The following is a 72,089-nucleotide window of genomic DNA, read 5'->3' on the forward strand; positions in this document are numbered from 1 at the left end:
AATGGCAGACATGCATATTGCATGTGTCTTCTCTGCTCATGCACATGCTCCGTTGTCCCATTAGACTACACTTACAAAAGATGACTTCAAAGATAAAATTCTTAAGAATTTCAAGATAGTGACAACCAACCATTAAGCCAAGCAGGGGTAAGCACAGGGCTCTTTGCAACTCTGCACAGATAACACACCCATGAATCTGGCCCTGGGTCTCAATAAACTAAATCAAACTATTTAAATAACCAAAGGTGACTGAAAAGTTCTGCAAAAAGACAAAGATATGGTTAAGGAAACCCACTGCTCAGAAAGAAAGGGCATTCTACAGAGAGCAGAGGCAACAGTCATTAAGGAAAAAACAGAAACCATTTCAAATGTCTTCCCTACAATTTATTACCACTCAATTCAACCTATCACATATGTAAAACTCATTCATTTTTAATGGTTTTATAGTATTCCATTGTCTGATTGCACCACAGTTTATTTTAACCGTCCCATATTAACATTTAAGCTCTTTCCAATTTTCAGTAGGACTTTCATGACTATTCTTGAACACTTACTTGATTATTTTCTTAAGATAAATTTCTAAGAGTAGAATTGCTGAGTCAAACAAGATGCATGTTTTAAATTTTTATACTTATTGCCAGACTGCCTTTTAAAATGGTATACTAGTTCACTACTACTATAGCAGTGTATGAGAAAGCCTATTCCTTCACACTCAGCACTGGATATTACCATTCTTTTCCATCTTTGCCAATCTGAATGATGAAAAATGATATATCTGCACATTTCTTGAACTATGGATGAGGATGAGCATTCTTTTTATGGTTATTGTTCAACTTCATTTTTAACATTTCTGAACATTCAAACTCTACTGAACTCCCCTGTCCCATTCTCTATGACAGATGAAAGAAAAAAAGGGAATTGAAGCAATATGTTATTATTTCCTACCAAAATGAGTGCTAATAATAACAGCAAACATTTACTAAGTGCTTACTATATACCAAGCACTTTATATACATTTCTTTTTAAATTCTCACAATCTCATTTAAGCAAAAAAAATCTTAAGGACGATTATTATCTCCATCTTACAGAAGAAAAAAACAGCAATTTGGAAAGCTTAACTAACATATGTGGCAGAGTAAGGACTCAGTGGAAACACAGATCTACCTGAAGCCAAAGTCTGCTATACAACTACGTTTCTAAATTCAATCTGCTGTTTTTAATTTTCATATTTATATGGCAACCAGTCCTGTATCTGGTTGAATTAGAGCATAAAATAATCCTTAGCCACAGAATGACATTGTCTAATACCTAGCAAACCCTGAGGATATTAACCAAAAGGAAGAATGTTACCTAAACTCTATCTGTCTGGCCAGGAGCTGAAAGCAACTAGGAAAGCTGAGTGTGCATCACTCATCTTGAAGCCTCATAAAAGAAGGGAAATTGTATTTGCAAGTCCAATTTCTGAATGTTTGAGGAAGCCTCACAGGAACACTGCAGTGAGGAGTTAAAATGAGGGCCCTGAGAAGGGATGTGGATAATATAGTGTGTGGGGTTCTCCACTGCAGGGTATGTAAATACTTCATACACTAATTCAATTACATTTTCAGATTATGCAGGAAGACTGATTTAAGCAACAGTTCACACCGATGCCCCATCGCCCATGTATGCATGCAGGAGAACAGAGTTAAGAGACCTGGGTCGACCTTAACTCTGTATTTCTTGACTTTTATGGGCATAAGTTGGAACGTTAATGTTTTATTAATGTCAAGTTTTTGGAGTTGGTATTCAAAATGTTTCAAGCAAAGATATGACGGATCTCAAATAACTGGAACCTGTTCACATTGGCAGGTAGTAAAAAAATAAAGTCCATATCTTAGACAAATTATTGACCAAAGAACTCAGTGGGATTATTTTGCTTAAATTTTATATAAAGGATTATGACCCCTACAAAAAGTAAAATATTTAACTTGCAATTATTTACATATTGGCATGGATAATGTATATACTTAGGAACTTTTGAAAGTCCCTGTTCCAATGTATAACTAAATACATTCTTAAATTGATGATCTTCAACAAATGGAAAATAAGGAACTACAAATAAGATTTGCTCAAAGCACAAAGGAAATGAGCTAATCCTTGCAAATGCCTCAGAAAGTCAAGAAATTATAGTGTCTTCCTTTTTATTCATATCATGTATTGATTTATGTAAGAAGTCCTTTCCAAAACCTTAAGGCGCTGATTGTATTTATTATTTTCTAGGAGAAAATTCAAAGATGAGCCAAGGTTGCAATTTTCAGCAATAAAAACTTTTCTGTCACACTGGTTCTCTTCTATTTCAAAAGGTTTATACTCTGGAAAATAGTGAGATTTATATAATAATTTTCTGAGGGGAGAGGGTGGAGTTACATTGAGAGTTTATTTCAGCTTTTTTGCATCTGAATAAATAAATGTATTTGCTGACATGTATTTTCCTTAAAAATATTATTTAGTGGCAGATTCCCCTTTCGAAAGGCCAAGGATCGATGTGCTGTAAAAATTTTAATCAGATTGTTACCATTAATGAGTGTTAACACGTTTTCTCAGTGTTACTTCTGTTTTTGCCAACATTTATATGACTTGCTTACCTCTTTCCCAATTCATTCGCAATTTTCACAGGTTTTATCGTGGAGATTTTTATTTTTCCGGAAACCAAAGATTTTAGGTTACATGTTTCCATATTCATAAATGTCTTGACTATGAAGAATAAAGTGAAAAGAGATTTAAACTGGGCAAAAATACTGCTTATAAAACAGTCATTCGGGAATAATCATATCAACTAAAGCAACTGTTTGTGCAAAGACAAAAGGGGCCAAATCCTATCCTTGGATGTGCACACACAGCTCCTATTAGCCGCTGAAAATAGCTACGTGAGTGTAGCCAAGGACAGTGTTTAGCCCAATTTGGTCTAATTTATCCAGATCACTGCAGCCATGAAAGATAAAGACAGATTATAAGACATTCTGCATGTCAGTACAGTAGTATGCTTTGTATTTTTCTAATCCCTAGGGTTTCCTTGATCAAGCCAAATGTCAGTGACTGCATCTGAGAAGTTTGAAAAGTATACAGAACATACACTTTGCAATGTTACTTGCCATAGTTGGCAGCCCTATATCAGAGGATGCCATTCTTTCAGTGCTGGGGGCCAAACTGTAGCAAATTAAATTTACCAAAAAGAAACAGCCTTAGTCATATGCAAACAAAAATAAATGCTAAGACAAAAATAGAAGAACATTTGTTTCAAACAATTTTTTAAATATCAATCAAGAGATATTGAATTGTGTTTTATTTGAGAATGGGGTCATAAGTCATGGAACTGGCTTTGTATAAGCCAGTGCTGAGAAGATTGGTGAAAGAGGCATCAATTCCCCTGCCAAATTGTTGCTTCTATGCACTATACATATCTTGAATATCAAATAATCTATCTTTCTTATACAATATTATATAATTATAATGGAACCACCATCCTCCTCTTTTTTCTTTCACTGACATTTCACAGAGAGAAAGAAAAAAATGATTTGGCAAACTGCTTTGTAAATCCATGTCAAACAGCACACTGCCAAATATGTTTTGTTTATTGCAGCTAATGGATACCCAGGAATATTTGCTCTTGTGGTGGACACTTATTTGACACTTCTTATTCACTGGCAACTTTTGAATGCTTCTTGTCTGCCTCATGTGTCTGGTAACCCAATCCAGGGCTTTTTACACGAGTAAAACTCCTATTGATGTCAACAAAATACTTGACATGACTAAGGCCATCTCAAAACTTTTGGGGACATGTCAAGAACAGATTAAGGGAGAGAGATTTATGAGTAATCTGTCAAATTTCACAAACTGTAAGCTGATATTTTATGCAAATGTTATACCATTCTTTAGAAAAAGGAGCATTTCAAATTCCATAAATCTGACATGTTGATGGAATGTGTGTGTGTGTGTGTATGTGTAAGGGGGGAAGGGAAGGGAATACACACATGTGTGCATCACACAATTACACTATATGCTCAGACCTGTTCGGTTTAATCTATAGCAGTAGATCTCCAAATGGCTTAACAAGCTAAAAAAAAATAAAGAACAAAAATGTTTAATTTTTTGGCCAAAATAAAGCAACTGAATATGGTTTTAAATTGCCCACACTATGCTTTGTTCTTTTCTGGAGATGACAATGAATTCAACATGGCCATAAACTTCCAGAGGAGTTATGGATTAATAATGATGTTCGCAGCATGATGGGTGGTGGGAGGTTCAGGGAGACTGCAGTAAAAATATCAAGTTATATATTCTTTCTTTTTCCCCTAAGAGAAGTAACATCCAAGGGCCTACATGGTTATCTTCTTTCTTTCCCCTTGAATTTGCAAAAGTTGATTGGAAAAATCTGCTTCTGGTTTTAGGGCTGAAGTTGGTCATCCAGAGCATGGATAATTGCAAGACAAAGGTCTGTGATGCACAGCTTGTGAAACAGGAACTAAAATCAGTGCAGATGATATACTGGGAATTTTATACTCCAAAGGCACAGGGAGTCAGACACAGTTTCAGGGAGTAAAGGGTTAACAATCCAAAGTCAAACCAAAGAAAGTTGAGCGTTCAAAAAATTAGGTTGTCTGCAGAAGAGTGCTTGCCTCCTCTGAGACATCAGCCATTAGCATCATTCCAAATAATTGTTCCTTCACTGCTTCTGCTTTTTGCTGGGGTGTGTAGCCCTGGAACTACAGGCAGAAAAGTAATGAAAGGACTCTTCTGCTTGTTACAAGGACAATTGTGTTGACATTATCAGGTCATTTTGATGGTGCCACTCCAATGAGTTGAACAATTTCATCACTCTGAGGCAGTCTCGTAAAGGTCATCGTCATGTAGAAGACTGAATTACAGTGGCAAATTACATGACAAGGAATATGAACACCTGGAATTTTCTTTCTCCACTCTGGGGCTTGCATATTTTTTGCCAATTTCTCAATCTGTACATTGAGACTAATAATTAATGTACTAAAGTATCTTGAGCTTCAGGGGGAAAGTTTGAGAATTGTGTAGATAAAAGTGCTATTGTTTATAATAACAACAATACTAGCAACACTAGCTTCCACATATTAAACACAAACCATGTGCTCAATATTGTACTATGTATTTCACACAATATTTTATAGGCATATAAATTCTAGGAAGTGGGTTTATTATCCAAGTCATATGGATTTTTTTAATTATGGGTTCAGAGAGAGTAAAAAAATTTCCCCAGTTCATACAAGTAAGTCAAGGTAGAAGTGGCACAGTTACACGTGCATAAAAACTGGACTCCAGTTTTGTGCTTATCAGCTCTGGGGTTAATATGGAGCCAGGGTCAAATCCTCACCAAGAAGAAGGTTGGTTTTTATCTGTATGTCCACATTTTCTGAAAGTCATCAGTAAGATTCCTGGTTTTATGAACACAAATTTGTCTGTTATCTTGTCTCAGTGCCCTCATGATTAAAGTGCTTTCATCTCCTTATAACACTAGGTGTCATGGATATCTTAGTTTCTATTTTTGTTTCCCTAAAAAATAAGAAGAAATGGATAAATACTCACGATACATTTGTATCCACAAATGAAGCTGAATTGAAATTGGTAATAAATGGCCTCTCAAATATTGTTTTCATTTGCTAGTGCTATACTGAATAACTGACAATTTCCTCATCTTTATTCTCAAACAAGTTCAATGGTATTGGTGTTCTGAGCATTGAATGAAAGAAAGACAAGTCTGGATTTTTTTTTTTTTTGACTGGTAAACTGATTTTACAAGATTGGCAATTTGTATTCATATCTTGATATTCTTTGGGAACTAATGAGGGCCTCAGTACACCAAACAAGGTGATAATAGAAAAGCAAAGAACCATTAACTATTTCTTGTATCACCAGATGTTCCCAATATTCTATACAACAAACTGGGACTTTGTCAGTTGAATTTTTAAAGACGTCCTTGAAACTTTTTCTTTAGGCATTTCTTTTCCTTATGCTAAACGTTTTGAAAAAAGAAAACTCACTAATGTTTAATCAAAATATTTTTCCAACTCTATCTGCCTTTATGATCTACATCCCTGCTGAGTCAAACTCATCAAGGCCATCTCTCCTTCAGCCCTCCAAGGTTGCTATGTTAGACCATTCTTGCATTGCTATAAAGAAATACCTGAGGCTGAGCAAGTTATGAAGAAAAGACATTTAATTGGCTCATGGTTCTGTAGGAGGTACAAGTGTGGGATGAGCATCTGCTCAGCTTCTGATGAGGGCCTCAGGAAGCTTACAATCATGGCAGAAGGTAAAGGGGAGCAGACACATCACATAGCAAGAGAGGGAGCAAGACAGAAAGGAGGGGGCCAAGCTCTTTTAAACAAATGGCTTTTGCAGGAACTCACTCATACTAAAGGGATGGCCTTGAGCCATTCATTAAGGATCTGCCCCATGATTCAAACCTCTGCCCCATGATCTGCTCCACCTCCAACTTTAGGGATTACAGCTCAACTTGAGACATGGAGGGGCAAACATCCAAACTGTATCAGCTCCTTTTCAGGAAAAGAGAAAAATCAGTATCTGAAGCTCTCTGAGCATATGAGAAGAGCATTTGGTTCATATGAGAAGAGATCACCACCCCCATCTCTCCTCTTTTTGCCATTTTACTCCTTTGTCTGCCAAAGTACACAGCAACAAGAAGTTCCAAGAAGACAGGAACCTGGCATGCCTTATCCAACATCCTATTCCTAGTGCATAGAATAGTGCCTGAGAACCTGACAGATGCTCATTAAATATGTATTAAATAAATAAAAAGTCATAGCTGAATATGGGGGCTATCAAGGAATTTTGATTATCCAAAATGAAAAGTTTTGATTCTCTATTCCTCGGGATCAGATATCATAAGTGCTTGGTATAATTACAACAGGTTCACACTGCCTCCTTTCTCCTTCCTCAGAGCTAAAAACTTTTCTCTATAATTGTTTCTGGTCACAAAATCATATATGTATGTTTTGCACCATTCGGACATTCTTATCTGGGCATCTTAGCTATGGAAGACTGATCCTTTCCCCATTCAACACAGTAGGTTCAGGTAGAAGGGCGGAAAGGTTAAAAAAAAAAACAAATCTAAAACTTCAGTACATAACAAATGACAGATATAAGATAAAATTACAGGGCACTTATCTCAAAAAAGTTATGCCCAACACTACTGATTAATTTACAATATGACATTATAGTGGTGTCTAAGGTATTATATAACTTTTCCCAATTTAAAATAGGAATGTAATAAGTAGAATTTCTAAAATGTCCCATTCTAATCTCCAGACTGTGAATATGACAAAATATCATGCCCATAAATATATTACATCACATGGCAAAAGGAGCCTTGTAGATGTAATTAAGGTTACTGATAAGTTGACCCTAAAATTAAGAGATTACCCTGGATTATACCAGTAGCCCCAGTGTAATCATATGAGTCCTAAAAATCTGAGAGCACAGTCAAAAGGGGAAATCTGAGAAAATCAAAACAAGACTTGCCATTGCTGGTTTGAAGAGGAAGGAGGCCAGGTGAAGAGAAATTTGGGTGGTCGTTAGCAGCTAACAGCAGCCCCCAGCTGACAACCAGCAAGGACAGAGGGACTTCCAGCCTACAACTGCAAGGAACTGAATTTGGCCAACAGCCAAACAACCTTGGAAAGGAATCTTTTCAGAGTTTCGATATAAGAGCCTAGCTCAGCCAATATCTTGATTTCAGCTTTGCTATATGCTGAACATAGAACCCAATGAAGCCATCTTGGACTTTTGATCTGTAGAAACTGCAAAATAATAAATTTGTGTTGCTTTAAGCCTCTAAGTTTGTGGTAAATTTTACAGCAGTAATAGAAAGCTAATAAAGGAATGATAGAGTATCTGGCTTCACATTATTAAAAATAAATATTTATAAAGAGTTTAAAAATAAGAATAAATTTTCACTTGCAGGGTGTTTTTTAATATTCAAACTGGGAAGCATTCTCTATGGTTCTATAATGAATGGAAGAATGAGAGGGGTGGGGAAGATAATCTGACAGAGCTATGTGCTAAAAATTAATATCTAACATTACCCAGGGAAACTGAGTCACTCAGTCAACCTGCATTGATTGTTTATCTGTTATCCACAAAGCATCAAGCTGAGCAATGGGGACAGAGATTAATCAAACAGGGTCCTAGTTACAGGCCCTGTAATATAACAGAAAAATAACATAAAATGTGAGAAATGCTATATTTTTATAGGTAAGTATGCCACAATGGGATAGAAAGGAACTGAAGATAATTGAAAGGGATAGTTCAATCCATTACCAAGTCTTTTCCATCATTGTTCTTTGATACCAATAAAGCCCACTGCTTATGTTTACCTCTATATATTACCACTCTACGAGATCAGATCAAGGCGATTTTGCCTAGATTTCTGCCACAGCCTTTTAACAAAACTTCCTGCCACCACCCTTACCATCACCTAATTCATTATCACAGCAACCAGAGTGGTATTTCCAGAATATGACTGTGATGATGTCACTCCTCTGTATAATATTAACATTTTTCAGTAGTTTCTCATTGCCTTTATACAATTTCCAAACTCTTTAAAATGGCTCATGTGGCCTTACATGACCTGGTCCCTGCCTCCTGTCCAGACCCATTGCTTACAATACACACCCAAACCCTGTGTTCCAATCACACTGAACTCCTTGAAGTTATATGAACATTACTGTCCTCTCTCCTTTGAATTTTGGTAGAATTGCTCCTTCTTCCTGGAACTCTCACCCTTGGCCCCACATGACCTAGATAGTTCCTAAACATCCCTCAAGCTCCATCTAGAAATAAGTCCTCTTTGAACCCCACAAACACCAGAATGAGTATTTTCTATATGTAGACTTTATATCATGAATTATATTTGCCTATTTACTTGTCTTTCTTCTACCCTACATTATAATATCTGTGGGGGCAGAGACCACGTTCCACTTCCCTTTATTTCTCAAGAATCAGAGTAGTAGATAATCAGTAAAAATATGCATACTGATGGAAGGGAAGGGAAAGGGAAAGGGAAATGGAAAGGGAGAAAAGAAAAGAGATGTGTACTTCTGTAGACGAGTCTGTAGGCAAAAGAGAAGAAAGTCCAAGGAGATAGCTTGGAGCTGCTATAGTCTCTGTAAATTATAAAGTAAAGGTAAAGGTGAGAATGAGGGGCAGGAGAATAATGGCATGAGTTTAAAGGTTTCAAAGAGCTGCCTCAAGAGGAACTCTAGAGGAAGTCCATCGGGACAAGTGAGAGGATTGCCAAGCTGCATTGAGAGCCCAGCCAAAGTTAGAGAATTAAAGAATAATGATTATTTTTCCTGAATCCTAATTTCCATACAGATCCAGAAAATGTTGCCCTGCTTGCATATGTTGGTGCTTCCACAAAAGAAACTAACTTTGAGAGAAAGAAAATCCAATTGAATTTTTAAAATAATTTCTGTAGTAAAATGGTTTTGCAAGTGTCTGTGGTTGATTTCCAAATACTGGAAAGTCAAACATTTTTGTAAATCACAACCATGTGTGTTTTATGCTTATATGTGTTTCTACCTCTTCACATTTGGTTTTTAAAAAAATTACAAGTGGGGGTAAAAATGTCAGCCAACAGAGTTTTGTGGATCACACAGCCCCATGCAATTAAGGCGCCATTGTTAATTTCCAAATTGTCATAATCCATTTGAGAATTTAAGACAATTCAAAAAACAATTATGAATGAATGAAAAGTGAATTGGGCAATCAACTGAGATGAAATTCAGCCCAGAGAAACAAAACGTTGAGGAAAAAAAAATCCTAGAATATGGGAAGAATGAAAGGCATATGGAAGTGACTGATTGTGTGGGGATGGTCTTTAAAGGCCAAGGTTGCTTGACAAGAAGGTGGTAGGGGTTTGTTTTACGCTGAATGGGATTTAGTTGTTTCGCTAAGTGCAGCAGAGTTGGTTTTTTCATTTTTAAGTTGTATAATAAAAATGTTTAGATCTACCCAGATGCACATAGATATAGCTGTATGTTGTTTACCTAAGACTACCATATAGCAGCAAATAAACAAAACCAGTCCCCACAGACATTATGGAGCAGCTTGCTGCAAAACAGAATTTCAATTGCTTATTCTGATTCTATGAGGGAAGATTAATTTGTGAGGCATCTAAATGAATGATTTTACCCTAAATCTACAAGTTCAAATTATCATAACGCTACAATTTTTAATTTTTGAACTTGAAATAATATAGGTAAGAGGGTCATTTTCAAACAACCTAAAAACACCCAGGTATACTCTGTGGAAGGCCACACTAATGTGTTCTAAATTAATGTTTAAAAATTCTTGCTCCCTGAAATTTTATATTCCACACAAGCAAATATGCCCATGGAGGGGAATCAAATATTATTACATGATGGCTCCTGTCCTTTTAAATTCTTCTTGCTAAACCTCTATTCTCCTCTAAGCCATTTCCTCTTCCTCCAATCATCATTCTGTGCTTTTTAAGGCATCAGCTGAGATTCGTCAGCTGCTTTCTTTGATAAATCACAAACCATCATAATTTTTCTCATGGTTCAAATTCCCTCTGAACTCATTCATTCATTCACTTCCTCATTCATGTATCATGCATCGTTGTACATCTACCATATGAGACCCTTCAGTGTTCTCCATTCAAAGTGCATTTATTCTATGCCTCCTTAGGGTCCTGGACCTATGCTAGGCACCATAAAACTTACAGGAAGAAGTAAGTATACGTAATGATTTGTTTCTTTCAAAAAGACTTAAAGCAACCAGCTGTCAAAAACGAACTATAGTACAGTAACATGACATACAAAATAAAAGAAAAAAGTCAAGCAATAAAAGAAGAAATTTCTATCAAAACTCTCTGCTGAATTTCTAGCAGTTACAAAGGGGAAATTAAATGGGTCATGAAGCCCTCATTCTCTAGTAAAAGAAATGCTATTTCTTAGAAAAAAGATTGAGCAAGAATAACAAAAACAGGGCAATGCTGGTACTGCTAATGCCACAGCCTCAGAATCATTCTTTACAGAGCATACCAGTGAGCAACTACTAATTCATCAGAGATGCCACTCAAAAAACAAATTCTTCTCATTATCTCTTGTATAAATGAAGTTTTTCCCTCAAGAATTTTCTCATTTGAAAATGATAATAAAGCATGCATACCTGTAAAAATTGGAGAACATTTTAAAGCTAAACTGTGTGATGCTAGTTAATTATTTCTGATACTTCTTTGAACCCCCACTAGCATTGAACGTATTCCTTGCCCATGGTGTTCACATAAAAAAAACCATTGCCTGGTTAACTTATAATCCAACAAGATTTTAGAGACAGAGGACTCTGGTAGTGAAAAATCTTCCTTGCAGAGGACGAATGGAAACCGAGCCTAAAAAGATGAGCGTTTGTTGAATGAGTGAACTAAGATCTTGAATCAGTTAACTTTTTAGAAGAGATAATTTTTAAAATCAGAATAACTAAATTTTGAATCTATACTCTTGCATAGTGACTTCTCCATATAAGGTGCATTTTCCCAATAATTCTTTGTTCATTTTATACTGAATTCAGCCTTCCTCTGCTTTCAGGCTTTAATATGTTAAAAATACATAGCTACTGACTCAATCTGTTGGCCTTTGTAGCCACACAAGAAAGTAGGGGGCAATTTGTTGATGCCCTCCACTTTGTCTTCTTGAGATCCACAACAGTTTTGTCATCTAAGGAAGCAGAAGTTCCTTATAAGGTTAAGAGTTTAAGGAGCCATTTTAATTGCATCAATAATCCACTCAACAGCATCTACTGGATTTTTCTACTAAATCAGCCTTCAGTTTTCATCTCCAAAAAAAAGAAAAAGAAAACTTCATTCTCATTTCCTTCCTGTTGCTGATAGTTAGAGGTTACAATATGCAAAAGCATATATGCTGTAGACCCCCCAAATCAGTAAGTACTCAAAATTGTGTGCAAAATATGAATAAAATATTGATTTCATTAAAAATGTTAAGGACTACTTAATTCAAAAACATTTTATATGTTTGCATATTTATTTCTGAATTTGCATATTTGTTTGCATATAACTTGTAAAGATGAATGTTAATTATACTTTAAAATCATTTATAAATTGTAACTAAGAATGTTGCATGAATTTTTAAAACTGCCAAATTCTCAAGTACCACTAATTATAAAGTGTCATGTAAAGTACACTGGAGCAGACTTCATATTGAAAAAATATTGAGATCTTGACAAATAGAAAAGCAAAATTATTAACTGTGCTTGCTGATTAAATGATACCTCAGGCAAGTGAAACTTAAGTGACACTTTATGCTTTTCCAAAGCATCCATTTACCTCCACTGAATTATGACGAGAAATTCATGCTCCTAACCAGACAAATATTTTACCTGGTGCCTCCACATTATCCCATGTTTAAATGTGAGCTTCTGAGAATTATTCCATATTTTTGTTGTACATATTCTGAAAATGACAAAGAACAGGTAAATAGGAATCATAATAAGCAGTAAGACTAGTTCAGCAGCACCCTGTGTCAAATGAGGTGAGCTGAGGCGATTTGACTGTGCACTAATTGGATTTGTAAAATGATTCAGAGTAATTTAAAAAGCATTTACACAAGGTCAGATCTGAACTTGTTTCTAAAAAGAACCATAGAGAAGAATGAAATGTGCAAGTAATTACACTGGACATGTAGATCTAACACTGTATCTATTAAATTGGGCATGAAATTGGACTTTCTTTAAAAGTACAGTAGGTCTTACAATATAAATCTCTAACAATTTTCTATATTTTTGATAAAATGTTTAATTATACTAAGCACAGATATCTCATAGAAAGGAACTATTGCTCATGTACCATTTTTCCTAAATTAGCAACTACTGTAAGCTAATTTCTTTCTTAAATTTTGTAGAGTTTCAACATATTGAAAATTGGCTGACTTGGTTTCAGCTTATTCCAATATCTACAGTCTTGCCAATAGAAAGAGACATTGTCATCACTTTCTCCTCCACCACCACCATGTGCCTTGACTCTCTTAATTTAGGGTTGATTTGTAAATGTCTTACTATAAAAATAATTAATGCTAAATTATTCCATATTTTTATATTATCTGTGTCCTAGCTGAATCCATACTAATATAATTAGAGATAAAGTCGACACTGAAATAACAAGTAGCTCTTAAAGTTCCATGCATGTTAAGTAGCATTTACTGTGCTGGCAGAACAGAATTTAGATCTCGAAAATAATTTGATATTAAAAGACAAAAGTAAACAAATTAGACTGTAAGTTTGTTTTTTCCCCCTGGGTATTAATCAGCCCTAGTAAACCTTGTATTGTACTCTTCAAATCTGCATTAATCAGAATTTAGGTTTTGAAAGTCAAAAGGAAAAAAATTGTCTCCCTCTGGTGGGGAATATAACAAGTTTTTCTTTCCTTTTTCTCCTGCAGTCAATTTCAGCTAAGTTTCATGATGCTTTAAAAGAGTAGACTTGGATAATCAGTTTATCATCTTTTGAACAGATTTTACTATCTTTTGACATAATCAACACTCAGAAAATCCAAATTCAAAAGTCATTTTTACTTCTTTTGCTTTTTTTTCCTGAATAAAAGGATAAAAGAAGGAAAATATAAAGCCAACATCAAGAAGTAGAAAAGTTCTGTTTTACATGAAATACTCAGCTCTAAATGGACTGAGGAATAAAATTTTTATTTTAGAATCTGTTAGTTTTGAACTTACACCCCTGAATAAACTGTTTCAGAAACGGAAAGTCCTAGAAGACCATCCCACACTCCCTTCACCCAGATGTCTGTCAAGAGTTCCCTGGCTTCTCTCCTTTCTCTGCAAAGCCAAAACACTTTCCCATAACCTCTATTATATCACCTATTGCCTTACATTGTGACTCTTGTTTGTGTGTCAATACCTTCAGTAAGACTATCAGCCTCTCAAAGAGACAGATCCTGCCTTATACATCTCCAGGTCACTAGTATTTAGCTTGGTCTTTAGCACAAAGAACTTACCTCTGTACCAGGAAGTGTGCAAAGCTTTCAGAATACAACCATGGAGAAGATACACCTGTTTCCTTCCTTCATGAAACTATAACCTAATGGGAAAAAATTGATCTGGAGTACATTTTACCATGGAAACAATATATTAAATAGCAACTAACTACTAAGCCACAAAAGCCTATACAATTTATATTTGACATTGAAATGAGTTAAAATTTCCCTTCAGGCAGATTCATCCCTTAAAAGTTCTACAGAGTTATTCTCACTGTGATGTGTAGAAAGAATTTTGAACTACAAGTTTGTATGTCTGGAACCATTAAGTTAACAAACATGTACTGATTATCTACCATGTGTCAGGTACTGTGCTAAGCCATGGAAACGCATTCTGGTCAGGAAAGCCAGGTAATAAGTAAACAAAATTTTTTAAGCTGAGAATAGCTTGTATTTTGTGCTATGAAGGAAAAAAATAAGGTGACAGAGGATGGAGTATATCAATTGGTGTTCGAGCAGGAAACAGATTTTATACTCAATGAGGTAATTGACGAGAGTTTAATAAAGGGACTTTTTAAAAGGTGTAGACAGTATTAAGGTAAACCAATAAGGGAAAGCAAAACACCTTAGAACTAGTAAAAGTGGAAAGTCATTACTACCCTTAAGCCTCAGTAGAGAGGGAAAGGAGCAGTTATCAGAACACAAAGAAAAAAACTATAGCTAAAGGAAAGGATCTTCCAACAGGAACTCTGAGTTTCAGTATCAAACACAGCCACCAGTGACTTGCAGTCTGCGCCTGGAGGGTAATAAATGTGTTGATCTCTCTCTCCTCCTGTCTGCCAGTACCCTGCCAAGTCTCCCATTGGTCAAACCCAACCAGAAGCCAGAAGGCAATGGAGCCTTCTGCTGCTTTCCTTAAAGGTCAGCTGAAAGACGCTCTAAAGAGTGACAAATGGAGAATAGCAATACAGAGAATTATGAAGTCATCCAATATTGGAAGAGGTGACATTGAAGCCAAAACCCACAGTTTTTTTTTTAATGGGGACTAGAGCAAGTGGAAGTTTTGAAACAGGAAAAGTCTTGGTGGCCTAACTCTACAACTAACTAGAAACGTAATGTTGTACCAGTCACTTCACATTTTTGGCTACATCAGTAAAATGGCCAGATTGGACTATGATGATCTCTAAGTTCCTTTTCATCTTGAACTATTTGGAATTCTCTTTGAATTTCATAATTCTACTTCCTCTTAATATCCCCTCCCATGATGCTTCAATAGTATGAGGATAAATTGAATGTTTATAAATTAGGGCTTCACTAGATTTTCTGAGAGTTGACAGTCCCACAAGTAAGGAAGAAGGGAAATGAAAAAACCTGCCTAGGCTTATGTAACAGAGTTTGAAGCAATTTTTTGGCCTATGTGTGAAAGCATATTAAGAGATCTGGCTCATGACACACCCAAAGCTGACATATCCACATAGAAAATGGTTTAATTGAAATTATCCCAAGAACATTATTTACTCCTTTTGAAAACTTCACCAGAGTTTTTCCATTTTCAATCAAAACTTCTACAAATCACATTTCAAAGTTGGCAAAAGAAAGTTCAAATTACATGGGTTATCTTTTTCTTGCAACTAATATATATCAGAGTTCATTGTGACAGTCACAAGTAAAGTACACTAAATTAAATTATTATTCCCATCTTAACTGACTCACTGTGTAGAAGTTGAGTTCACATCACAGTATATGGGCTGGTCCTTGTCCACATGACTGTACCATCAGAATATAAATTATCACAGTATTTGTGTACTAACTGGATGAAAAGTGGTAATCTTTTTCTTTTTCTTTTTTACTTTTATCTTGCTCATGGAGACTGGCCTATACATGGATTTCTACGTAATGAATCAGAATACAATGGTAGAAGGGGTAGACATTTCTCAACCCAAAAACTATTAATTCATTCTCTTATTCATTCATTCCACATTGACTTACTAAATGCCAGCCACCAATGTTTGTGTGTTAAATAGCAAAGAAGAGCTAGTACTCTTGGAGCTAATCAGTCTAGTAGGAACTGCCACCACCAGATATCACTAACTCTACTCCTCACCAATAATTCTCTGTGAGTACGGGAACACCTTTTTAACCTTAAAAGGTTTCATATTCACATTTGTCCAAAAATAGGTATATTTTAGTGTCTATTAATTGAAAAAATGCTTAATGACACGTGACTGTAAGTTTAATAATCATTTCAATAAACATATTTATTCATAAGAATCTCTACACATATTTGAAAGGAAGTAGTGCATTCATTCAGGAAACACTGTTTTGCCCATTGACAATATATCATGTGCTTATAGAATCGTGAACCTTTAGCCATGGAGCCTAACCTCCCCCACCCCCAGAAATCTACAGACTTCAGGTACAGAGATACTGTGCTGAAGCTTGCGATGACCTAAAACCAGGCTGTGACCTCCACAGTCCCAATGCACTTGCCGTATTATGCCATAACAATGATACAATGTTCATACAATGTTACTCTGAATGTCGGTTTCTAGCAATGCTACCTTCTTGTCCCCAAAATCTCACAATTCATATGAAAATAGTTTTCAGATGTTTTAGTTATATCCTCTTTCACATTGCACCAGCTTTTTCCCCCCGACATAACTACATGTTGGTGGGAGAAAGGCTGGACTCTTCAAAGAAATCCCATCTTCTTACCATAAAGTTTTTGGACAAAGGATGTGTTTCAGATTCTCTTGTTACCTAATATTATTCCTGCCTCCAAAAGACACTTCTCCATAACTCAGCTAAATGGACTCCTATCAGGTCTACCTCACTAGTATGACAGATGTGCCAGTAAATGTCCAAATCCTAAAAGAAAATATAACTTAACCTGATGCCAGGATACTCTACCATGCTAAACAATAGGTAAGAAGTGCATTTGACTTGGTTGGGCCTCAAAGAGTAAGTATACTTTTAACAACATATTGTAGAGATAGAAGAGTCATCTAGGGGAAACTCTTCTGGAGAAAAAAAAAATGAGAATAGAAGAGATATGGAGTCTAGGGACTCAGGTTTTTATTTTAGTCAGTAATTACTGGCTTAGGCAGTTTAAGAAGTCAGTGTTGACCATTGCTTGGTAGCAGAGAAGCACACCAGTGAGGGAAAACAGCATCCCCAAAGAGAAGATAGGGAAAAAAAAAAAGATAAATGCCACAGTAAAGACAGAACCCAGGCAAAAATAAACTTTTCCTCTTTCAAACCCTTTGGTACTTTTCATTCTACTCACATGGTACTTATCACAGATTACTTTGCCATCCAGTCCTTTATGTTCTTTTATTTTTTCCTCTACTGGATTGTAATTGAATTCACAAAAGGGGCAGCAATGTGATAGAGTGTAAATAGCAGAGGATTTGTAACCGGACAGTCATGTTCAAAGCTAGCTTCAACACTCCATGTATGTAACCTCAGACAAGTCTCTCAACTTCTCTTAGTCTCATTGTTTATAAAATGTGAATGATAATGCATATTTATGACAAAATGACAAAACAACTCGGGGTTGTTTTTAAGATTAAGTGCATGAAGTAAGGCATATGAAGTCTAGCACACAGGAGACACACAGCAAATATGTTTCTTCCTCAATCTCATCTCCATGTGAGAAAATGATTATCTTCACATCTTTCACATAGTTGGTGCTCATTATGGGCTGAGTGCAAAGTAGTTATGCTGCAGCATTGCATTCCAGGTCACCCAGATTACACTGCCTTGAATAATTTGGATTGGTTTGTAGTCTACATGAAGTTTACTCCAAAAATCATTTATGAATCACCTTCAATGACTGGTTCTGCTAGTGCCTAGGACCATAAAGTATGTTCAACAGGGGCCTTGCACTCTGAGTGAGTTATTCCTATCCCTATAGAAAGACTTTTAAGGAAACTAACCAATCATATGGTGAATGGGGTCACTAAACTGGAGTAATAGAAGAATATATTTTTAAAGCCAGGTAACTCCTTCATGAGAATGCTTGGTAATGCTGAGGGCTTTAGACAAAAACTAATACCATAGCTAAAATGAAGAATCTTACAAGAAGAAAATATCTGGGGAGAAAATGTTTTATTCTATGCTCACAAAACTGTGTTTGATCTTATTAGTGGATTGGTCCTATAAGTTTGAAATGGATGAATAGATTTAAAATTGGTTCAGGGGTATAATAAAATTCCTGTTTACACACTTCTGTGTAATCTCAGGAGCTGGGAAATGACCACCTCATGTTGGAATCCAAGAAGAGATTATTTAAGGCATCACCATACAAGATAGAAGCCTAGAGTAAAGAGCCCCAGTGAGGAACAGCTCAGATCGTGGCCACAAGTCATCCTAAGGACAGAATGTCCCGTTATCATAGATAGAACAGTATCAAGTGTAACAGTAACTGTGGACAAATACAATAATCCAAAGATGCAGAAGAACAGGAAGAGATAACAAAACACAAGCATACCTTAGATAATTGAGACTAAGAGGCTGCTTAATTAGAATTGAATTGGAGTAGCTCAAAAATAAACTGTAAGTAGGTCGAGATTAGGGAGAAACCTTCTCCCTAATCATATTGCCATTGTCACTATGCTCTGTTCTCTCTCCTTCACTACTCTCCAGTGTCTTGACCCATTCCCTCATCCCTTTCTATATCTGTAAGGAGATAATATTTATTAAATCCCTCATATTGGCTGGGCACTGTACAAGGCATTTACACGTGGTATCTATTTCACATTACAATTACCCCAAGAATTAAGTATTGGTATTAGACCCATTTTGCAGATGAGGAACTCAAGACTTAGAAAAGTAAAGACCTGCACATATTCATACATAACTAAGTAGAAGGGCTGAAATATGAACTCAGGTCTGTCTAATGACAAAATCTGTGCTCTTAGGTCATTTAAGTTTAATATGTTACCCCTCTAACCGGTACTAATATTTTATAAATTCATGTTTACTAAATTTAAATTTATTATATACTCTCAAAAATTTTTTAAAAATCATTTTAGACTCAAAGAAATACATTCCAATGGTAAGGTTTCAGTTGAGGTCCAGTGATAACTGGAAGCCAGGGAGATAAAATGAGCAGTAGAAAATTGTCCTAGTTGAACTCAAATTATATCCCATAGGTGGCTAAAGCAGCCAAGTCATAGGGCTAGATGTGAGTCAGAAAGAAAATGTTTTTGAACTTGCAACAGATCTTCAAAGTGGTATGGTTGAAGGAGACTGATAAGGTCGAACAAAAACTGCCTCGAACTTAACCTCAAGAAATGAAAAAAAAAATGGGAATACACTTCAGAATGAGGATAAGAGCCGGATATACCGGTGCTGAGCTTCCCTCCTCCCTAAAATACATTCTATGACTTTACTATTCATGAGTATAAATGTTGTCTAGGTTATTTCCAGTTTAAAAAAAAAAGCAATTGGCCATATCCTTTTCACCATTTTAATGTTGAGCTATTATAATCTCACATTCCAGTGGCCTTCTAACTGCATGGTTATAGTCTCCTTACACTTACTCTGAAATTGTTTTTCCATTGTTATCTTACATTATAGTCGCATCGTAATGTCATGTTTAAAGGTTCCCCATACACTTGTAATGAAATCGTTTTGCAGTTCAGAATGGCATCATATTGGCACTTTAAGCAGGGTATCCATCACCGTGTATTGATAGTTTTCACAACAAAACACCCTATTTTAGTGACTGTGAAAGTAAATAGCTGTTGCCAGTGATCTGTTCTTCCATTTCAAACTTAAATGGTCTCATCTGTTTTATTTTACCTTGCAATTTTCACACCCACTGTGGTATAGGCCAAATTTATACTAGTTGCTTTCAAATGATGATTGTCATTCCATTGGCTCATAAATGTTTATATGACAAGCCACTTATCTGTTTTGGTTTGGCCTTTGTGCAATAGATAATTCCTTACAGTCTGATAATCAATACACTTTGGTCCCTCTATTTGTAAAGCTAATGTAGATAAATTTTCTGCTAATTTTAATCTAGAGGCAAATTATTTGGTAAAGTTTTCAAATCAAATAAACTAAAAGCAACCTGTGCAACTAAAATTTTATAACATACTGACACCAAAGAAAGAATTCTACTTCCAAGGGGTCACACATGAAAAATTTGAGTGGTAATTTAAGGCAAAATTTAGTGAAAGACAATTGAGAAGAGTAAGTGTTATGTTATAATTATAATTATAATTATTACCAAAACCCAGACATTTTAATTTAATTTTTTAAAACATCACCGTCACCCTTTGGTGGTTAAACTTTGAGAGGTTAACGATTTGGTTCAAATCTCCACTTCAGAAATTAAATGTTACTTCACTCACACTTGGAAGTAGGCCAGGATGGGTGCAAGTCTCCTGACAATAGGCTTCGTTTTCGAGAGCTTCCTATTCTCTGCTGCTAAAGGAGCCGTTACTGCCTCCAACACAGTTCCCCTACAGCTGTTTCAACAGTTCCTCACAGGTCCACAGGTCCAGCTAGAAGTTGGAGGAGCAAAAGAGAAAATAAAAGTAATAAATCCTTATAAGAAAAGATTTCTGCTAGCATTTTCAAACTCAAATTTGGCATTCAGTTGGAGCTGGGAGCAAAGCTTCATATAAGCCTTTATTGTATATCAAACTACTTCTCTGTCTTTGGGAGTTAACATGGACTATGAGGATGATGCGACCAGCAAATCAGTTGCATCCAAGTGTTAAAGACCATAAATCCACTGTTTTAGGTGTTTTTGCTTGAGCTAATGCTCGAATATGTTTTCTGCCAGGAAGCAAGTGGCAATAACTGCAGCAATTATTTTGGTTCTTGGATACTCAAGGTGTCCCAAGAAATAATAATAAAGTCTTTAATATCTCCTCCCCAAATTTGAATGCACTTTATTTAAAAGCCAAATATATGCTCTCCACAAGAGAATGTGGCATGAAGTGAAAAATCTAACTAAATATGAAATAGGATTATGAATCACTCCATAGTGCCCAGCCCAAATGCTACCATCTCGGTGTGAAGGTCCCCTGACTTTCATTACAAAATTGCATGTAAAATAAACCAAAGATGAAAATTCATATTTGAATGACCACACATGAAAAACTTGAGTGCAGTTTTAAAATATAAGCCTAATTATAGGCAGCTGAGTACTGCCTAGAAAAAGAAAAATCATATAACCTTGTACAAGGGCATCACTATACATTCATAATGTCTGAATTTCTCTGCCCTCTGGTTCTAAGCAGCATCTTAACTTCTTATAATCAGCTTCCTCTTCTACTCCTGAAAGTAACTGGTAGTTCCAGACTTTCTCCAGTCTCCACAGAGGCTCAACTCTGCCCCTCTCATTCACAGCAGTTGATATTGCCTCCCTCTTCACTGGGAAAATTGAATTCATTGGTACGATCTCGTCATCCAGCTTTCTATCTCATTGTACTCACTACAACCTACAATTGTATCTATGGCCACATACATTGACACCTTTCTTTCAGTCTCAGAAAAAAAGGTGAGTTTTCCTTTGTTTAAGACTCATCTTCTTCCTCTGGGACATCATTCAGTCGGGTGAACCTCTCCCACATACACCTCAAGCCAGCCTCTCTCTCTCCTACTGTCTCCTTTTCAGCATATAAACATCTTCAAGCTGCTCCCATCATTTGAAAAAAAAAATTCTCCCTCGATTCCATATCTCCCTTAGCCCCATATCTGCCCCAAATTATGGTCCAGCTGCTCTCCCAACCCCACCATATCTCCAGCAAAACTTTTCAAAACATCAGCATCCATCTTTTTCATTCACAGCTCCATTGCAATGTCCTCTATACCTTCCTTTCTACTGAAACTGTCATTATTTCAGTAATCATCTTTCTGTATTTCACTAGCTACACTGAATTCTGTTAATAATTATCTCCTCTTTAATGAAACTCTATTCTACCTTGACTTCAATTCAACCATGCTTTCCTGATTTTCTCCAATCTACTCACTATTTCTTCTCTCCTTTTGACATGGGCTCCTCTTCCTCTATCTACCACTTCAGTAGTGTTTCTTCACCTTCTAAATGCTATTCCTCCTTTACCCTCAAATAACTTCTTTCACCCTTGTGACGCTAAATACTACATAAAAGTGGATGTGTCCTTTACCTCCAGCACTGATTTCTCCCCTGATTTTCCTATTTATATGTATACTCTAAACAACTCTACCGGAATGTCCTGTAGACATCATAAACTTAGCATGTCCAAAGTGACATTTATCATCTTCTCCCAAACTCATTTCTTCTTACTATATTCTCTTTCTAAATTAATATCATCTCTATCCCCTGAGACATCCAAACCAGAAACTTAGAAGTCACCCTTGACTGCCAATTTCATTCTCTACATTAACCAAGCATTTCTGACTTAATCAATTAAAATGTTATTGAATATCATACCCTCCTCTCCATCCCTACTGCTTATCCCTTAGTGAAAGCCCTGGTAATCAGAAGCTAGTCTCTTCAACAGCCTCTGTATCTGTCTCCCTTTATTTGGCCTTGCTGCCCTCAATCTTCTGCAAAACCATCAGACTGATATACCCAAAAGTCTAATCATATCATTCCCCTTCTAAGAAACCCTTTAATTGCTTCTCTCCACAATGTTCCAAGCTCCTTCACATTTCATACTTTGCCTTAAAGAGCTCTCTTTCCCTACTGATCTCTCTAGCTTCATCTCTCACTTATTCCTGACTCATGTTGTATGATCTAGAAACACTTCAAAATTTCTCACAAATACCACTATGCTTCACACATCCATAACTTCACATGGACTCAAGGGAAGATATGGGAGGTCCTTTCTCTAAGTTGACCGTGACCTACAAATCAATCTGTGGGAATGTGTTGGCCTTTTTTGGGTTACATTCTCAAATTGCCTCAGTTAAAGGGGCTTTATTGTAACATAACTGGGGAAATAAGAAACAGGAAATCACACAAAAGCCACATAGAGCCAGACCTAAGGGAGCACTGGAATATCATTCTAAATACAATAGTAACTCTAGTAGGGCAGGAACAGTGGGAAGCACTCCACAGCCACTCACAGTTTCCCCTCCAGAAGTATCTATTCATGGCTCAATCATTCTACCATTATAGTGGTCCAGCTGTTCATAGTGGTTCTGCTTTACTGGTTTGGACACAAGTGATTTATTTACTATCACCATACTATGGCTTCTCTCTATTCTCTTTTCTAGCTTATGGATGTTTATTGTCTTCTCTCTGTATGTCTTTCTGTTTTACCTGCTACCTGGTCATTTTATGTATGACCAGAATTTAAACTTTCCCTAAGAGAGGATAAGATTGGCTGGTCAGACACCATTTGTATAGATATTTTAGGTACCTCTTTGAGAAGCATTATCCTCCTTAACCACTTCATAGGCCACTTTTGATGAAATGTCCTTGTCCTGAGTGTGAGTTTCATATGGAGAAATTATGAAGATTTCTGAAAAATCTGCTACCAAAAAGACTTTGGATGTAAGTGCACTCTGAGATCCCTCAAGAAAAGGTAATATAACTGGCAGAAACTTTTTATGACTTGTAAGCACTTTTTAGACAAGATCTGGCACATTCAAGGTGGTATGGTCTTAGATGTAAGTTCACTATTTAAATTCTTACAATTACACCATCATAACACTCACCTTTTACTGAAAAACAGCTAGATGACAAATACTTTACGTACATTATTGTAATTGTTATAAAAACACTGGAAGTCAGTCACTATTCATACTTTACTGAAAATCAGCAAGGAAAATTAGTGGGTTCAAGGTTGCCCAAGTGACCTAATAAGTGATAAAAGAATTCTAATCCAAAACTGCCTGGTTCCAAGGCTAATGCTATTCCTTCTGTATACCTTTGCTACATCTAGACTATATTTCATCATCCTCCTGTCTGTAACTTATTACAGAACACTCTATAATACTAACTACTTTATAGCTTTTCTTACTCTTCAGCCATGTCTTTGTTCAATATAAGAACAAAGTTGTAGCTTTTGACACATGATGTCCTAGTCTCCTTGTGTCTAATATATGTGAGAACTTTTCCTCCAAATTTCTGTCTGTATCATTCTCAGTCAAAAATTGATCAAAGTTTAAAAATTGACAGTATGATGTCCTCATTAGTCCAGCTCTTCTCTCATTGAGAAGATGGCTTCAGTATAGATACAGCCCAGCAGCATTTTTTTTCTTTAAAATGTGGCTGTGCATTAAATATACAAATATGCTGACACCTAAGTAATTTTAAAGGGAGAGAAATGAATATGGCGTTTTAACTTTTGTCGACTCAGTAAAGAGGCTTGAAGTGTTCATATTTTAAATAAATGTATATAAAATAAAAATGTACATTTCAATGAAATAACAAAAGTTTGTGCTGCAGTGGAAATACAAATATCCTCTTCTTTCTAAGTGGAGTTTTCAAAACTGAAAAGCTTAAGACCACAAGCAACTACACATATCCCAGCTTAACTTAGTTCAAATACCACTCAGAGATGCTGAGCTGAGAGAAATCCTTTGTGAGATCAGGATGCTACACAACTAAACATGGCTTCCAACATTTTATTTCTATCATTCTTTTCAAATTGCATTCACAGCCACAACTGCTCTCTTCTAATAAAGGTGAGAGAAATAACATTTCTTCTTTTAGAATAGCAATGATATTACCAAAGAAAAATAATCAAAGTTAGCAAATTTATTTTGGAATTGTCAATGGAAACCAATGTTCATGTAACTTGCCCCATAGCTCGCATCCCCCAAATCATCACCCAGGAATAATAGCTTACAAATTTTAACATTAAATAAAAGTAAAGCATTAGAACTGATGCAAAGTACTATTATTTTGACATACTGTAATTTGAAAAGGGTAAATCAATTTAAGCCATTTTTGTTTAAAATCAGCTCCTAAGGCTATAAACTCATAGTGGTTGCCAAGTTTCAACCCAAAGTGAATGTTAAGGTCTATGTTATTAACCCTTGAAAAATGAGCTCTATCATGGAAACAATGACAGACCTGGGCACTACCAGGTACAGCTGCTGAAGCTGACAGTCAGTCAAGTAAGAGTAATGCATGGTTTCTTCATATGCAAATCACATAATATGTGCTTACCTTTAAAGAGCAATGTCAGATTACTGTAAAAGTGTTTAGATATAAATGCCTTTTTTTAAGAAACCAAATTCATTTATACTGAACTCTCTATGGCTGACATACCATGATAAATCACCTCATTACACAGGAAGCCATAAATATGGCTATTGAGGATGAGTGTGATTGTAAATGAGACTGCTGGAATTCTACTGTGTCTTGCAATGACCCTCAAGAAAAACATACCTGTAGATCATGGTAAGTTTCCCTTGGAACTAGTGCCCCATGCTTACAATGCTATCCAAATAAGTTTTCTGATCCTTGGGTTTTGTTTCTTAAAATAACACCATTAGGGCATATTTTTTCATAACGATTTCCATGAATTAAACAACTATAAACCTTCTAAACGTGTTGCAAGACATTAGGAAATACAAATTGGTAAATTTATATACTGGGAAAGGTCACAAAGTAGTCTTCTAGAGTGCTAAGGATATTCTAAATCTTAATCTAATGGTCATTCCAAGGAGTATATGTGTATTAGCCCATTTTCATACTGCTATAAAGAACTACCTGAGACCAGGTAATTTATAAAGGAAAGAGGTTTAACTGACAGTTCAACATGACTTGGGACGCCTCAGGAAACTTACAATCAAGGCAGAGGTGAAGGAGAAGCAAGGCACCTTCTTCACAAGGTGGCAGGAAGGAGCAGTGCTGAGTGAAAAGGGAAGATCCCCTTATAAAAAGCCATCAGAACTTGTGAGAACTCACTCACTATCATGAGAACAGCATGGGGGAAACAGCCCCCACGATTCAATTACCTCTACCTGGTCTCCTCCTTGACACATGGGGATTATGGGAATTACAATCCAAGGTGAGATTTGGGTGGGAACACAAAGCCTAACCATATCAGTGTGTGTGTATAGGTGTGTATAGGTGTGTGTGTAATCACAGAGCTGTACATTTAAGATCTGTGCACTTTAATCTATGTAGATCATTTTGCAAATTTTTTAAAAGTTAAAAAACAAAACAAAAACATCCTGACATCCCTAAGTCATTTTTCAAATGACAGCTTAGAACAAGAACTGTTAATGTGAACTTTAAGTATCACCTCCCAAATTGGAAGCCCATTTCCTATTCTCCAGCCCTTGCCTCTCAAATCCTTTTATATTCTTCATGTGCAAAAATGTCAAGGCAGAACTCTTCCTGGTGCGAATTTACTATTCAAATCTGGAAACATTCATGCTAAAGTGAGATTTCCAAGAAAGACTGTAATGCCTTTATAGAGAAGAAGTAAGATGAGAAGTTGTCCAGACAGCTAGCAGGAAAAAAGGACAGAGAGAAGGAAGATGTAAAGTGTTCAGAAATATATACAGAGCTGGAGATCAAAGATCCCTAGTATGTCTATCCTCAGGAATCCCCACAGGCTTCTTGATCCTCAGTTCATCATTCCCACCATTATTCATATTCTTATAACCTATGCCTCTCACATCCAACTCACCTCTCTCTCACCTGCTCAATCACCAGGTGTAGGACAAAAGGAACTACAAAGTCTCCAGCTATGCTGTCTGCCAAAGACAATAGGGGCTGTAACAATAGCTCAGCCTCATGTTTAAAAATCAAAGTCCATTTGATTTTCAATTTAAGTTAGAAACTTTTCTGGCTCTTGGGAAGGAAAACCCAAAGCATATTCCATACCTCTGTTTATGCAATACACAGACATCTGAGTATATGGTAAATGTAGTTTTTGTAGCACATGTTGTTCCTTGTTTAGTTCATTTAGCCTGACAGAGTTCATAAAAATGAATGCAACAATAGTAATATTTCATTTAGGTCCACTGGCATTTCTCATAATATACATTAAAAAGATGTAATATATATTATAAATGTGAGAGCAGGTGTATACACAGACATGCATTTAACTCCAAGGTACATTAATAGAATGATAAATTCCATGTATTAAATCTACAAGAACCAAAATACTCTGAGTTAAGACATCTGTACAGAATTAGGTGCCAAATGAAATGTCACAATCAAATAAAACATTTCTTTCTGAGAATCACATGATTTTTTAGAGCTAGAAAGAACCTTTGAAATCACCCAGTAAAACTTGCACATTGACAAGTATCTAACCTGAGTTTTTAAAAAATTAAATGACTTATATAAGCTCACACAGCAAGTTAGTGAAAAAGCCACAGCTAGAATCTTCCTTCTCCAAGTGCAGTGCTCCTTCTACCACATCATTAGCAGCAATGGCTTATGAAGAAGAAATGCACAAGATCTCACTGTAATAACCTCATGTGCTCATTTCAGTGTGCCAATGGATTTTTTTGTGATGCATGCTCATAATTTCTCACAGTTTTGCTAACTCAGTCAATCTCCCCTCTTCTTGAAGACTGGAGCTGGAACCAAACTGGATTCTTTAGACCCTAAAGCACATAGTACAAATTAAATAGACCCTGTAGGCACTTGATTGGTTGGTGAGTCAAATATTGGTCATTTATATTCTACATGGGTATTAACACAGGGTCTACTTATCCAAACAACAAGATCAAAATTGTATTTATTTAATATAATACCTTCATCCTAACTAGACCAACCTAACCTGAAAACTGAAATTAAAAAGAAGTATTACAATTTAAAATGTCTCAACACAGAGCTCAGAACCAAAGCAGACAGATGCCAGGACAGCAGGAAATGAAAGGGAATAACAATTTCAGGTTTCCAATCCCAGAGCACATTGGGTCCACCAAAACGGTTTCAAAATCGCAAATTTAAAAGATCATTAAGACATAATCTAATTTCTAAAAAAAAAAATGAAAATTTCAACTGCAATACTTCACCTGATATCTGACATACAATTACCAAAGACCTAAACTGAAGGCCACAGAAAACACTAAAACAAGCACCCAGCATTGCTGCTGCCCAGTTTGACTTTGAGAAATTAAATTTGAGTAATATTAACTTCAGTTTACCCTTCTATGCAGCAACATAAGTCAGAAACTGTGCCTGTGTCTCAACTGAAATGTGGCATAAAGTTAAGTATAAGGTAGCTGACTCTGGTTTAGACAATACAGTCTTACAACAACTCTTGCCACAAGGACAGTGAAATATTGCAATAGTAGCAGATTGCTAACTAATACAAATGATTAGAAGATTTTGCGTAAATGTTTGAATTTAGAAAATTATCAAGAAAGTAAACAAGACCAAGAAATGAAGGTTAACACAAGCTATCTTTTGTTCTTTCATAGAAATTGTGTGGATGGAAACCATTAACAGCACTGCCTTGGACACTAGTAAAATTCCCGTAGAGTGTTTTATAAAGGTAATGAACTTGTACGTGCCTCACTGAACAGGCCTGCTATTAAATCTTCCCTAAGAAATGGGATAAGATTGCTGGGGTATTTTGTGAGCAGTGTGAGCTTTGCCTGTACATAGTCAGGAATTTTAATTACTGGCCCCAAAATTATGATTTCCTTAAGTAAAATAAAATAGAAACCAATCCAGTACACACTCCACATCATCAATTTTTAATTTACCTAATTTTAAAGATTTCTTTTGTTAGAAGTAGATTTGGGGGAAAGGAGCAAAGTAGAAATCTCAAATGACAAATGTCCAGCCTTGACAACCCAATCACAAACAAATTAAATGTCCATCTCTGTCACAGCTGGCAACCCCAGCCTGGCCTGGGGGAAATCCTCCATGTTGTTTAGAACAAATGTATTGGAGGCTAATCAAAATCTAATGAATCCCTCAGGAAAACAGCTCCTTAGTCCACATCTATAAGAACTTTACTAGTTTGGAGGAGGTATCTACGAGTTGTTTTCTGGGATAGCAATGGTTGTGTAAATAAGAGAACTGGACACCCCCAGGAAAATGTTTCAGCTATGTCTATTATCCAAACCTATGTCTTCACTCACCAAAGTGTCAAGGTGATGCATCTGTTGATCTGTCTAACAATTCATTTTAATACTAACATGTAGGGAGAGAAAAGACCAGAAGGAGGAAAGTTGTCAGGGCAAAGGAAAGAGGCAATTTTTGACTTCTAAACAAAGCCTGTCTGTAATTATTTGGTCTGATCAACCCCTGCAGTTTATTCAGAATTTTCTGAAAGTATGAAAAAAAGGAGACAGGCTGATAAGGGTGAGTTTGGAACATTAATCAGAAGAAAACAAGGGACATGAAAAGGGCAATGAAATAAGAAAAAGGCACCAAAAAAGTTATCATCAGCAGTAATCACTTTTGCCCTGAACCCTGGTTTTTTTGAGGACTGCTTACAGTGCTGAAAGATGAGCCCAAATAAAACCTATGATAACTATATCAGACATTTTTCATGGGCTTCCAAGATGCCAGGCACTTCATACACACTATCTCTAAATTTCATTATTGCCTAGCAAGGAAGGTGTTATTCCCATTTTGTAGATGAGGAAACTGAATTCCAGAGAGGTTCGAACCTTGCCAAGCACAAAGCCAATAAGTAGCCAACGAAAATTCCTACCCAGAGGCTGAGTTGTTTTTACCTCACCAAAATCAAATCCTCTCCTTTCTGTCTCTCTCTCTTTCTGGTCTTCTCAATAGTTTTCTCTCTCAGGGAAGTCCTATTGTTTATAGTCCCAAATCTAAAGCAAATTAAAAGCCGCCTCATACCAGAAGGCTACTCCAAACTGTGAAATCAGCAAGACAGGTAAAATCACTTGGCTCTCTTACATTGCAGATTATATAATTAGTCAAAGCAAAATGGGGCAAAGACATGTGGGAGCAAACAGATTTAGGGCTACACTTCCCTATGTATTCAGCCTTTGCACAAAGACTTACTGTTCTCACCTTTCTTAGCAGATTCTAAAGTAGTGGGTTCCAATGCCACTTTAAGGTTTACAATCCCTGGAAGGGCTCAGATGAAAATGAGGCAGCATCCATATGGTTCCAGTTTACTCCTCTGCCCCCACAAAGAAGCCTACTATACACCTCTAATTAAAGGATAAACATTAGCACTAGAAATTGTAATTAAAGGATTTATACACACCTAGGATCCTCTTGACAACACACTCGTTCATATTACTATGTAAAAGTTTTATTTACTCACATGCCAACTTACAATTGAAATGCGGTTTTATGGTCCATTCCAAAGGCATAACTTGAAGAGGGTGGAGACACCTTTGGGGAAAAAAAAAAGCTAGAAATCTACTTTGGATTGAAATGACTTTTTTGCCAGGCATGGTGGCTCATACCTATAATCCCAGCACTTTGGGAGGCCGAGATGGGCAGATCACCCAAGGTCAGCAGTTCGAGACCAGCCTACCCAACATGGTGAAACCATCTCTACTAAAAATACACACACACACACACACACACACACACACAGACACAAAATTAGCTGGGGGTGGTGGCACATGCCTGTAATCCCAGCTACTAGGGAGGCTAAGGCAGGAGAATCACTTGAACCGGGAGGCAGAGGTCGCAGTGAGTGAAGATGGCACCACTGCATTCCAGCCTGGGCAACAGAGTGAGACTCCATCTCAAAAAAAAAAAAAAAGATGACTTTTTAAAATTGTTTGAAATCTCTCTGGGAACTGTATTAGTAATCTTTGCTAAAAGCCCTTTTGGAGTCTACATACTAGACCCCCTGGGGACACTATGATGTTACTTAGTGTCAAAATAGCAAGGGAGCAAGAGCCTAGGAGTTGGAGTCAGAAATGAAATAGCTTGGAATTCTGGCTTTGATTCTTTCTAGCTGTTGACTTGTGGTATATTATTTAAATTCCCTGAGTCTCAATTTCCTCATAGAGCAAGATCAATATATGTTTCGCAGAGTGGTTGTGGGTATTGAATAAGGTAAAGTACATAAAACCCAACAGAATGCCTTGGCACATATCAGGGTGAAAAGCTGTTCTGTCCTATATTTCTTTCTCTAAACTCCAGTAACAGATTCATTCAACCAGTGTCTCAACAAGTGCTTTTTGTGCTTCTTGTGCTTCTTCAAGGTAAAATGCACAAATCTAGGATTTTAGGCACTAAAAGGGGTGAGTTATTATCTTTTATTATTCTTAAAGATCTTATATATTAGTGGAGGACTTATACATTATTTACACATATATAGAAATTTTATCTTAGGTACAATGTGATAAGTAAAACTAATAGCTAATAGTTATTGAACTCTTTCATTATGCCAAATACTGTGATTTATACCATTTAGTTTAATGCCTATAACCTTAGGGCTACAGGAAGTATTAGTAAAGTTCTGTGAAAGTCCAGAGAAAGAAATTATTAATATCAAGAAAGGAAACCCTGAAGGCTCTTCTAAAGTATTTGTGATATTTAAATCAGGTTTTGAAAGATGAGTAGGATTTTAACAACCTGAGATAGTTAATGGCCTAGGAGGAAACAGCAAATGTGAAGATCATGAAAGCGCTTAGTTCAGTATTTCTAGAAAACACAAGCATCCCGTAGTAGCCACTGAACTAGAAGATGAAGCTGTAAAGATAGGATGGAGATAAATGGTAGAGAGCACAGAGATCATGTTAAGAACTAGATCATTCCCCTGTGAACTGCCCAATCAGACCTATGTTTTAAGAAGACCATGGGAGTGGATTGAGCAGATTAGAAAGAGGAGTAACTGGATATAGAGAGTCCAATTCTGGGCCTTAAAATAAAGGTCCAAAAGGTACATATATTCATTACTATCCCTGCCAATGAGTTAAGGTAGACACAGTTCTTTCCAGTGGCACTGGTTTGTGGAGGGGGAAATAAAAGATACAACCTGAATTTGTGGCTGTCACTGTCTTCCAGGAAGATTAGACTCCTGACAGCCCAAACTGTGGATTGAAAGGGTCTTCGTGTGGGAAATTCAACAGGCTAAGAAAAAGTTGTTTAATAAAATTTAGGAACCAGAGAGGCAATATAAGCCAAGTCTAGGCCTCAGAAAGATTCATACTAGAATTTTGTTTTTACATATCTAGGCCTTTTGTAGCTACACAGCACACTCGTAAAAATTCAATCACCAACTCCATCAACTACAAAACAATGACTTGATAGCCTTTCTTTTCTTTTTTGCAGTGAATGGAAGGATAAGTTTTTTGTTTTTGTTTTTGTTGGCTTTTTTTTTTTTTATATTTAATGCTCCTCAGTTCCTCAAGGAAAGGGTGTTTATCCTCATCCTTGTTTTCCAAGCCCCTACACAGGACATGGGACATAGAGGATGCTGCATAATTTAATAAATGTTTAATTATTTAATCAATTAATTCAAGGCAGAAGGCCATAATAGGCTAAACCAGACTTCAGCTGGTTCTAGTTATGTGGATCAATGTGAGAACCACTTCTTTAGCATTTTAGACAACATGGCTCCATAAGGACCTTAGGTCCATTTCCAGCCCATCCTTGCATTTGTGGAAGAAAAAAAAAAGGTTTCTAAGAGAAGGCTGTTTCCACTTCCCCCAAGCTCTATAATATGTATAAGACAGCATAAAATGCAATAGAATTTTTGTCCATAAATAGATATTTATTCAGAACCTTTAAGCATGGAGTATTGGCATTTTTGTGAATTGGTCTCCTCTAAACAGTTTAATGTCTTATATATGCTAATATATATGATTTATATGTGTTTTTAGATAGACAAGCCTACACAAGAAGTCTAGAAGCCAAAAACCTTCATTTTCTTCCTTGAATCTCCTGTCAGTCTGTCATTGAGTCCTCCCTGTCTGGTCTCTGTTTGTCTTTACCATTCATTTATTCCTTCTCTCTCTGCAGTGTCTCAGCTCTTTCTTGTTGGCCTTGGACATGAATTTTCAATCAAATGGTTCCATCCAGTTTTCTCTCCGATGGAGCTGTATATGACTTGTACAGCTCCAGGGTAATTGAGAAGATAAAGGAAAATGATCATTCCTTGTCCGACTCAAAGTTAAATATGTAAAAGATAAATATTTCTTTTGTCTGATTGCATATTCAAGAATACTCTATTGATATGCTTACAGAGTTGTTCTGATTTCTTTATTTTTCCTAAGCATCTCTTCTATCATCCTTGATAGCTATGTGCCAGAACTCCAGAGAGTATGGTTAGAACCCTGGCCCAGAAAAAAATAGGTGGAGGAGAAAATCCTGTCTTGAGACAATACCATAGAGATATAAAAGTAGCAAAAATTAATTTTCATGATGTTGGGATTTTTCATATTTAAAAATTACATGTCTATCTAACAAATACTTCTTAATGGCTCTACTCTGAAACTAACTTCAACCAGCTGGGACATAACATGAACAATGCTGACATGCCGAAGTAGAAAACATGAGCCCCAACACAGCCCTACTTTCCATGAAAGGATAAAAATTATTATGAAAAAAATCCAGAGGCAAAAAAGGGCTGGCACACAGAGAACTTTGGATAAATTATGTTCCATTAAACACAGCATTACTTTTAATGTTGTACTTGCTGGACACTTTGTAGACCTTTTTTTTAAAAAAAAAAAATAGGATGATTACAGAATTATCTTCATTTTTGAAAGAACAAAACCAGAAAAAATGAAGTTAAACGTCAACTTAAAAGATTAGATCAAGCATGAAATAGCTTCATGGCCAAATTTCAGGGGTCTTGCTTAAGATTAAGATGAGGAGAGGGTCTACTAATGGGGAGAAAGGATTTCAGGTCTTGCAAACATTTAAATCGTGTATAACACAAGTTTGGGATTTGTCACAAGAAACAACAAAAGGAAAGCAGTTCATTGGATACACCAGTCTTTTGCACTGTTCATCATCACTACTTAAAACACTTTCTGACTTGACAAACTACTAGTAAACTCTCAAAACCCAAATCAGTTGTCACCTTCTTTAGGAGGCCTTCCTTACCCCAACCAGCTGAAGTTAATCCTGCCCTTCTCTGTATCATTCTCTACTGTGTACATAGTTCTATTATTGTGCTTAATTATATTTATTTGTTCATATATCATCTTCTCTACTCAAAATATTAATTCCTTGAAAGCAGGCCAATATCTTATTGATCTCTAAAAAAGCAGAGTATCAGAAACATAATAGGCACATTATTCACCTTATGCAACTAAAGAAACAAGGAGTAAATGTGCAAAATTGCTAAGCAGTTCTTCTTGAACATATTTTGCACAGCCAAGAAGTCACACAATGTTTACTCTTCAGAACCTTTGCCCTTCTTTGGCAATTTCTTTCACTCCGTTGATTTCAGCTGTTTTCATTATGATTACCAAATCTGCATTTCCATTCTTGAACTTTTGTCCAGATTCTAGATTCACTTTCACTGCCTGCTAAACATTTCCACATGAATAGCTCATGAATACCTCAACTTTCAATGTACCCAAAAAGAATTTATTACTCCTCTGTCACAAATTTACCCTTCTTGCTGTGTTCTCTGTATTGGTTCATTGCTTCACCATCATCCCTGTATGACAAGTTGAGCCCTTAGAATCAGCATTTCTCCCCAGTTTTGCATCCCTCACCCTGTTCTCCCATTGCCAAGTCCTTTCAGTCTGCCTACCCACTGTCTTTTGCTTATCTCTTCTCTTTTCCACTTCTACTGAATTAGTTCAAACTCTCAAGATATTTCTCCTGACCAATGTAATAAACTGCTAAGAGGCTTCCTGCTTCAAGCCTTTTTAACACAACTCCCATTATGCTGAAAATTACTTTCCTAAAACAACAATATATTTATGTCGGTTTCCTGCTCAAAGACATCACTGATGGCTCTTCACTGGTGCAATTCCTCCTTCTGGCATGCCAAGGCCTCTGAGAGAGCCCCATATACATCCATCATTTTTTCATACTGCCCCACACAGAGCACACTCCATTCACACCCTCTCTAGCCATATCTGTCTACTCCTCAAACATGCCCTCTGCTGCCCCATCCCCAACAAGTCAGGTTGTTCTACCATACCGGAAGGTCCTCCTATCTCACACTTCTCCTTCTTAATTTCCCTATCAATGTCCTGTCCGTCCTCTAGGCCAGTGGTTCTTAACCTGTACTCCATAGACCCCAAAGGGTCCAAAGGTAAAATTAAGAGATTTGTGATTTGGATGGGAGCAAAATTACATTTCTGTTTTTGCTAACTTCTAACTGAAATGTAGTATTTCCTTTCATTGTGAATCTAGGCAACAAACAATAAAAATATTAGACATACATAAGACTTTGTCAAAAATAGAAATCACAGATATATCTATATCACATTATAGTCATTACAGATAACTTGAATTATTTATGCTGATTACTACTTTGCAATTACAATAGTTATTACACCTGCAAATGAAATTTTTTTATTTAATGCCTTAATAAAGAAGTGTACTTATTATATCACAATTTTTTATATTTCAATAGCTATTTTGATACAATTGGTTTCAATTATAATCCTTTCTATTTTATACATTCCAAACATTGTATTGGGAACAGGTCATTAGACACAATAATGATTAAGGATGCCAGTCTAGGTTTATCCTAAACTCTACCAAAAGAAGTTTTCCCACACCTCACCCCTACCCTACACAGTATAAATTAATATCTTCGCCCGGGAGGTGGCCAGCAAGCTGGGACAGAGCGATGTGGCACGGAGCCGGGCTCTTCCGCACCATGCAGCAGCGGCAGCGCGCTCGGACCTGAGGCCTGTGCGGCCCAGCCCGGCGCGAGCCCCCTGGAGGCGCTGCTGGACCCCGGCTACCCCCCACACCCACGCGGCCCTGCTGAAAGTGGTGCAAATGGTCACCCTGCTGATTGCCTTCATCTGCGTGCGGAGCTCCCTGTGGACGACTACAGTGCCTACAGCGCCTACAGCTACTTCAAAGTGGTCACCATTTGCGACTTGATAACCATCCTCGCCTTTTACCTGGTCCACCTCTTCCGCTTCTACCGCGTGCTCACCTGTATCAGCTGGCCCCTGTCGATCTTCGGTTTCGTGGCCACCTTCCTCTGCATGGCAAGCATATGGCTGTCCTACAAGGTCTCGTGTGTAACCCAGTCCACAGATGCAGCCGTCTGACAAGGCCACAGCCCCTCGGCCCCTCAGGAGCTTTACAAAGAGGAGGACATGTGCCCCAGGCGAGGCCTCTGGACCTTTGTTCCTGTGCCAAAGTCCTGCCAGGCTGGTGGGCACCAGGAAAGGCCTGCACCCTCTTCCTGCTTTCCCAGAAAGTCAGCTCCCTGAGCTCCTGAGCCGGCCGGAAACTCTTTCTCCAGCCTTCCGGGGAGGAAACTCTTTCTCCCGCCTTCCGCGGGAGAACAGTCCTCCGTTCTGGGAAAGGAAAGCAGCCTTCAGGGAATTCTGTTTTCTGCCTTCCTGCTTCTGGAACCACCTCAGGTACTAACGCCCCCCACTTAGCACAGCTGGAGGGGTTTGTGAATACTCCTGCCTAAATCCCTTCTACTTCTCGCTTCTCAGGGGAGTGAAGCCTTAAGAAACAAAGCCCCCTCCTAACTTATCTGGCTTGTCAGTCGGTCCACTTTCCTGAAGCGAGGTGTACCTGTAGAAACACTATGTGGTCAGCCTGTGCCCAAGGAGACCTCGCCTCTCCTCTCCATCTCCGCCTCTGTTACCATTGTGCATATGTTTGTGTGTTTTTTAATAAAATATTGACTTGGAAAAATAAATAAATAAATAAATAAATATCTTCTTCTACCTTGATTCCATCAACTAGTTGAAACCCCTCCTGAAGCTCTCATTGCCTGCCTTCCTTTGTAGTTATTTATTAGTCATTTACAAGGCTTTGAGATCCTGGGGATAGGATCATTTATTTCCTGTTTTTAAGTAGCCTGCGGTGATTGTGTCCATGACAGGTGATGAACCTGAGTTGTGCTGAACACATTTCTTTTTCAGGGAATCTTTTAGCTTGATGGAAATCAAATCAAGAAAATAGACATGTTGCTAATGTGTTCTGGTGGCTGAAGTGAGTTTGTCAACTTGTAACCCAAACTGAACTGCTCTGTTCTCCTAACTGATTTCTATGTCTCAAAACAAGATGGAAAAACAAGGGCAAGGATGAAAAAGGTGACTCTAGAATTCCACCTTCAGTAATCCAGACACACAGCAGTGAATAATTTATATATTTATATATATATATATATGTCTTTATGTATATATGACTATATATACATATACTGCATAACAATAGTTTGGCATGAAGTATATAATGTATACTATATATATATACACAAAATATATTTTATATATATATAATTTTATTTATAGTTCCATCACACAAGAAACAGTGTAAATGAGTTGGATTTGAGCATTCACAAGAAAACATGTGAAATACCGATTAAAAACCATCCATGCTTCAGGGTCAAAAAAAGTATTTTTGAAACAATGATTTTTATTATTACTTGCTATTGCATAACATAAGGTCTTTGTGTGAAGATATAAAATAGTTTCTTCAATGAAAGTATTTTATGTTCATTGATACTGAAATCCATAATCTTAATGGTATGGTTTAAGGAAATAATGTAACATAACACATCCATGGAGCACTCATCTCTGAACAATTAACAGAAATTGATAAAAATCAACACTAGATAAACACCCTTTTGACAATGAGCCTCATTATATGATGCATGTGAGAAACAGAAGTTGTAAATGATAAAGAAGATATAAAAGAAAATGCTGCAAGAGATTCAATTTAATATAAAGATGAATATTACAAATATACGTTTAACTGAATAATCAAATATTTAGTCATTCTTTTATGTTATTCCCACTACAAAACCTAAGACATAACAAATGGCCCCAAAACCATCTGCTAGGAACATCCATTTGTATGCTAATATTTTATAATCCATAGTTTGAAGTAATTTGTGCAAGCTTCCTATTCTCCTTCTTTAAATTTTGGCCATTTCTGTGTTCCCTGACTCATTCCTGCTTCACAAAGGCAAGGGAATTACCAATATTAGTAGTAGTAATAATAATCATAAACACCCATAGGTGTATAATGTTCTGTAGCTTTTAATCTTTTAGCTACTAATATTTCACATTAATTCTCATAAGAATACTGTAAGGAAAACAAGACAGGTGTTATATTAAACATATAGATAAAGGAACTAAAGGTCATAGAAGTTAAGTAATTTGCCTAAGTTCCCACAGCCTGTGAATAATAAATAACACAGTCAAAACATGTATCCAGGCCTAATGAGTCTGAATTCAGTTATCTTTCTGTTTCCATTCTACCCAAGGAAGAGTTAAAGATCATATAACTCCATTTGGATGACTTCTGAATCTAATTTCAGCTCTTCACCAATCATTGTGGTTAAAGGAATGATTTACCACAGATATACAGTAGGCACTTGGTCATTTGTTCATTTAATTATGCAACAAATAGTTTTTTAGCACCTCACATTTGCAAACCCTATAAAATCGATTGGCAGATCCAATTGCCCGTAAGCACTTAGGGTATTTACATTACAAGGAAACAACTTAGACTGGCATATTTTTAACCTTTCAGGATAGTTTTCAAAGGAGAGTCAACACAACAACAACTTATTAGTCATCTGCTTCATTCTTCTACCCATCCTAATTGTTAAGAAGAGGGAAGAAAAAGACACTGCGTAGAAAACAAAAGGCCATCGTACTAAATGCTGTAGTACATCACCCAAATACCACCTCACCTAAGGTTATGCTCCCTCCACAAAAGCATCCTACATCCAATCTATGCATGGGTACAAAGTCCAAACCTCATTGTGGAGCCAGCTGTGCTCCCATCATGCATACACCATCCCAGCCCCTGATCCCAAACTGACTGCCCAATCTTGCTTCCTCACAGTGCTGTCATAGACATTAATCTCATTGGACAACAAAAAAGGTTATTAAATGGGATTATGGAACCAAATCGCCAACTGACCAGTTGGTATGATGATCTCTTCACTTATGGTAGCTGGAGCATAAATAGCCCCTGACATGTGTCAGTGGTACTACTGTTAACATTTCCACCACTGGAGAACTGAAATGGTAATCCACTGGAAGAAAATAACTGGTAGGTATAATGTCTCCTGCACTTGAGAAATATTAGAGAGATGGCAAGTGTAAGGCTAGTGGAGGCTGTTTCTTGTGGCAATTAGTGCTCTTGGAGAAACATAATGAAAGTCTGAAGGTGATTAATCAGCAACTGAAAGCTAATTATCAAAGTCAGATAGTCTCCTCTTCAGTCAAGGGACAAAAAGCTGAGGATCAGAACCTGAACTTTACAAGTAGCGGAGCTCAGAAAGAGTTTAATTCTCAGCTTCTCCAAGTCTGCTATGCTAAGGCTAAGATTCTGATTTGGAAGGAATGAGACCCTGAGATATAGAATAGCATATCTTCGAAAATCATGAATCATCAATTCTCCTGAATTATCTGGACTTCTAAAAGTAACCCATTCCTCCCTGTAAAACTCTAGCATTTCCCCTGTGCTTGAAGATGATATAGAGGCCCCTGCCTTGCAAGACAACATGGATCCTGTCAGAACATTTCTCCTACCTGTCTTCCTGGTTATACAATCATTATCTAGTATTAAGTCACAACAAAACATAGTAGTTGATGTTGAGCTGGGCCTGCTGAGTAGAAAGAGACAATATCTGCAAGGAGCTGCAGAATCTAGACAATTTGTACCAATAGGAGGCAAGAAAGTACATATGGGCTTGGATGGTGACAGTGCTGGATCAAGGGAGGTAGAACACGAAGTTGGATAAATAAAAGGTTACTTATTTCGAAGCCCTCGTTAGTATTATACATCCTAACGAGGACTCTGGAAATTCATATTAGCACACTACTAGGATGATCCTTTGACGTTTAGAGAAAATAAAGTTTAGTAAAGAATGCTCCAATTTCCATAGCAGATGGTAGAAGAGGGGTCAAACGGCTTAGAAAAATGGGTATACTAGCATACATATACTAAGTAAGACCAGAGAAACCACCAGCTGGCCTTGGCCTGCTGCAAGGCCCAGAGGACACTGTTTACCAAAACAATATGAAATGCACTGACTACGGGGACACCAGCATCACTGAGAAGCTCAGTAGTGGCTGTCTTCTGTTGGCCAGGGCTGACAGTAATAAATTCTATTATAAAATTGGGCCCCTTGATAGCAGACTAGATGATAAAATCCTAAAATAATGGAGACCAGGTGGTGGAACATAGCCATCAGAAGTAAGGTGAACACCCAAGATTGGAATGGCAGCCTGGAGGGTCTGACTCACAGAGAGCTATGGAGATGATTAATAGAACATAGCATTCCTAAGGGAAAGATAGATGGGAGAGCAACAAGGGTACTGCTCAATGGCATAATCACAAGAAATCAGAGATGGAGGATCAGGAGGCTGCAGGCATATAAGAAGGCACAATCCCTTGCCCATTTCTGTATCTGAGCCAGTTTTGAGGCCCAGAACTGACTGACTGAAGGAGATGCAGGGTCCCCAGGAGAAAGGCCCTGCAGCACCATGGCAAGTACACGTGGTAATGATTCCCCAGTCCTTTTCAAAAGTTACCTACAGCCATTTACTCAGGCAACCATATACTGGGGATAGGGTAATTTCAAATATTTTGAAGACTGTTAGATCCAGGGTCCATGCTGACATTTATACCTAAGAACTCAAAGCATCAATCACCACCCTCTGTTAGACTGGAGACCAGGTTTTAAAAAAAAAAGAAAGAAAAGAGTCCAGCCCCCAGACGTTACACTGAGTCCATAGACTCTTCCAGTGGGTCCTCCAATTGGAAAAGACGTTTTTGGTAGTTGGTACAACTTTAACATTAGTTTCTTGGCCAGCCAAGAAAGTAAATAAAAAACAATATTGCATCTTCAAGAAACTGGAAGATGTTTGTGCCACCTTAAAGACTTAAAGAACTTAGGGGTGGTGTGGGGTTGTGTTGCCACCTAATTTCCATTCAATTTACCAGTCTGGCTCCTGTGAAATCAGGTAGATCCTGAAGGATAACTGTAAACTGCCACAAACTCAACCAAGCCCTAGCCCTTATTGCAGCTACTGTGCCATGTGCTAAGGGGGGTTAACAGCCTCTAGTACATGGTGTGCAGCCATTGATCTGGCTTATGCTTTCTTTTCCATCTCTATCAGACATAGTTCTCGCAACAGCGTACATTCACAACCTTGCCCAGAGCTAAGCTAACCCTGTCACTCTATATAATAATGTGGTATAAAGAGACCTGGATCATGTTGCTGTGTTGCAGAGCATCACATTGGCCCGCCATATCAATGATGGGTAAATTGGGCCAGCATATCAAGAGGCAGCAAGTATGCTGGAAGCTTTAGTAAAACATGTAACACTGGATTTCTGTGACAATAGTGCTCCAGAAAACATGGCAAACATTCTTAAAACCCACCCGACATTCTGTAAGATGTATGCCAAGCACCAACCGCACAAGGTGATACAGTACAAGAAGGGCAAGGATTCTCCATATGCCCAGGAAAAGTGGCATGATGACAGGAAGTAGAGTGGCTATGGTGGGCAGACTAAGCTGGTTTTCTAGAAAAAGGCTAAAAGTACAAAGAAGATTGTGCTGAGGCTTCAGTGTGTTGAGACCAACTGCAGATCTAAGAGAATGCTGGCTGTGAAGAGATAGAAGCATTTTGAACTGTATCTTGACAAAGGGCCAAGTGATATCCAGTTCTAAGAATCACCTCTTGTTTTATTATGAAGAAAATACAATCTTGATATTACGTTAAAAAACAAATGTGTCACTCTGATGGGCAGAGGTAAGCCCTACAAAGATTAAAAGGTCTGCAACATCAGTAAAATACTGAGAGTCCAGTGACCTGCGATCATTCTGGGACCTCCTCTCAAAATAAAGAATAAATTGCATCTCCTGCCTCCCACCACAAAGAAAGAAGTAAAATGTCTGGCAGGCCTGAGTTCTGGAGGAAGCATATTCTACCCTTGAGAATATTACTCTAACCTATATACCAGAAAGCATGAAAGGCTGACAATTTTGAAGGCATCCCAGATCTGGAAAGGGTTCTGCAGCAAGTCCAGGTCATGATATAAACAGTCCTGCCACTTGGGCAATAGAACACAACAGACTCTATGGGCTTACAGGTATTTGTGATGGGAAAAAATTTTGTGGAGTTCATAGCAAGCCACAATATGGGAATCACAATAAGAATCCTAGCATTCTAGAGCAAAGGCATACCACCAGCAATGGAAAATTAAGTACCTTCCAAAAAACACAGCTCTTGACATGCTACTGCATCCTTGTAGAAATGGAGGCATGGGCCACAGAACAGGAAATAACCGTGCTGCCAAGACTGTCCACCATGAACTGGATTCTGTCCAGTCTCAAAACCAGCTGTAGCAGTGAGATACATCCCGGTAGTCTTCTTAGAAGTTTTCACCCAGAAAAGAAACCCACCAAAACCCTGAAGAAGCCGTTCCCAGAACTTTTACCAGGCAAATGGATCTGAGCAGCGCAAGCAGTAAACTTCAATAGACATTTTGAATGTCTTTAATGAATCCAGATCACCCCTTTGCTTCAGGCCAGAAACACTCATTCCCCCAGCTGCCGTGAGTATTAATGATGGAGAGTTGACAGCTGATCATTCCTTGAGATGCTGCCCTCAGCTAATGAGAGCCACCTCGGGCTGCTCCCTTCCCAGGGCAACTGGCATCAAATGACTGATCAATACAGGGCTACAAAGGCTCACTGTCTTTGGCCCAGGGCCATTTTAGTTCCATAGTTCCTGAGAGTCAGCTGAGATATCTGTTGTGACTACAATACAGTTCAAATTTTCTCTCTCAATCATCCTGCATTCTTCATTCCCTTACAGGTGTTGATCCAAGAACATTCCCTAGTAAACTGTCTGCATGCTAATCTCTGAATTTTCTTCCCAGAGAATCTGACCTGTAACAGCTGTAACTAGAGTGGGATGTCTTTCTTGATACAACAAAGGCTCTTTTTAGATTTGGGGTCTCATTATGTTGGCCAGGCTGAAGTGTAATGGCTAGTCACAGGTGCAGTCATAGCTCTCTATAGCCTCAAACTCCTGGGCTCAACTGATTCTCCTGCCTCAGCCTCCCAAGTAGCTGGGACTACAGGCACATGTCACCACACCTGGATGCAAAAGCCTTTTATAAACTAAGATTTTAGAAGTTTGAAAAACAAAACTCACATGGCTGCCCTGATGTTTAATCCACAATTTCAGTTTCCAAGTTGTCTTTCAAAAACTCATGTTAAAACTAAAAAGTCATCTAGACCATATAAATACCTATGCTCTGTATCTTTGTAGCTATTTATTTAAACAGCTGTTTTATTATTTTGTAAACATATTTCCCATTCTATAAAATCAACATTATTGTTACATTTTATATCTTTCTTCTTTCACAAAATGATAAAAGTTCATTGCCTACTATTTCATTCAGCCTTTATGTTTTTCTACTGAGAAATAATTACAAATTCTTAAAACTTCACATCCTCAATATTATCAATCTGCTGCCTTATATACTTGGTGTAGTAGAAGAACTACTGAACTAAGAATCTAGACTTCCTAGTTTAGTTTTTTTTATGTGACTTTGTATCACTCACTTTATTTATTCATTTAACAATATGGTGCAGTGCTTGGGGTGTTTCAGAAATTGCACTCGACTCTGAGCAGAAAGAATAAGGAAGACAGGCAGCCCCAATCCTCATGAAGATTAGAACCTAATAGTGAAAGCAGACATTAAACAAGTCATTATATAAATAATTATTTGTATAACAATTTTGATGCCTGTTCTGAAGAGTGAAGCCACAGTGTCACGAGTATGTAGAACAGAAGGCCCTAACCTAGTCTGGAATGCCTGAAATTTCTTGAGGAAATGGCATGTAAGTTGAGCTATAAAGAACAGATGAAACTTAGCAAGATGAAAAAGTGGGGAAGAAATCTATAGACAGAAGGAACTTCATACTTGAAAACTCCAGGGGCCAGGCCCAGTGGCTCACACCTGTAATCCCAGCACTTTGGGAGGCCGAGGCGGGCAGATCACCTGAGGTCAGGAGTTCAAGACTAGCCTGACCAATATGGAGAAACCCCGTCTCTACTAAAAATACAAAATTAGTCGGGTGTGGTGGCACATACCTGTAATCGAAGCTACCCAAGAGGCTGAGGCAGGAGAATTGCTTGAACCTGGGAGGCGGAGGTTGCAGTGAGCCAAGATGGCGCTATTGCACTCCAGCCTGGGGAACAAGAGCAAAACTCCGTCTCAAATAAAAAAAAGAAAAGAAAACTCCAAAAGGGAAAAAGCTTAGTACGTTCATAGAACTAAAGGAAGGCTACACAGCAAGAGAAAAGTAGAGACATAGGAGACTAGGGAGCAAGCCATATCACACAGGGTCTTGCACATCAGAGGGACAGTTTTGAACTTTATCCTCGGTGCAGTAAGAAGCCATTTCAGACTTTTAGGCAGGAAAAAAACACATATTTCCTTATCTGCATAATGGTGATAATACCATCTGCCTGCTTACCTTATCAATTGCTAAAAAGATCAATAAAATATTGGACGTGAAAATCACAAGAGGACAGAGCAGGAGCCTGAATAGAAGCCTTCACCAGTCGTCCCCCACTCAGGATCACCAAATTTAAGAACTACACACAGAAAAGCACCTTCGTAAGAACAAAAAGTCAAATGAGCAACCGCAGCACCTGGTTTTAACTTCATATTGCTGAAAGAGGCACTGAAGAGAGTAGGAAAGACAGTCTTGAATCACTGATGCCACCCCTCCCCATCCCCTGGCAGCAGCCATTTGGCACAGAGAATCCACGAATCTGGGAGAGGGAAAACCCAGTAATTGTGGGACCCTGCATTGAACTCAGTGCGGCCATGTCACGGCAGAAAGCAAAACCAGGCTAAACTCAGCTGATGCCCACCAATGGAGGAACCACGTAAACTAACCCTAGCAAGAGAAGAATTGCCCATCCTAGCTGTTGGAAATTGAGTTTTGGCAAGCCACGCCACCACAGGCTAAACTGCTCTGGGGTTCCAAATAAACTTGGAAGGCAGTCTTGGCCACAAGGACTGCAGTTCCTAAGCAACTCCTAGTGTTGTGCTGGGCTCAGAACCAGTGAATGTTGGGGTCACACAAACTAGTGAGACACCAACCAGGGCAGCTAAGGGAGGGCCTGCACCATCCCTCCCACAACCCAAGGCAGTGCAGCTTGCAGTAATAAAAGTAGCTTCTTACTTCTACTGATAGAAGAGAGGGAACAGTGAAGAGGACTTTTGCATTCCAGATATCAGCTCAGCCACAGTAGGACAGGGCACAAGACAGAGTTGTGAGGTCCCCATTTCAGACCCTAGCTTTCAGACATATCTAGACACACTTTGGGCCAGAGGGAACCCACTGCCTTGAAGGCAAGGACACAATCCTGACAGAATTTGTCACCTGCTGACTACAGAGCCCTTGGGCTCTGAAGAATGATTAGCAATACCCAGGTCATACACCTTGGGTGAGACTCTGAACTGTACTGGCTTCAGGTGAAACCCAGGACATTCCCAGCTATGGTGGCTACAATGAAAGACTCCTTCTGTTTCATAAAAGTAGACAGAAAAGTAAAGGGAACTTTGTCTTGCACCTTAGGTATCAACTCAGGCACAGTGGGGTAGAGCACCAAGAAGACTCTTAGGGTCCCCAATACCAGGTGTTGGCTCTTGAATGGCATTTTATGTCCTGGGCTACAGAGAAGCCTAATGCCCTGAAGGCATTTCTAGGCCCACACAGGGCCTGGGGGAACTTGTGGCTCTGAAGGGAACAGTACAATCCTGTTTGGCTTTGCCACCTGCTGATTGCAGAGCCCTAAAACCTTGAGTAAGCATAGGTGATAGCCATGTAATGGTTACAATGGGCCTTGGGCAAGACCCAGTACTATGCTGGCTTAAGATCTGACCCAGCATGGTCCCAATGGTAGTGGCCACATGGCTGTTTGTGACTACCCACCCCAGCTCCAGGTGGCTCAGCACAGAGAGAGAGACACTCTGGGAAAAGGTAAGGGAAGATAACAAGAGTCTCTTCCTGGTAACTGAGAGAATTCTTCCAGACCTTATCTAAAACCATGACTGCAAGAACTACAGTATTATTGGTCTTGGGGTGCCCCTAATGCAGACATTATATTACAACACCCAAGTCTCTTTGAATACCTGGAAAACATTCCCAAGGACAGGCACAAACAAGCCCAGACAGTAAACACTACAATAAACACATAATTCTTCAATGTCCTTAACATCCACAAGCATCAAGACTATCCAGGAAAACATGGCCTCACCAAAAAAACTAAATAAAGAACCAAAAATCAATCCTGGAGAAACAGATATGTCACTGTTTAGACAAAGAATTCAAAATCTGTTTTGAGGAAATTCAAAGAAATTCAAGGTAACACAGAAGGAATTCAGATTCTATCAGATAAATTTAACAAAGAGATTGAAATAACTTCAAAGAATCAAACAGAAATTCTGGAGTTGAAAAATGTAATTGGCATACTGAAGAACAAATCAGATTCTCTTTATAGCAGAACTGGTCAAGGTGAAGAAAAAAATAGTGAGCTTGAACACATGCTATTTGAAAATATACGGTTCAAAGAGACAAAAGAAAAAAAGAATAAAAAAGAATAAACCATGCCTTGAAGACCTAGAGAATAGCCTCAAACGGATAAATCTAAGAGTTATTGGCCTTAAAGAGGAGGTAAAGAGAGAGAGGGGTGGAACATTTATTCAAAGAAACAATAACAGGGCTGGGCATGGTGGCTCACACCTGTAATCCCAGGCTGAGGCAGGCAGATCACGTGAGAACAGGAGTTCGAGACCCACCTGGCCAACATGGTGAAACACCATCTCTACTAATAATAATTAAGAAACTCACTCAAAACCACACAACTACATGGAAATTGAATAATCTGCTCCTGAATGACTCCTGGGTAAACAATGGAATTAAAGCAGAAATTAAAAAGTCCTTTGAAACTACTGAGAAAAAAGAAACAATGTACCAGAATCTCTGGGATCCAGCTAAAGCAGTGTTAAGAAGGAAACTTATAGCACTAACTGCCCACATCAGAAAGCTAGAAAGATCTCAAATCGACACCTTAACATTGCAATTATAAGAGCTAGAGAAACAAGGGCAAACAAATCCAAAAGCTAGCAGAAGACAAGAAATAACTAAGATAAGGGCAGAACTGAAAGAGATAGAGATACTAAAAGCCCTTCAAAAAAATTGATGAATCCGGGAGCTGGTTTTTTGAAAAAATAAATAAATAACAAAATAGATAGACTGCTAGCTAAACTAATATAGAAGAAGAGAGAGAAGAATCAAATAGACACAATAAAAAATGATAAAGGAGACATCACCACTGACCCCGCAAAAATACAAACTACCATCAGAGAATACTATAAACACCTCTATGCAAATAAACCAGAAAATCTAGAAGAAATGGATAAATTCCTGGGCACATACACCCTCCCAAGACTAAACCAGGAAGAAGTTGAATCCCTGTATAGACCAATAATAAGCTCTGAAATTGAGGCAGTAATTAATACCCTACCAACCAAACAAAACCCAGGACCAGATGGATTCACAGCCAAATACTACCACAGGTACAAAGGGGAGCTGGTACCATTCCTTCTAAAACTATCCCAAACAATTGAAAAGGAGGGACTTATCCCTAACTCATTTTATGAAGCCAGCATCATCCTGATACCAAAACCTGGCAGAGACACAACAAAAAAAGAAAGCTTCAGACCAATATCCCTAATGAACATCAATGCAGAAATCCTCAATAAAATAAGCAAACTGAATCCAGCAGCACATCAAAAAGCTTATCCACCATGATCAAGTTGAATTCATTCCTGGGATGCAAGGCCTTTTCAACATACACAAATCAATAAATATGATCCATCACATAAACAGAACCACTGACGAAAACCACATGATTATCTCAATAGATGCAGAAAAAGCCTTTGATAAAATTCAACATCCTTTCATGTTAAAAACTCTCAATAAACTAGGTGTTGATGGAACATATCTCAATAATAAGAACTATTCATGACAAACCCACAGCCAATATCATACTGAATGGGCAAAAGCGGGAAACATTCCATTTGAAAACTGGCACAAGACAAGGCTGCCTCTGTCACCGCTAATATTCAACATAGTATTGGAAGTTCTGACCAGGGCAATCAGGCAAGAGAAAGAAACAAAGTATATTCAAATAGGAAGAAAGGAAGTCAAATTGTCTGTTTGCAGATGACATGATTCTATATTTAGAAAACCTCATTGTCTCAGCCCAAAAACTTCTTAAGCTGATAAGCAACTTTAGCAAAGTCTCAGTATACAAAATTAATGTGCAAAAATCACAAGCATTCCTTTACACCAACAATAGACAAGCAGAGAGCCAAATCATGGATGAATTCTCATTCACAATTGCTTGATACAAAGAGAATAAAATACCTAGGAATACAGGTAACAAGGGATGTGAAGGACCTCTTCAAGTAGAACTGACAAACCACTGCTCAAGGAAATAAGAGAGAATACAAACAAATGGAAAAATATTGATAGAAAGAATAAATATAATGAAAATGGCCATACTGCCCAAAGTAATTTATAGATTAAATGCTATTCCCATAAAACTACCATTGACATTCTTCACAGAACTAAAAAAAAAATCATATGGAACCAAAAAAGAGCCTGTATAACCAAGACAGTCCTAAGCAAAAAGAACAAAGCTGGAAGCATCATGCTACCTGACTTCAAACTATACTACAAGGCCAAAACAGCATGATTCTGTTACCAAAACAAACATATAGACCAATGGAACAGAACAGATGCCTTAGAAATAACTTCACACATCTACAACCATCTGATCTTTGACAAACCTGACAAACACAAACAATGGATAAATGATTCTCTATTTAATAAATGGTGCTGGAAAAACTGGCTAGCCATATGCAGAAAACAGAAACTGGACCTCTTCCTTAGACCTTATACAAAAATTAACTCAAGATAGATTAAAGACTTAAATGTAGAACCCAAAACCATAAAAGCCCTAAAAGAAAACCTAGGCAATACCAATCAGGACATAGGCATAAGCAAAGACTTCATGACCAAAATACCAAAAGCAATGGCAACAAAAGCCAAAATTGACAAATGGGATCTAATTAAACTAAAGAGCTTCTGTGCAGCAAAACAAACCATCATCAGCATGAATAAGCAACCTACAGTAAGGGGGAAAATTTTTGCAATCTACCCATCTGACAAAAGTCTAATATCTATAATACACAAGGAACGTAAACAAATTTACAAGAAAAAAGCAAACAACCTCATCAAAAAGTGGGCAAAGGATATGAAATGTCTTCTCAAAAGAAGACATTTATGTAACCAAGAAACATATGACAAAAAGCTCAACATCACTGATCACTAGAGAAATGCAAATCAAAACTACAGTGAGATACCGTCTCATGCCAGTCAGAATGGTGATTATTAAAAAGTAATAGAATAGATGCTGGCAAGTCTATGGAGAAAAAGGAACACTTTTACACTGTTAGTGGGAATGTAAATTAGTTCAACCATTGTAGATGACAATGTGGCAATTCCTCAAGGATCTAGGACCAGAAATACCATTTGACCCAGCAATCCTATTACTGTATATATACCCAAAGGATTATAAATAATTCTACTATAAAGACACATGCACATGTATGTTTATTGCAGCACTATTTATAACAACAAAGACATGGAACCAACCCAAATACCCAACAATGATAGACTAGATAAAGAAAATATGGTATATATACACCATGGAATACTACGTAGCTATGAAAAGGAATGAGATCATGTCCTTTGCCTGGGACATGGATAAAGCTGGAAGCCATCATCCTCAGCAAACTAACACAGGAACAGAAAACCAAACACGGCATGTTCTCACTTATAAGTGCGAGTTGAATGATGAGAACATGTGGACACAGGGAGGGGAACAAAACACACCAAGGCCAGTCAGGGGGTGGAGGGTGAGGAGAGGGAGAGCTTTAGGACAAATGGCTAAAACATGCAGAGCTTAAAACCTAGATGACGAGTTGACACGTGCAGCAAACCACCATGGCACATGTATACCTATATAACAAATCTACACATTCTGCACTTGTATACCAGAACTTTAAGTAAAATAAAAAAAAAACAAGACCCCATGACTGTTGCCTATAAGAAACACGATTCACCTATAAAGACACACATAGACCGAAAGTAAAGAGATGTAAAAAGATATTCCATGTCAATGGAAACCAAAAGAGAATAAGCGTTGCTATACCTATATCAGACAAAATAGATTTCAGGACAAAAACCACAACAAGAGACAAAGAAGGTCATTATATGATTATAAAGGGTTCAATTCAGCAAGAGGATATAACAATTTTAAATATATATCCACCAACAATAGGAATACCCAGATACGTAAAGCAAGTGTTATTAGAGCTAGAGAGAGAAATAGACCCCAATATAATAATATCTGGAGATGTCAACACCTCAATTTCATATCCTCCAGATAGAAAATAAACAAACAAATATGGAACTAAATCTGCATTACAGACCAAGTGGATCTAGTAGATATTTACAGAACATTTCATCTCATGGCTACAGAATGCATATTCTTCTCATAGATCATTCTAAAGGATAACCATATGCTAGGTCACAGTACAAGTCTTAAAACATTCAAAAAATTGAAATAATATCAAGTATCTTCTCTTCTCTAACCATAATGGGATAAAATCAGGAATCAATAACAAGAGGAATTTTGGAAACTATAAAAACACATGGAAATTAAATAATATGCTTCTGAATGACCAGTGGGTCAATAAAGAAATTAAGAAAATTGACAAATTTCTTGAAACAGATGATAACAGAACACAACATACCAAAATCTATGGGATACAGCAAAAGCAGTATTAAGAAGGAAATTTATAGTGTCTACATCAAAAAAGAAAAGGGTGGGGCAGTGGCACATGCCTGTATCCCAGCACTTTGGGAGGCTAAGGCAGGCATATTACTTGAGCTCAGGAGTTCAAGACCACCTGAGCAATATAGTGAAACCCCATCTCTACAAATACAAAACAATTAACAAAGCACAGAGGTGCACACCTGTAGTCCCAGCTACTCAGGAGACTGAGGTGGGAGGATTGCTCGAACCTGGGAGGTCAAGGCTGCAGTAAGCCAAGATCATGCCACTGCACTCAAGCCTGGGCAACAGAGTGAGAACCTGTCTCAATAAAAATAAAAAATAAAAATGAAGAAAAACTTCAATAAATAACCTAATGATGCATTTTAAAGAACTAGAAAAGCAAGAGTAAACCAAACTCAAAATTAGTAGAAGAAAAGATATAATAAATATCAAAGCAGAAATAAATGAAATTGAAACAAAGAAAACAATACAAAAAAATCAACAAAATATAAAGTTGATTTTTTGGAAAGATAAAAAAATTGACAAACCTTTGTCCAGAAAAAGAAAAAACAGAGAAGACCCAAATACATAAAATCAGAGACAGAAAAGGAGACATTGCAACCAATACCACAGAAACTCAAAGGATTTTTAGTAGCTACTATGAGCATCTATATTCCAATAAATTGAAAAGTCCAGAATAAACAAATTCCTTTGCATATACAATCTATCAAGATTGAACCATAGGCTGGGTATGGTGGCTCATGCCTCTCATCACAGCACTTTGGGAGACCAAAGCAGGCAGATTACTTGAGCCCAGAAGTTTGAGAACAGCCAGAGCAACATGGCAAACCCCATCACTATAAAAATACAAAAATTAGCCAGGTATGGTGGCGTGTGTTTGTAGTCCCAGCTACTCAGGAGGCTGAGGTTGGAGGACCACTTGTGTCCAGGAGGACAAGACTACAGGGAGCTATAATTACACAATTGTACTCTAGCCTAGAAAACAGAGTGAGATCCTGTCTCAAAAAAAAAACAAAAACAAATTTTTTAAAAAAGATTGAACAATGAAGAAATCCAACACCTGAACAAATCAATAACAAGAAACAAGATGAAAGTCATAATAAAAAGTCTCCCAGCAAAGAAAAGTCCAGGACCCAGTGGCTTCACTGTTGAATTCTACTGAGACTTTAAAAAACTAATACCAACCCCACTCAAATTATTCCAAAAAAATAGAGGAGAGGATACTTCCAAACTCATTCTACAAAGCCAGTATTACCCTGATATTAAAACCAGACAAAAACACATCAAATAAAGAAAACTACAGGACAATTTCCCTAATGAATATTGATACAAAAATTCTCAACAAAATACTAGTAAAGTAATCCAACAGCGCATTAAAAAGATCATTCATTGTGACCAAGTGAGATTTATCCCAGGGATGCAAGGATGGTCCAACATATGCAAATCAATCAATGTGATTCATCAATCATATCAACAGAATCAAGGACAAAAACCATGTGACCATCTCAACTGATGCTGAAAAAGCAATTTGGATATTTTAACAATATTGATTCTTCTAATCCATGAACATGGAATGTTGTCCCATTTTTATGTCCTCTTTAATTTCTTTTATCAATATTTTATAGTTTCATTATAGAGATCTTTCACTTCTTTCATTAAGTTAATTCCTAGGTATTTTATTGTATTTGTTGCTATTATAAATAAGATTACCTTTGTGATTTCTTTTTCAGATTGTTCACTGTTGGCAGATAGATGTGCCACTGCTTTTGTATCCTGCAACTTTACTTAATTTGTTCATCAGTTCTAATAGTTTATCTGTGGAGTCTTTAGGTTTTTCCAAATATAAGATCATATGATCTGCAAACAAGGATAATTCAACTTATTTCTTTCCAATTTTGATGCCCTTAATTTCTTTCTCTCATCTCATTGCTCTATCTAGGACTTCAGTACTATGTTGAAAAACAGTGGTGACAGTGGTCATCCTTGTCCTGTTCCAGATATTAGAGAAAAAGACTTTTATTTTTTCCTCATTTGGTATGGTGCTAGTTGTGGGTGTGTCAAATATGGCTTTTAATATGTTGAGGTATGTTGCTTCTATACCCATGTTGCTAAAATATCCATGCTACCCAAAGCAATCTACAGATTCAAAGCAACCCCTATCAAAATACCAATGACGTTCTTTAAAGAAATAGAAAAAGCAATCCTAAAATTTATATGGAACCACAGAAGACCCAGAATAGCCAAAGCTATTCTAAGCAAAAAGAACAAAACTGGAAAAATCATGTTACCTGACTTCAAAATATACTACAAATCTATGGTAACCAAAACAGCATGGTACTGGCATAAAAACTGACACATAGACCAATAGAACAAAATAGAAAACTCAAAAGTAAATCCACATGCGTACAGTGAACTCATTTTTGAAAGTTTCCAGGAACATACACAGGGGAAAGGACATTCTCTTCAATAACAGTGCTGGGAAAACTGAATATCCATATGCAGAAGAATGACACTAGACCCGTATCTCTCATTATATAAAAAATTAAATCTAAATGGATTAAAGACATAAATCTGAGACCTCAAACTATTAAACTACTACAAGAAAACATTGGGGAGGCCAGATACAGTGGCTCACACCTGTAATCCCAGTACTTTGAAAGGCAAAGGTGGGTAGATCACCTAAGTCAGTCAGGAGTTCGAGACCCACCTGGCCAACATGGTGAAACTCTATTTCTATTAAAAATACAAAAATTAGCCACGTCTGGTGGTGGGTGCCTATAATCCCAGCTACTCAGGAGACTGAGGCAGGAGAATCATTTGAACCCAAGAGGTGGAGACTGCAGTGAGCCAAGATTGACCCATTGCACAACAGCCTGGGTGACAGAGTGAGACTCCATCTCAAAAAAAAGAAAAGAAAAGAAAGAAAACATAGGGAAACTCTCTAGGACAGTACAGTGGGCAAAGATTTCTTGAGGAATATCCCACAAGCACAGGCCGCCAAAGCAAAAATAAACAAATGGGATCACATCAAGTTAGAAAGCTTCTGCACAACAAAGGAAACAATCAGCAAAGTGAAAAGACAACCCACAGAATGGGAAAAAATATTTGTAAACTGCTCATTCGACAAGGGATTAATAACCAGAGTATATAAGGAGCTCATATAACTCTACAGGAAAAAATTGAATAATTCAATTTTAAAAATGGCACAGGATCTGAATAGGCATTTCTCAAAAGAAGACAAAAATGGCAAACAAGTTTGTGAAAAGGTAATCAGTGTCACCAATCATCAGAGAAATGCAAATCAAAACTACAATGAGATATCATTTCACCTCAGTTAAAATTGCATGTATCCAAAAGTGTAGCAATAATGAATGCTGGCAAGGATATGGATAAAAGGGAACCCTGGTACACTGTTGTTGGGATTGTAAATTAATACAATCACTGTAATGAACAGTTTGGAGGTTCCTCAGAGAACTGAAAATAGGCTACTATATAATCCAGCAATCCTACTGGTAGGTATATACCCAAAAGAAAGAAAATCAGTATATTAAGGAGATATCTGCACTCCCACTTTTATTGAAGCACTATTCACAACAGCCAAAATTTGGAAGCAACCTAACTGTCCATCAACAAATGAGTGAACAAAGAAAATGTGGCACATAGGCACATATACACCACTGAATATTATGCAGCCATCAAAAATGATAAGTTCGCATCCTTTGTAGGGACATGGATGAACCTGGAAACCATCATTCTCAGCAAACTGACACAAGAACACAAAATCAAACATCAAACACCGCATGTTCTCACTCATAGACGGCTGTTGAACAACGAGAACACATGGACACAGGGAGGGGAGCACTACACACTGGGGTCTGATGGGGGGAAATAGGGGAGGGACAGCGGGGGGTGAGGAGTTGGGGAGAGATAGCATGGGGAGAAATGCCACATATAGGTGAAGGGGAGGAAGGAAGCAAATCACACTGCCATGTATGTACCAATGCAACAATCTTGCATGTTCTTCACATGTACCCCCAAACCTAAAATGCAATAAAAATAAAAAAATAAATATGAAAGAAAAAAAGACACACTCAAAAAAAATGTTTTAAAATACATTGGCATTCAGTTGGTTATAAAATTCTCTGGTTTTCTTTTCAATCTCTGTTATATTTCCCTTTTTTATATTGATTTTTGGTTCAATAAACCAAAAATCTCTTTTATCTTAAAAAAAAAACAAAAAAGAAAATGTGGCACATATACAGTGGAATACTATTCAGCCATGAAAAAGAATGAGATCCTGTCATTTGCAACAACATGGATGGAACTGAAGATCATTATGTGAAGTGAAATAAGCATTTAAGTGGAGATGGTTAATGAGTACAAAAATAGAAAGAATGAATAAGAACTAGTATTTGACAGCACAACATGGTAACTATTGTCAATAATAATTTAATTGTACATTTTAAAGTAACTAAAAGAGTCTAATTGGATTGTTGTTAACACAAAGGATAAATGCTAAAGGTGATGGATAACTCATTTACTCTGATGTGATTGTAACACATTGCATATCTGTATCAAAATAACTCATGTACCCCATAAATATATATATACCTACTATGTATCCACAAAAAAATAAAAATTAGAAAAGATAACAGATGTAAATGTACTTTGTAAAATATGAGGTATTCTACAACAAAAGGCCTCATTATTGTCAACTGTGTCATGCGGTTAATGAGATTTTTAATTTCACCATCCAAGCAAAACCATAATTGCATAATTCATATTTTGACCAAATAAATAAATAAAACAAGCTCATTAAAAGTCATTCTTAAAATATATTCTCTGAACCCCAACTGCAATTGCAAGTTCTCTCATTTTAAAACCAGCTGCTCCTTCAAGCCGATGAAAACACAATAAAATATATCTAAGTATTTTAGCCACATCCTTGTATTATGTATGCTATACATACAGTGCCACATCATTCCATTGTATCATAATTTGAGGACAAAAGCTGAAAAGTATATTTGTGTAAAATCAGTTCATCTTCACACAAACGACCATTTTCAGGAGGATTCTATTTTTTTCATAATTAAGAAACAGAAACCTCTAAGATACTTTTGGCACTTACAAAAGTAATACAAACAATAGAGGGAACACTAAAAGTTAGGCAGCCTATGGTCTATCAACTAAAAAAGGAGCACAAAACAACTTTTAAATAATAATAGTAATAATAATGTCAACTCTTTGCTGAGCACATACCATGAGCCAGACATTGTTAAATGCTTTACTGGTATTACCTCTTCGATTCTTGACAGCCATCCTATCAGGAAGGTATTTAATTATCAGCCCAATTTTATAAATAATGGAGTCACAAAAAAAGGAGTTAAGTAAGTTGCCAGGGTCACAAAGCTGATAAAAAAACAAAGAAATTATTATAATTCAAGTCTGCCAGACTCCAGGGCCCACAGACTCTTTTCTTAGCCCTTCACTAAATATTTCACATACACACTTATACTTAACTTGGTTGTCACCATTTATTGTAAGAAACATCATCTCCAGCTACCATCCCTACATACACAAAACTTAATCTAAATATACATAGTTTATTTGTCACCAATCAAATTAGTATCATATGCGGAAAAATCTCACTTTCTTTCAAGTTCCACTGACCCAATTATTCAGAATACGTATAGATAAGTCATTTATAACCACTTAACTCTCTCTTGTTTACTTGTATACAACTACTATTCTAGAATCTAGTAGGAAGTTTTTAAAGCTCAAATGCTTAAATTCTTCTTCTAAGGGGGAAAAATGGTGTTTGAGTATTTTTCATGTGACAGATGCTTCACATACTTTATCTCACTTAATTCTCAAACACAGTAAAGTGGGTATTAATACCTCAATTTGCTTATGATTTAGCTGAAGTCCAAGGCCAGGATCACACTATAAGAGGCAAAACCATCATTTGAACCCATGCCCTAACTAGGCTCCAAAACCCACTCCCTAACCAGGCCAGCCACCCTGCCTAAACCAAGAATGAAACGTGGGAAAATAGACAAATACACCAAGATTATATGTGCTTGCCAGCGGGCGCAGTGGCTTACTCCTGTAACCCTAGCACTTTGAGAGGCCAAGGCAGGTGGATTGCCTGAGCTCAGGAGTTTGAGATCAGCCTGGGCAATATGGTGAAACCCCGTCTCTACTAAAATACAAAAAAATTAGCTGGGCGTGGCTGCGCGCCTGTAGTCCCAGCTTTGGGAAGCTGAGGCAGAAGAATTGCTTGAACCTGGGAGACAGAGGTTGCAGTGAGCTGCAATGTACAACACAAAAAAGAGAAACACAGATAATAGAATATCAAGATCAATGGAAAAGATGGATATCTTTCTTGGTGCTCTTTTCTTAGCCCTTCACAAAATATTTCACATACTAAACTAGGGGTGAAGGGGCCTCATAAAACCAGTGAAAGAGGGTTCTTTGTTCTTCAGTTCCTCATACAATAGTATGTCACTATTTCCTTTTGAAATGCAGGAAATATCCCCATCTTGTGGGATTTTAGGGTATCACTGTAACAGATTACTTTGACCATATTACATTTTTGCAACCACAGGCTTTATTGCTTAATAGAAGAGTCTCTTATCTATGTTCTGGTTGTTTCAAAGCCATATAACAAAGGATTTACATTATACAGATGTGGAGATGTCCCATCACATTTGCATTTCTGAAAAAGAAGAGAATTTTATCCTACCCCACCCCTATAAGCAACATATTTCTTAAGGACAAGAACTAACACACAAACAAGGTAGTGATAGTTAATACTGTCAACTTGATTGGATTGAAAGATGCAAAGTATTGATCCTTGGTGTGTCTGTGAGGGTGTTGCCAAAGGAGATTAACATTTGAGTCAGCAAGCTGAGGAAGGTCAGACCCACCCTTAATCTGGGTGGGCACCACTAATCAGCTGCCAGCAAATATAAAGCAGGCAGAAAAACATGAAAAGCTTAGACTGGCTTAGCCTCCCAGCCTACATCTCTCTCCTGTACTGAATGCATCCTGCCCTTAAACATCAGACTCCAAGTTCTTCAGCTTTGGGACTCGGACTGGCTTCATTGCTCCTCAGCTTGCAGATGGCATATTGTGGGATTGTGGGACCTTGTGATGGTGCCAGTTAATACTACTTAATAAATTCCTATATATATACCTCTGTATTGGTCAGGGTTCTCTAAATGGACAGAACTCTCTTCAGAATGATAGATGACAGATCGATAGATAGATAGACAGACAGATAGATCAACAGGCAGATAGATAGGCAGATAGATAGGCAGATAGATAGATAGATGATAGATAGGTAGGTAGGTAGGTAGGTAGATCGATAGATAGATAGATAGATAGATAGATAGATAGATAGATAGATAGATAGTTCTGTCCCTTTAGAGAACCCTAACCAATACAGAGGTCTTATCCGTCTCTGTATCAGCAGCACCTAGCATAGCACCTGACACATAGCAGATGCTACATTTAATGAGTCAGTTAAAAAGCTTTAATAATATAAATTTGTATTGAATCATAAATCCAAGTAATAAGTGGTTGAGCATGGCAGAATATTTTATCAACTCCAAAATTTAAAGAGTCTTTAAAACATTTTGTATCTAGTTAACTCGAATTTTAAATTTTAAAAAACATTAAAGTAATTATTTATAGATAAGTAATTATTCTTTTTGTATACAAGTAGGAATAGATATAGAAAATCCTCAACACGTTCTGTTGAAATTAATCTCATGAAATGAATCCTAGCTAGGATATTCCTTCCTGCTGATTCCTGAACAGAAATTTCAATAAAAAGCTCTGACTAAGATTCAGGAACCCCTATAATTTCAGCATTTAGTTATGTTAGTGGTGGTCTAGGTAGCCTGGACGACATTTCAGCTCCTACTAGCTGTCCATCACGCCACCATCAGATGACCGGTGCATGTCTTCTCACAGTACTGCCACACCGTTATACCAGCTCTTTCTCATTTTTGTTAAGCAAGCAAACAATTGCAAAACTACTACATTTATTATATTGGCATCATATTCTCAGCAAGTTATCTGGGGGCCCAAGTGGTATTTTGTGTTATCATATATATTTCAGCAATATGATCTTCCTCTTTTAGTGACGGCATAATATTTTTAAAAGGTATCACAGAAGAGATCACTATGATATTATGATAGCAAAGTTTTTTGAGTCAAAAGAGAAAAATCACTGCAAAAGTGAATTTAAAGTTTGTTCAGAACAAAACAAAAATTATGACAATAAGGGCATTTTATATTGAAGTTATACTGGAAGTACAGTTTCACAAATTAAAAATCCTACGTCAGGCCAGGTGCGGTGGCTCATGCCTGTAATCCCAGCACTTTGGGAGGCCAAGGCAGGCGGATCACCTGAGGTTAGGAGTTCAAGACCAGCCTGGCCAACAAGGTAAAACCCCGTCTCTACTAAAAATAAAAAGATAAGGCTGGGCGCGGTGGCTCACGCCTGTAATCCCAGCACTTTGGGAGGCCGAGGCGGGTGGATCACGAGGTCAGGAGATCGAGACCATCCTGGTCAACATGGTGGAACCCCATCTCTACTAAAAATACAAAAAATTAGCTGGACGTGGTGGCGCGTGCCTGTAATCCCAGCTACTCGGGAAGCTGAGGCAGGAGAATTGCCTGAACCCAGGAGGCGGAGGTTGAGGTGAGCCGAGATCTCGCCATTGCACTCCAGCCTGGGTAACAAGAGCAAAACTCCATCTCAATAAATAAATAAATAAATAAAATAAAAAGATAAAAATAAAAAATCAGCTAGGCCTGGTGGCAGGCACCTGTAGTCCCAGCTACTCAGGAGGCTGATGCAGAAAAATCACTTCAAAAGGGGAGGAGGAGGTTGCAGTGAGCCAAGATCATGCCACTACACTCCAGCCTGGGTGACAGAGTGAAACTTCATCTTAAAAAATAAAAAATTTAAATAAAATAAATCTAAAAATAAAAATTATATGTCAAATGTTAACCCTACAGCCTGGGCAATATGGGGAAATGCTGTCTCTACTAAAAATACAAAAAATTAGTGTGTGTGGTGGCACTTGCCTGTGGTCCCAGCTATTCGGGAGGCTGGGGTAGCTGTAATTTCACCACTGCACTCCAGTCTGGGTGACAGAGTGTGGCCCTATCTTAAAACAAAAAAAGTTAACCCTAAGTATACATGTCCTTCAAATTAATTGTTAACAAATAATCTATTAAGTAATATCAAGTTATTGCTTTTATGCTGTTAATGTCCAGGCATGAGGCTTCTTAAAAGTTAAATGACATTTTAGATCATAATTCCATGAATATGTAATAGCATTAAAATCATGGACAGAAAAAAGCAAGAACAGAAGGTATCATGGTCTGTGCCCTACTTAACAGAACTACTAATAAATAACATTTATTTCTCTTACTCTATTATGTACACTATACAATATAGTACATATATGTACATAAAATATACATATCAATTTAATAATAAATGCACAACTTGAAAATACGCTGGAAATTGATTTAGGATGTTCTCTTTTAAAACTTTGGTATAAAATACTTTTAAAAGACTGAAGAACTTATTGCAACACAAGAACTCTTATTGAAACATGCATTTTTAACACCAGGGCAGAGCAGACAGCCTCGATTAGGAAAGCTAGAGGATATTTCATTTGATTGCTCCAAAAGATGAAAAGGGAAGAAAGAAAAAGGATGAAACAATTTCAGATGCTTTCAATGCATTTATCAAATCAGAATGAACTGCTTTTGACTGTGGATGTAATAAGTCAGAAGGCATTCACTAAACCAAAAGGCAAGAACTTCTTTTCCACTGTGACTAATTCAACTTAATGAATTATTTTTAAAAAAAAAAAAACTACATATATAAGATATAAGAAGAAAAGGGAAGATGATAGAAAGGCAAGAAACAGCTAGTACATTTTATGAGAAGAAAATAGCCACAATTTTGAACCGATTAAAGTTAGAATTTCTCCCTGACCTTGAATTTGACAAAACTCAATATAAAGGCCAAACTTATAAAAGAACTTCAATTATAAGAGGTTATCTAAAGAGCACTTAAACTGGTTTTCAACATGAAATACTAACTGAAGTTTGTATTTATTTCGTAAACAACCATGTTAACCTTGCTATTTGCACTGCCAATGACATCTTCCCAAGACTATAGGATCCCTATGCTATAAATCTTTACTAGATAAGCAGCTCATTCCTTGTTTGTCAAAGTGTAGTAGGAAGTTGTAGCAGGAAAATAATACAGAAATGAATCAAATGCAATACTGTATATTACAAAAACAAAATATATTATAGTACATGACATATACTTTGTAATAATCCTTTATCCCCTAGAAACAAAATTGATATCACAGTAACCAACACTTACACATCTGAGAATGGTCTTAAGAGCTAATAAAATATAATATAGTATTAATAATCCCTGCATGTGTTCATTGTTTTGTAGTTCACAAACCTCCCTTGCCAGGGTTCTGTCCACTGAACTTGCTCTGTGAGACAAGAGCATCTGAGACCTACAGAAGTGACCTGATTTGCCCAAGGTCATATGACTAAGAAGAGGCAAACTTAGAATTCAGGCACAGTGTAGGTTTTTCCTGGACAACTGAACTATTTCTCTGAAGTTATTGCTTCTCTCCAAGGATAGGAGATGTGAAAAAGAGAATATTGCAATGACAACACTCATAAGATTTTAATTGATCTGTTTACAAATAAACAGAAAACCACAATTCTTTCAGCATTTAATATTTTTTCAAACAATCTTCCATAGATGTAATGTTTTAACCAAGCAACATTAAATAGAATTTCAAATATAGTAGGAGCCTTTTTATAAAATGCCATCAGGGCCACTATCAGGTTGTTAATGGAAGAGGTCAAAGTATAAAACCTTTAAAATATAATAATTACTGTATTTTATTTTACTTGAAAACATTAATGTACATTTATTCACTAATTTTTTTTCTTTTTAAGACAGAGTGTCACTCTGTCACTCAGGCTGGAATGCAGTGGCACAATCTCTGCTCACTGCAGCCTCCGCCTCCCCACCTCTGGGTTTAAGTGATTCTCCTGCCTCAGCCTCCTGAGTAGCTGGGATTACAAGCATGCACCACCACACCCAGCTAATTTTTGTATTTTTAGTAGAGATGGGTTTCACTATGTTAGCCAAGCTGGTCTCTAACTCCTGACCTCAAGCAATCCTCCCACCTCAGCCTCCCAAAGTGCTAGGATTACAGGCGTGAGCCACTGCACCAGACCTACTTGCTAATTTTTTTTTAATGTAGAGCCAAATGCTTATGTTTGAGAATCAGCTCAGTAACTTACCCTAAATGTCTGTCTTACAACAACCCCACCTATAATTAATCATATACATTTTCCAGTTTCAATTTACTCAATTTGAAGCTAAAACTTAATTAACTGAGGAGAAACTGCCTAGTCTCAAAGTATCTCCCCTTAGAAAACATATTAACAAAAAAGAGAAACATAAATTTTACAGTAAAGAAACCCAATAGATACCAAGTAATAACATCACCAGTAATAAGATATATCAATACCATAAACCCCTTGATAGGATACACTATGAATGGCAGAATATCACTTCTGCAGTTTTCTTGCCCAAAGTGTGTAGCCTCATTTCAATTATGAGAAAACATTACACAAGCCAAAATTGAGGGACGTTCTGTAAGGTAACTGATCAATTCTTTTTCAAGTGTCAAGATCACGAAAAACAAAAATTGAGCAACAATGACAAAATGAAGATAAAGAAGAAATAGCCACTAAATAATGCTTTGGGGGAATCCTGGATTGGATCCTGAAACAGAAAAAAAGAAATTAGTGGAAAACCTCATGATATTTGAATAAGGTTTGTTATTTATTAGTATTGTACCAATGTTAATTTCCTGGTTTTGTTAATTGTTTTGTGGTTACATAAGATTAACACATTGGGGGAAGCTGGCTAAGGGACATACAAGAATTCTATACGCTATTTTTTATAAATTTTCTGTAAGTCTAAAATTAGTTCAAAACAAAAAGGTAAAACAACTAACAAACAAAAACTCCTACAAAGCAATCAGTTTTAAACCAGTAATAACACCAAAATCCCAATAGGAAAAAAAGCTTATTTCCAGCAGGAATAAGAAAGTCATAAAAGAAAAAACAAATGGCCAGTAGCAAGCACATAGAAAGAAGGTTCCAACTCAGTAATTAACCAAAGAAATGCAAATATAAACAACGAGATATTTGCATTTGCATTCCTTCAATGAAGAATTTGCATTTCTTCATTTTGTTTTATGAATACTATTCAGTGGGTGTAGCTTATAAGGAGAAAGGCACATAAAACCACTCAGGTGGGAGAGTAAATTGATATAAACTTATGGGAAAATTTTTTTAAATTTAAATGTATATATCCTTGGGACTAGCATTTCTCCTTCTAAGAATTCATTTTGAAAGCATAAATAAGAATACAAAGGACATTTATTGCAATGGTATTTATAATAATGAAAATTCTTAAACAACCTAAATATTTGCCAGTAAGAAAAGGTTAATTATGATGTGCCCACATACTGAAATATTATCCAATAATTAATACAAAATACTATATAGATTTATATTCATTGACATAAATAGATACATGTGATTATTATGTATAATATAGTTATGAAAGAAAATTTATGGTAAATAACTACTATGGTACAAATTATAGTATAAAATATAGTACCTATCGATACATAGAAAATACAGGAAAATATGTATATGTAAGTGTGTGTATATTTTCTTCCTGATTTATTTTTATCTTTTTTTCCAATTTGTCTCTTCTAATTTTCTACAATTAATATGTATTACTTTTGCAGCACAATTTTTTAAATTAATGCCACCCAAATTTTATTTACTTCTCAGGGATCTCAGATTGTGCTAAGGTCACTATCTCCATTTGACCAAAGATTGAAAAACCGTCTATGCATATGACTGCACTTTCAGGAATTGTCACTAGGTGGTACACTGTTTCTCTAGCAGATGGATGTTCAAGACCTTTTCATTTAAGTTAGCTGTATGTACTTACTGCTTGCTGTGACTCTAGAGACAATAACTTAGTTCAATAGTTTTTTCCTGTAAAAATTCTTTCACCTTCCCCCACATCACTAACAACTTAATAGCCAATTGCTCCATTACCTTACTATAGGCACTCAAGAAATGTTTGTTGGGCAAATACGGCATAATTAAAAATAGAAGCCAGGTGCAGTGGCTCACGCCTGTAATCTCAGCAATTTGAGATACCAAAGCAGGTGGATTGCTTGAGCTCAGGAGTTCAAGACCAGCCTGGGCAATGTGGTGAAATCCTGTCTCTACAAAACAAATTTAAAAATCAGCCGAGTGTGGCGGTACATGCCTATAGTCCCAGCTACTCGGGAGGCTGAGGTGGGAAGATCACTTGTGGCCGGGAGGTCGAGGCTGCAGTGAGCCATGACTGCACCACTGCACTCCAGCCTGGGTGACACAGCAAGACCCTGTCTCAAAAATAAAATAAAAATAGAAATGGCTAAAGCATCAAAAATTGAGCAGTTTCTTCAATTATTTTGTCAACTTTCTAAACAAAGTTAAATGGGTTTTATGGGTGCCTTTTTTATACAATACTCTGCATTATGAATCTACAAAAAGATGGAATCAATATTTCTCAAACATACTTAAGTCCCTTTTCTTATAAAGCATCTTTGAAGGAAAGACATTCCAAGGAATATGATTTGGAAAATCTTGTCCTCAATGCTTTTCCATCTTGTTTAATATAATCACCTTAGCGTCAACCCATCTGAAGTTCCACTCTTCTTTACTCTTCATTATGGACTTCAACTTTGCTGCATTCATATTCCCCAGGACCATCAAGTCCCATGTTGGCACTTGCTATTATGTTGCTAGCCAGGTGCTGACATCTATCAAATGTAAACTCTCTGCACTTAAAGCAGGTCTCCCTGAGTAGGGCCAGTTTCATCACAGGTGTTGATTACGTAGATCCTGTTCCTATTCACACCTGATTCCAGTCTGAACAAACTCAATTCAAAGGCAAGAACATGCCTACTCTCCTGCCTCTAGTTCATGTGAGACATTAAAATCTCATTTCCCTGGAATGCTTGTGAAATAGAGCTGAGTGAGTTACTATCCACTCATTAAGGCAAACTTTGAAAATGTCCTCATTATCTAAAGAAAATAAAAAGTCAACAAGATACATAGACATAGTCTTATTACACTAAGAAATGGTCTAAAGAAGAAACTATTATTATCTATTACCTGGGTTCCTGTTTGTCTCTTCCACAGACTGTGAGCCCCTTGAGAATAGGAACCATGTATATAGTTCATCTCAGCTCCCCCAGTAAGTAGCATGGTATCTGGAACATTGCAGGCTTTAATAAATGTTTAAAGAATAAATAAATTAACAAACGAGTAAATGAGTAGAGTAATATGTTTGTTAGTAAATACTAAAAGGAACTGGTTCTAATAAATCACATTTTAAAGATGTTCCAATAATATCACATTTTAAAACCTTGTATTAATATATTTTCTAATAATATCATATTTAGTTCTTATTATATCTAGTTCTAATAGTAGAATAAGATAGTTCTATTAGTTCTACTAAAATCACATTTTAAAACCCTGTATTAATATATGTTAACATCAAAATTGCTTTCTCATTCATTTATTCTTTCAGAAAACCATTAAGTACATACTGTATTTCAGATGCTGTGCTAAGGATATAAAGATGAATTAGAAATAATTTTGTCTTCAAGAAGTATAGTATAGTGAATAAAAATAATTTACATGTATTTAATGTTTCTTCATGTACTATCATACTTGATACAATAATTCAATGAGACTGACGTATTTCCTATCTACATTTGTTTATTTATTGATTGATTAATTGATAAGGTTTCGCTCTGTCACCCAGGCTGGAGTGCAGTGGTGTGATCACAGCTCACTGCAGACTCGACCTCCGAGGCTCAAACAATCCTCCCACCTCACTCTCCCAAGTAGCTGGGACTACAGCGGTGCATCACCACACCCAGCTAATGTTTTTATTTTTTGTAGAGACGGAGTTTCTCCATATTGTCCAGGTTGATCTCGAATTCCTGGGCTCAAGTGATCCTCCTGTCTGTGCCTCCCAAAGTGCTGAGTCCTGCCTGGGCCTCCCAAGTGATTATCCTATCTGGGCCTCCCAAAGTGCTGAGTCCTGACTGGGCCTCCCAAAGTGCTGATATGACAAGTATGACTCACCATGCCTGGCCTACTTTTAAAGTTTTTAAAAGTAATATGTAGGTACAAAGGAATTCTTATGAAATAGATGTAGGTATAAAGTATAACATGCTCCTGTGTAGATGTCCCCAACTTAAGAACAAGGACATCTAAGTCCTCCGTGACCCTTTTGATTTCCCCTAAAACAATACTTTCCTGGATTTTCTCTTTATTCTTCCCTCATTTTTATTTACATTTAACCATGTTTGTTTTGCTAAGCAATCTATTATGTGGTTTTGCATGGTTTTGTACTTTGTTCAAATGGAAACATGCTGGAAACTTACTCTTTCTGCTCAACATTATAGTTTTGTCTTGTATAATCTTAATCCACATGGATTTGTTTTTTTATATATAGTGTGAGATAAAGTTCCAATTTCAGTTTTTAAATTTACACAACCACACAACCAATTGTTCCAGTGCCACTTATTGAAAATGTCATCTTTTCCTAAACAATTTGCAGTGTCATCTCAGTCATAAATAAAATTTCCACTTTTGTATTGGTCTGTTTCTGGGCTTTCTTTTCTCCTTTGTTGATCAACTTGTGCAGCTTTGTACCTAATTCCAGATTGTCTAAAGAAATAGAGCTATATAATAAATTCTTTTTTTTTTTTTTTTTTTTTTTTTTTGTAACGTAGTTTCGCTCTTGTTACCCAGGCTGGAGTACAATGGCGCAATCTCGGCTCACTGCAACCTCCGCCTCCTGGGTTTAGGCAATTCTCCTGCCTCAGCCTCCTGAGTAGCTGGGATTACAGGCATGCGCCACCATGCCCAGCTAATTTTTTGTATTTTTAGTAGAGACGGGGTTTCACCATTGACCAGGATGGTCTCGATCTCTTGACCTCGTGATCCACCCGCCTCGGCCTCCCAAAGTGCTGGGATTACAGGCGTGAGCCACCGCGCCCGGCCTATAATAAATTCTTAATTTTGATAAGCAAGTTATTCTACTCTGTACTGCTCCTTTAGAAGTGTCTTGTTTACTCTTAATCATTTGTACTTGCATATAAATTTTAAAATCAGTTCGTCATATCTCCTTTATACATATAATTGAATGGAACCTCAAAGTGCCTCATAATGAGCCAGGATGAAGAAAAAGTTTGAACCCACGCCTTCTAACTCCCAAGTCCAAAACTCCTTTTTTCTTTTCTTTTCTTTTCTTTTCTTTTGTTTTGTTTTTTAGACAAATTCTCACTTTGTCACATAGGCTGAAGTGCAGTGGTACAATCATAGTTCACTGTATCTTCAACATCCTCAACTCAAGTATTCTTCCAGCCTCAGCCTCCACAGTAGCTGGGATTTCAGATACACACCACTGTGCCCAGCTATTTTTTTTATTTTTTTATTTTTTATAGAGATGGAGTCTCACTTTATTGCCCAAACTGTTCTCAAGCTCCTGGCTTCAAGCAGTCCTGCCACCTTGGCCTCCCAAAGTGCTGGGATTATAGGCATAAGCCACCATGCCCAGCCTCTAAGACTCCTTCTATGTAGCACTCAGCATTTCAGGGGATAATACTCTTTAATATCCCCATCAAAAGATAAAGTCATTCAGAGCATTCTGCAACTAATTCATCAGAAGATCCACCAAAATGTAATGTTCTTTAAGGGATTCCATGGGACTATGCTAAAGTTCTTTAATGGATAATTATTGCAAGGCTGCTAGATGTTTGTTCAACATCCAATTATTCTCTCATTGTTCCTCAGTGATACAACTTTCATTTTATTGAGGCATGAGGCCAAAGTTGCCCAGCTAATAAATACTAAATTTCCCAGCCGCCTTTATAGATAGAGGTATCCATGTCTCACTGTTCTGCCCAAGGAGACATCGCAGGTGTTTGGAAGCAGGAAAAAGAAACATTCCTCAAAGAGGGAGGGGGCAGACTCAGCTGACAGCCTTTGTGGCCCTTGGTGTCCTTCGTTCTTTCTCCTTCATGCATCCTAAACTGCACAAATAATGGCAAGTGTTGCAGCAGCCACTTGCATTTGACCACAGGGGTAAGGCCAAGAGAAACTGCAAAGATGTAAGAAATATGCTCTCCTTGAGCCTCTATACCTTCCTTGTATATCGTTCTTCCAGACTGCATTTTATTTGAGAAAAATAATCCTCTACCTGACTCAAGACACTGCTGTTTGGATTTTCTATTACAAACAGCCAAATTTAATCTCTACTGATAAAGAATCAAATAGCACATTTGCTCTAAAATTATGTCTGCTTACAGTTATCTCTTCCATGGTACATAGTACAGAACTTTAGAGCTCCAACCCAGGTATTAAGTCAAAGTCCTTTTCCAGGGCACAAAGCGAGTTCCATCGATGGTACTACTCATGTCCATGCTTGAATGGGTTAGGCACCTGTTCCCCCACAATCTGAGGCTATACCATTTACCATGCAGAGTGCTTGTGAGGTTCAAATGATAAAAGTGTATGTGATTTGACAAAAAACAACTCATTGCATGCCTACCATGAACAAGTACTCTTCTAGTCACAGTGAATAGAAGACACTATGCATTCATGTAGCTATAATAGAGTAGGGGACAAAAGACACATAATATCAATAGTGAAAGTGCTAAGAAGAAAAATAAAGTATGCCCCTTGGCCAGGTGTGGTGGCTCATACCTGTAATACCAGCACCTGTGATCCAAGGCAGGTGGATCATTGGATCATTTGAGGTCAGGAGTTCAAGAATATATGCCCCATTAAACTTGCACTCTTACCTGCTCCAACTTCCCTCACGCTGGGGTTGGACATATATGACTCTACTTTAATAAGTACATATTAACAGTTTAAGTTCTTTTTAAAAGATTCAGGCCAGGTGCAGTGGCTCACTTCTCTAATTCTAGCACTTTGGGAGGCTGAGGAAGGTGGATCACTTGAGGTCAGGAGTTTGAGACCAGCCAGGCCAACATGGCAAAACCCCATCTTCACTAAAAATACAAAAAAATTAGCCAGGCGTGGTGGCACCTATAATCCCAGCTACTTGGGAGGCTGAGGCACAAGAATCGCTTGAACCTGGGAAGCAAAGGCTGCAGTGAGCCCAGATCACACCACTGCACTCAGCCTGGGTGACAGAGCTACACTGTTTCAAAAAAAAAAAAAAAAAAATCATTAACTCTTAAAGGAAGACAAAATAGTAGAAGGCATTTAGCCCAACTTCCCTTTCAATGTATGCAAGCATGAATGTTTGACATTCTACAGACACTGACCATCTGATAAGACATCATGCTAAAGGTTTTAAGGGGTTCAGAGATTAAGACATAGTCCTCGGTTTGAAAGAGTTTATAATCTAATAAAGAAAACAGGCTCACTTGATGATTCCACCTTCTGAGGTTGGGACTCAAATACTTGAAATAAGAGATTGAGGGCCCAGGTCAATGGGAACCTGCACGTTTCTACCATCTACTATGGGCCCAGAAAAAAAGAATTGTGGTAACATTGTATTTATTGCAGATGCCGCAGAGCATCTGTTTTTTAAATTTTATTTATAGGATCTCTGTTCTTTTTTTATTCCTATTTGCCTTATTTGACATAATGTGTATTTCCATTAAATCTGGAAGTCCCAACTCCTTTTGAAAAATTTTGAAAAGAGAGTATAAACTAATTTATAGATTGAGGTGGGAGCATCACTTGAACCCAAGAGTCTCAGGCAGCAGTGAGCTATGATCACACCACTGCACTCCAGCCTGGGCGGCAGAGCAAGACCCTGTCTCAAAATAAATAAAATGTCATAAACTATGAGATATAGAGGAAAGATTATTAAAACAAATCATAAATATTGGTTCTAAGACTCATTGGCTATGTGATCTTTGGCAAGTGATTTAAACTCTCTAAACACCATGTGTTCCCCCACGACCTGAGGCTATACCCATTTACTATGCAGAATGCTTGTGAGGCTCAAATGATAAAAGTGTACATGATTTGACAAAAAACAATTCATTGAACGCATACCATGAACAAGCACTCTTCTAGTCACAGTGAATAGAAGACACTCTGCAATCATGTAGCTTTAATATAGTAGGTGATAAAAGACAGGTAATATCAATAGTGAAAGTGCTAAGAAGAAAAATAAAGTATGTAATTTTCATTACCATTAAAGATAGGGAATTAGAGATTATGTAAAGAAAAATTAAGTCTCCAGGGTTAACTTTCCCTTTAGCATAATGAGTTTAGGCTGCTCTGAGATGTTTTACTTTATGAGCAGAATGTGCCTTTTGTGATAGGCTTGCTGGGGAGGAGTACCATTTGAACAGAGTCCTGAATGAACAGAGAGATAGGCAATATAGATATCTGGAGAAAGACTATTCAAGCAAAGAGAAAAAAGGTCAAAGGTTCAGAGGCTGGAGCATGTTTGACCATTTAAGTACCCAGCAGGTATCCAGCACATGATAGTTCCTTTGCAGCAGTGATATTTCCAGCTGCCCGCTCTGCAACAAAGTTGTACAACCCCTTCATCCCCTTCAGTCTGAACTCTGGACTATACCATAAGCTCTCTCTTTCTTCTATATTCTCATACGACCAGCAATCTAACATTCTCACTCTCTTCTTCTCTTTTAGCCTAAGAATAGACTTTCTCCACAAATGCTTAAAGTGTCCTCTTTTTTAAAGTTAACATATACTGAGAGCTAGATATGTGTTGAGCACTTTGCTAAATAATTTGAGGATCTTAACTTATTTGATCCTCACAAAAATCCTAGATAGATAGTATTGTGTTCCAAACGTGGAAACAGATTCAAAAGTTGAATATGGTCAAGTTCACCCAGCTGAGTTGAAACTTCAACCCAAGCCATCTCGTATTTATGTCCATCAGATTAGCCACTATCCTATGCTGCTTTCTTGTCAACTGAAGAAGATACTGCAGACCTATTGATGAACAAGTTTGGAATAGTCTCTGTTGAGGAAAACTCAATTGTCCTAAAAGAGTGATTTGCAGTTCCATCCTTCTAGAATTCTGGACTGCTCACAGTCATTCAGTCATTCAACATTTATTAAGCACCAATTATGTGCAAGGACTGTGCAAAGTTGTCCCAGTGAGTCAAAGGTATATCAAAACTCTGGAAGTGGAATTTGTTTGCTATACTTCAAGAGTGGGGGAAATTATATAAATAGAATAATAAAATAATTATAATAAACTGTTACCGCCAGAGTATCTCAATTGCAAAGATAAGTTGAAAATCACTTCTCTAAAGAAGAGGGAGAGTCTAAAGTAATCTGCCTGTGTCATAATCAAGTTCCATTTGCTATATCCCAAAGAAGTCTCTTTATACTAGATTTTCAAGTATCCCATCATAAGAATTAAAAGTCATTAGGTCCAAAATGTTCGTTATTGTTTGATGGTTTTCATCTATGTGCATTTTTACTACCTGGGGTTTGAGAGGCTGCAAACTAAATTTCATAAACCATAAAAACTTACAGTTCTATTAACTCACAATGAGCTTAATCTTTCATTTACTATCTCCTTCAACCTTATTGAAGTTTCACCTTTCATCTTTCCTGTATGCATACTGAGTTCTGTGCACCTATGTGGGTAAGATGCTAATAAGCAACAAGACCGTATTGATACTCTTCATATGCTCTACAGTATCCTGTTTTTCACCTACAGAGTGCTGGCTGGCAAACCCAAGGAGCACTCAGAATATCACACTCTGTTAGGCAGCAATGAATTTTATGAAGTTTAAATGATCCCTACTGACTCTGGGGGATAAAATCCTAGCTAACACAATAAGCACTGTGGAAT

At 37.3% G+C, this 72,089-nt stretch overlaps 1 long non-coding RNA gene and 1 pseudogene across 1 annotated transcript; one reads left to right on the top strand and one right to left on the bottom strand.

Annotated features, from left to right (window-relative positions):
* Positions 1-2,463: 2,463 nt before the first annotated feature.
* On the bottom strand, positions 2,464-33,001 carry LOC105725650 (uncharacterized). The gene is made up of 3 exons (XR_001109331.2): positions 32,794-33,001; positions 20,416-20,568; positions 2,464-5,559 (listed from the first exon to the last, which is right to left on the bottom strand). It is a non-coding gene; the product is annotated as an uncharacterized LOC105725650 (long non-coding RNA).
* Positions 33,002-35,694: 2,693 nt separating this feature from the next.
* On the top strand, positions 35,695-36,130 carry LOC105725651 (CKLF-like MARVEL transmembrane domain-containing protein 7; annotated as a pseudogene).
* The last annotated feature ends 35,959 nt before the right edge of the window (positions 36,131-72,089 follow it).

This window comes from Aotus nancymaae, unplaced genomic scaffold, assembly GCF_030222135.1.
Source record: "Aotus nancymaae isolate 86718 unplaced genomic scaffold, 86718_ANA_hifiasm-v0.15.2.pri h1tg000007l, whole genome shotgun sequence".
Classification (NCBI taxonomy): domain Eukaryota; kingdom Metazoa; phylum Chordata; class Mammalia; order Primates; family Aotidae; genus Aotus; species Aotus nancymaae.